General features: G+C 42.3%; 1 protein-coding gene and 1 non-coding gene across 2 annotated transcripts; one reads left to right on the top strand and one right to left on the bottom strand.

Moving 5' to 3' along the window:
* The first annotated feature begins 37,834 nt into the window (after window positions 1–37,834).
* Window positions 37,835–37,907, top strand: trnaa-ggc. Its single transcript has one exon. It is a non-coding gene; the product is annotated as a tRNA-Ala (tRNA).
* A 9,221-nt stretch (window positions 37,908–47,128) lies between these two features.
* On the bottom strand, window positions 47,129–48,524 carry lratd2 (LRAT domain containing 2). The gene has a single exon (XM_007903455.2). It carries the CDS (start codon window positions 48,081–48,083, stop codon window positions 47,187–47,189), a length of 897 nt encoding a protein of 298 aa, XP_007901646.2. The 5' UTR covers window positions 48,084–48,524; the 3' UTR covers window positions 47,129–47,186.
* Window positions 48,525–72,089: the final 23,565 nt, after the last annotated feature.

The raw sequence follows: 72,089 nt of genomic DNA, 5'->3' as shown, positions 1-72,089 counted from the left end.
TATATGGTGGGGCAGGGAGGGTGATAGAAGGGGAAAAGTCACACAGTATTATCTTGAACATTGAGAAAATAACAGCACTCAACTAATAGTTATCATCAATCAAAGAAGCACCGTATATAAGGGAGATGAGAGAATTTTCAACCTTTTTACTTTTAATGTTGTGGGGGCGGCATTGGTACCTAGATTGTGGGTGGGCAGTGGCATCAATCCATCGAGAAGGAATAAAGGATTAGATACATTCGGGAATATAATCAATTATAGAGGAAGAGACCCTTGAATTGAAAGGTGAGAATAAGGAGAGGAAGGAGGAAAGGGTGAACATTCCATAACAAATTCCTTCAACTTCACAGATTATAATAATCCTTGCTTTTGATATCATGCCTTCATGTCAGTGAAACATCACAAAGTGCTTTGCATTATTCACTATAAACGTAGCAACTGATTTTTCTGTATGCAAATGTGGTAACCAAATTTGTACACTGCAGTGTCCCACAAATAACCATGAAGTGGTTATCTGTGGGATTGCTGGCCAGGACATCAGGAGAAACTCCCATCTCTTTTTGAATAGTGCTTTGGGATCTTCTACAGCTTCCTGAACAGACAGACAGGATCTCAATCTAATATCTCATCTGAAGGACAGCACCTCTGACAATGCAACATTTCCCCCAGCAATGTATCGGAGTGTCAGACTATGAGTTGGAAAAATCCTAAAATGGGGCTTGAACCCTGACTCAGTTGAATGATGGAATTTGCTAATCATCTGCAATTTTCTCTGTCCATAAACGTTTTCATTACTTCCACAGTTGTGTCACTTCAGCTCCACTCCCATGCCTAGCTCTACATTATATATCCTTGGCTCCTCTTACACTGCTCTAACCAAGATTAACACAACCTTCACGAACACTACCTTATCTTCTTCTTAGGTAATCGTCAGGCTGAACGCTGACTTTGGTTGAAACCCAAATTCCAGTGACAAAACCTTTTCTTGCGGGGTCTAAACCTCCAGCAAAGACACCAGGAGAGTTCAGTATTGAATACTTTGCTGTTTGAAAAGTCCAGCTATGAAGATTAATCAGTCATCTCGAAATCAAACTTGAAATCTACAACCAAGTGATAATTAGGCTCAATGATAGAACAATTTGCTGTACTGCATGTATTAATCAGAGCTCAGCGTAGGCTGACACTCCAATGTGGTCCTTCGGGAGTGCTGCATTGTCGGAGGTGCCGTTCTTTGGAGGAGGTGTTAAACCATGATCCTGGGAGTCCGGGGATGGGAAAAGCAGGAGGGAGGTTGAAAACAATATGTTCATTCACCAGACTTGAGTCGCTCATTGTGACTTTCAGATTGTAATCGTTGTTATTGTTATTATTATTATTTCTTTCCTGCTGAGAATCCACCCTCTCCTCGGTCAAAATGTAACATTTTAGTGGTCAACCCTGAGCACTCTCCTAGTTTGCTCAATTAACTTAAAGGAAAATAAAAGCTGTTTCTTGTCATTAATCCTGGAGAACAGAGTGCAGTACAAGGAACCCCTGGTGCATGTGACAAGAGATATACTTTCCTCCTGGCAGGTTAATATAGATATAATAATCCGTACAGTTAATATAATAACTTTCACATCATGAGGAAGTCTCAAAGCATTTCATAGGATTTGTGGTATGGTGTTATTGTTGTGTAACTTGTAAGCAAACTCATCAGTCAAGTTGACAGAGCAATGTCTCACAAACAGCCATAAAGTGAATGATCAAATTCATCTGGGGGATTGTTGGCCCTGATACCATTTCTCTTTTAATCAATGCCATGGGATCTTTAAGACTTTCTTTTAAAACTTGCTTATCAAATAGATTTCAAATTGGTCTGCTTCCCTTTCCAACCTTCTGTCAAAAGAGGAGATATTTCCAAAATAATCACAGCTTCCGAATAGTAATAAAAATGATAATCTTTGCATTTGATATAGCGCCTTTCACGTCATTGAGACATCTAAAAGCAAATCACAGGATACACTGCAAAATGGATTGATTGTGTATTTCGTGAGTGAAATGTGCCAGACAGTTCAGCACAGGACCTCAGTTTATCACCTCATTTAAAGGACAGCACCTCCGACCATGAAACACACACCCAACGCTTCATTGAAGTGTCATGTTAGATAATGTGATTATATGAGATTATATTTAGTCCTGATGTGGGTCTTGAAGCCACAACCTGATTCAACAACAACACCAACAAGATTGCATTTATAGAGTGCCTTTCACGTCGGGAGGACGTCCCAAGGTGCTGGACAGTTGGGTCGGGATCTGAGCAGGGGGAAATGGTCAGGGTGAGGGGAGGGAAGGGAGGGAGCGAGCAGGGGGTAGAGAGTCGAGAGGAGAGCTGAAGGCACGGCTGAAGAGAAAGGTCTTGAGATCAGCCTTGAAGGAGGAAATGGAGGAAGCAAGATGAAGGCACTGGGGGATGGGGTTCCAGAGCCTGGGGGCTGAGAGGCTGAAGGCCCGGCCACCGATGGTAGGGCGGTTGGGCCGGGGGATGTGGAGCAGACCGGAGCCAGAGGAACGGAGGGTACGGGCAGGTAAGTAGGGGATAGTAGGTCAGAAAGGTAGGAGGGAGCAAGGCCGTGAATGGCCTTGTAGGTGAGGATGAGGATCTTGAATTTGATCTTCTGGGGGATGGGGAGCCAGTGGAGGTGAGCGAGGGTGGGAGTGATGTGGTCGCGAAGCCTGGTGCTCTTTCCTCTCCACCCACTCACTTTTGGAACCCCTCCAGTCTGACCTGCAGCTTGTGCAGGGAGGTGCCGGGAAGGCCGGCGAGGAGAGAGTTCCCGTAGTCCAGCCTTGAGGTGATAAAGGCGTGGACCAGTGTTTCAGCAGCGTGAGGGGTGAGGTAGTGCCATAGTCTGGCGATGTTCTGGAGGTGGTGGAAGGCAGTGCCAGTTGTGGCGTGAACGTGGGGAAGAAAGGACAGCTCAGGGTCGAACAGAACCCGAGGTTCCTGACTGGCTTTGAGAGGTGGAGAGTGCAGCCTTGGATGCTGATGCTGTCAGCGCCTGAGGTGCGGAGGCGCTGACGTGAGCCAATCAGGAGGGCCTCAGTTTTGTGCATGTTGAGCTGAAGAAAGTTGTCTCTCGTCCAGGACTCGATGTCGGACAGGCAGGCTGTCAGGACATCGGTGGTCGTGGAGTTGAGGGTAGAAAAGGAAAGGTAGAGTTGGGTGCCATCCGCATACATGTGGAAGTTAACCCCAAGTCTGAAGATGATGTCACCAAGGGGGAGCATATAGAGGGTGAAGAGGAGGGGACCGAGGACAGAGCCCTGAGGGACACCGCACGAGACAGTGCGGGGGCTGGAGGAAAAGCCGTTTGCAGAGACAAAGTGAAGACGGTGGGAGAAGTAGGACCTAAACCCCTCAAGGACAGGGCCTTGAAAGTTGAGGTGGGAGGACAAGCGGTGGAGGAGGATAGAGTGGTCGACTGTATCGAATGCGGCCGATAGGTCGAGGAGGACGAGGAGGCAGAGGGAGCCCTGGTCGCAGATGGTCAAGATGTCATTAGTGACCTTGACCAGGGCAGTTTCCGTGCTATGGGCAGCACAGAAACCCGACTGGAGGAGGTTCCGAAAGTGAGTGGGTAGAGAGGAAAGAGCGCAGCTGGGAGGCGACGACTCTTTCGAGAACCTTGGACAGGAAGGAGAGGTTGGAGATGGGTCAGTAGCTTGATAGCTGCGACGCATCAAGGGAGGGTTTTTTCAGTATGGGAGTGATGGTGGCAGTTTTGAGGGAATGGGAACAGAGCCAGAGGAGAGGGACAGGTTAATGGTGTCTGTGAGAAGTGGGGCAAGGAGGTGGAGCTGGGAGATAAGGAGTGGAGTGGGGATGGGGTCAAGGGAGCAGGTGGTGGGTTTTAAGGACAGGATGAGTTTGATGACAGAGGGTGGGGAAACGGGTTCGAAGGTGTGTAGGGGAGGATGGGTGGGAGTCGGAGTGTTGGAGGGAAGGGGTGGGGTGTGTGTGGAAGTTGGAGGGGCAGTGACCGCGGAGCGGATTCCCTTGATTTTGGATTCAAGGAAATCCAGCATCTCCTCGCAGTGAAGGTTGGAGGAGATGACCTGCGCGGTGTGGCGGGGGGGACGGAGGAGTTGGGATGTGGTAGAGAACAGAAGCCTGGGGTTGTCTTCACCTCCAGGATTATCCTGGAGTAGAAGGACGACTTGTCCGAGGCTAGAGTGGAGCGGTAGGTTTTGAGGAGGTCCAGCCAGATTTGCCGGTGGACCTTTGGGCCAGATTTGAGGCAGGTGCATTCAGCGGCCCGCACCTGGCTCTTCAGTGAGCGGAAGTGGGTGGTGAACCAGGGGGAGGAGCGAGAGTAAGAGACAGTACGAGAGGTGATGGGGGCAAGAGTGTCGAGTGTGGAGGGGAGGGTGTTGTGGAGGAGGGTGAGAGCAGAAGAGGGGTCAGTGAGGGATGAAGACCAGAGGGAGAGGAGTTCAGAGGACTCCAAGGCAGCGGTTAGGGATTGTGGGGGTAACTTCTTCCAGGGGCGGTAGAAGATGGTGGTGGGTCTGGTAGAGGTAGGGAGGGGGGTGGACGTGGTGAAGGAGATGAAGTGGTGATCAGAGACGGCCTTATCGGTAATGGTGACATCCGAGACACTGAGGCCCCGGGTGATCACCTAATCGAGTGGGTGGCCGTGAATGTGAGTGGCGGAGTTGATGTGGAGGGAGAGGTTGAGCGAGGAGAGGAGGGAGGAGAAGTCCGAGGAGATGGAGCAGGAGGGGCTGAAGTGCAGGTTGAAGTCACCCAGGATGATGATTCAAAGGCAAGAGTGAGCCAGGCTGACACATGGAGGTAACCTACATGAAGACTGCAACAGAAAATGCTGGACTGATGTTTTTGTGGAAAACTTAGCGGAAAGAATCCATGGAATTTACTGAGTCCATTCATGGAATTGGGGTGATTTGTGGTTTATTTCATTGTTTCATTGACCTTTCTATTCAAAGATTAGGTATTTTGCTAGCAGGGCATCATTCACACTCACTGACATGGTCTGTGCAATGTTAACTCCGACACAAGGAATGTGGAGCTTTAGACTCTCAGCTTCTTAAACCCACTTGACACAAGAACTCCTTTGTTTCGTGTTTTGACTGAAGTCACAGTCAGTTTAAATTAAAACACAGGTGGCAATTCCTTTCCTTACGTTAAATCAATGAGGTGAATCATGCAATAAGTAATGGGATAATTGTCACATGTCACGCTTTTCACTCTAATATGCCATTTCCAACTTTCAGAAATTTCAGGAAAAAACTATCAAGCATTGAGAGAATTGAGTACTATCTGGTTCTAAATGCAAACTTTTGTGAAATTAATTGCTCAGAGATTTGAAATGGAAGGGTGTTTGGACAGATGCACTGCAGAGGATTCTCATTACAACATGGTCACCTGGGTTCAATATCTCAGTGGCTATAAACAAAGGGCTAAAAAAAAGCCAACTTTCAGATTGCTAGGTCATAGCTGATGTGCCTTCCTGCGTGTTATGTGCATACAATGTAATGTTCAGGAAGCGCCTTTGATATCACTTTGTTTGAAAAGTAACATCACAAATTGGTTAATGTCCTCCCATCACAGTGTCCATGTGTCAACCACTCTTCTTGGCAACCTTTTCCAGTTGTTAATTACCCTCTGGGTAAAGAAAAACTTCCTGGTATATGTTTTGGAATGCCCCTTGCAACACTAGCTTTAACTCTATGTCCTCCTGTTCTTTGTCTTCGTGCATTGCTGAAGTATTGGTCTGGATTTACTTTACCAATTCCATTTTGAATTTTATACACCTCTTTAATGTCCCCTCTGAGACATCTTCTCTCAAAACTGAAGCAATGGAACTTCCTGTACGTAGCGTGCATATGCGGCGCATGGGATATGACATCCACAGTGACCCGATGACCTGGAAGTCAGCCATTTTTTAATGTGGAACTAAAATCAGATGGATCACATTTCCAGTTAGACGAGGTCCACAAAACTCAGGGCTGCGAATGAGGCAATGCTATACTGGAATCATTATAATGGAGTTCCCTTGTATTTGAACAAAAATATTAGCAATGCATGTGTATTCTTCATTAAAGAAATATCCCCATTTCTATTTGCCTCAGGTATGGATTTCAATCCAGTGGTATGAATTGGACTGCCAAGCACTGCATTTTCTCAAGAGCTTTCAGCGGAACTTTCTATCCAAATATTAGAATATTCAAGTACAAAAATGTGTAGAATCACAGGACTTTTCTTTCATTACAGTATATTTTGTCTTAAGCTACATCAAACTAAATAAGACACATGACTTTAAAGCTGACACGTGAGGCATGTTTTGCACAACGTATACAGTGCGTTCAACCTGGGAAACTGGAGTTATTCAGGATGTAGGGAATTTGGGGATGTTTTGAAATGTTCCTTGAAATTTATAAATAACTAATGGTAATTGTACATTTTACAGCTACGAAATGTGTAAGTTTGCCTGACCTATTATTCTATCTGTTACCTATTAAGGCTTTAGTTGGCAGAGTTGAGGACATATCTGCACCTCCAGATCTCATTCATGAGCCAGTCAAGCTGGTCAACTATCAAATTACACCTTGGATTATTCCTGACCTGGCATATAGAATCATAGAATTTCTCCTTGTCTCCCTGCTGGTTCTTTTACCAATTATCTTGAATCTGTGTCCTCTGGTGACTGACCCACCTGCCAGAGGTAACATTTTCTCCCTATCAACTCTATTAAAACCCCTCATAATTTTGAACACCTCTATTAAATCTCCCCTCAACCTTTCCTACTCTAAGGAGAATAATCCTAGCCTCTCTAATTTCTCCACATAATTGTAGTCCCTCATCCCTGGTATCATTCTTATAAATCTCCTCGGCATCCTCTCAAAGACCTGACATCCTTCCTAACATGCTATGCCCAGAATTGGATACAATACTCCAGCTGAGGCTTAACCAGCGACTTGTGAAGCTTCAACATAACTTCCTTGCTCTTATACTCTGTGCTTCTATTTATAAAGGCAAGGATCCCATACGCATTTTTAACAGCTTTGTCAACTTGTCCTGCCACCTTCAAAGATTTGCTTTGTGAAACCCCCCGGTCTCTCTGTTTCTGAACCTCCTTTAAAACTGTACAATTTATCTTATATTGTTTCTTCTCATTCCTCCTCCCAAAATGCATCACTTCACACTTCCCTGCATTAAATTCCATCTGCCACATGTCTGCCCATTTCACCAGTCTGTTTATGACCTCCTGCAATCTGTTACTATCCTCCTCACTGTTTATTATGTTTCCAAGTTTTTTGTGATCTGCATACCTTAAAATTTTGCTCTCTATACCCATCCAGGTCATTAATATATATTAAATAGAGCAGTGGTCCTAATACCTTTGGGGGACACCACTGTATACCTCCCTCCAGTCTGAAAAACAACCGTTCACCACTACACTCTGCTTTCTGTCTCCCAGCCAATTTCATATCAATGCTGTTCCTTTAATATCATGGATGGGCTTCAATTTTGCTATCAAATCTATTGTGTGGCACTTTATCAAACACCTTTTGAAAGTCCATATATACATCAACTGCAATATCATCCTTCTCCGTTACTTCATCGAAGAACTCAATCAAGTTAGTTAGACACAATTTGCCTTGAACAAATCTGTGTAGGCTGTCCTTTATTAATCCACATAACCAATCTAACTCCTGCTGGATCTCCCTCCGAGGAGGATACTCAGAGGAGTGGCACTCATTTTATTATCTGCAAGGGCTAAGTGGACCTATTGGGATTTTAATTATTTGAAATTTTGTCCACAAAATACATAGTCAATCCACTTTACAACATATCCTGTGAAGCACTTTGAGACTTCTCAATTATTATTATTAATATTAGTATTAAGCCTGAACCTTTTTGAGCCCATTACTGAGATACACGTTTTTAAAAAAATAATTCAAGGATGGCTGACCCTTGGAATGATTATAACCTTTTCTTTTTGCTTTCTCCTTCCCAAATCTGTTTATAGGTTAATCTTTAAGTTTATTGATGGCAATTACAAATAAAAGGTGAGGAGCAGCACTCCTCACAAGCCACATTTTCAGGCAAAGCGTAATCTGCACCACACACAAACAGCCCCGCTTACTGTTCCGAAGACCTATGTTTCTCTCAGACGTAATCAGTCAACTGACACATATGTCATCTTGCTAAGATTATCCCAAGTAACAGACAGAATCCATGAAGAAATGCACCTGTAGTCGCAACTTACAGCTGACACAAGACATTGTCTGGAATGTAAAAAACACCCACTGTTCCAAACATGATGCTGTGGCCTGATATGTTATGAAGAACCAGCTTGCCACACATTCTTATTCAGCTAAACGTGAGACAAATGATAATGGTAGGAAATCCCAATGCAATTAAACTAATATTAGGAACTAAGCAGGACTTTCAATACTTGCACTTGATGCAGAACCTTATCATTTTGAAACGTCACCAAGAGCCTCACACAGTTCACTCAATTACTTCTTATAGCTTGGTGATTATTTTTATTATGCCGAATGTGCAGCTAATATCCAACAAGCAACATCTCACAATCAGCAGTAATGTAAAATGAAATATGGAATGATTTTGTGAGCTTGGATGAGGAAGGGTTAGCCAGGAAAAACAAAAAAATACTCCCTGCTCGTCGACATAACAAAATTACCTTCTAGCTCACCTGAGGCCATTTTTGTTTATTCCAACAAACACACATAAATACATAACAAATTTTACTCTCATATTGCATAATGCTCTCCATTGTGAATTTTCTTCCAGTCTGATGCTGGCCAATATTTATGTATATTTTCTTTCCTGTTTCAGCGCTTTGGAACGTCCTCTTGATGTGAAAGGCACTCTATAAATGTAATTTTGTTGTTGTTATTGTTGTTGTTGTTTGCTTGTGATCCATGGATGTTAACTTTGGCTTTGTGAACAATGTTTTACAAGCTTAAGAGCTAAAATCTGAATGAACATTAAATGCTTGCCTCTATTTCATATCAGATTTGTAATCACACAATATGTCAACTTCCGATGTGTGGGGGCCAGCCTCAGCACATCTATTAGTTGCAAAAACAACAACAGCAGCAACTTGCATTGATGTAGCGACTTCAAGCAGGGTAGAGTCACAGAATGCTGTATACAGTTAGTTTGATAACGGGCTCTGTTTTACATGCATTGATAAAAATATGTGATCCCTGTGCAACACCGTATCTCATTGCAGTAAGGTAGCAATAAAAAGCCGTTCTTTGTAATCAAAAACAAGAACAACTTGCACTTATATAGCACCCACCAGGCAGGTCAGCGTCTCAGAGTGCTTAACAGTGGCGGAATCTGACTCTGAGCCGGCAGGGGAGGTGGGGGCGAGGTGACCGTAAGCACAGTTGAAAAGGAAGGTGTTAAGGCGGGACCTGAAAAAGGGAAGAGAGGGGGCAAGGCGGAGGGATTGAGGAAGAGTCTTCCAAAGTTTTGGGCTGTAGTGGCTGAAAGTGTAAACTCCAATGGTGGAGCGGAGGGTATGAGTGACAAGCAGGAAGCCGGTGCCAGTTGAGCAGTGGGGCTGGGTGGTGGACTGGGGAGTGAGAAGGTTGGAGAGACAGGGAGGGAAGCAATTTGAGCACGAGTGTGAGGATCTTGAAGTCGATCCGTTCGGTATTGGGGAGCCAGTGGAGCCTGGCCAGAACTGGTGAGATGGCGGTATGGCATTTAGTCCAGGTCAATATGCGGTAAGTATCAAGTATGACGTATGCAGTACTTTGGGATCAAATAGCGATACATTTGATATTTAGCATATTAAGTGTGCTAAATATCAGGTCTACAGTATTGGACTAATCTGCCTTGTGGATCATGACTGCTGGAAAGCTGGATACTGACTTTTTATTAAATGGAAAATTCAGCCAGTGTCGCACTGAACCACCCAACAGCCAACAACGAATTCAAAGTATAAAAAATCCGCACTTGGAATGGTCTCTGCTAGTGTGCTTCGGCACATCCAGGGAACATCAGGCCTCAGCCTGGGTCAGGTGGTAGCATTTTCAACTCTGAATCTGAAGGTTGAGAGTTCAATCCCCTCATTAGAACTTTGAACTCATCTTCCTGGCTGACACTAAATGCAGTGATTTACTTTACTGTCCTTCAGATGAGACATTCAGGTGGATACTAAAGATCTCAATGCCCAATTCGAAAAGAGAAGGCAGTTTCACTTGACCAACAATTCTCCAAATACAAATTGATCATCCACTTCATAGGTGTTTGTAGGACATTGCTATGTAAAAATTGGCTTCCACGTTCACCTACAAATACACAGTACTTCAAATCCTGTGAAGCACTTTGACACATCTCAATGACGTGATAAGGCATTATATTGAAATGCAGGATTATTATTTGATACAATAAATATCATTGAATTGACCCCAGGGTAATCTTTACATCAAGAAAAATGCCTGTAAGTACAATGAGGTGCAAGAGTCTTACTTGGAGTCTCCTGTGTGAAGTCTTCACATGTGTCTGGTTGTGTTGACATGTGGATCATATTCATACAATTTTTAAAAATTTGGTCACTTAATCCACGGTTGTTTGTGGGACACTGCTGCGCGTAATTCGCTACCGCGTTTCGCCCACAAAACATGCAGTCAATTCACTTTACAGTATATTCTATGAAACGCTTTGAGGTATCCAGAAGACGTGATAAGGCGCTATATCAAATGCAAGAATTATTATGTAAACATAACTTTAAGTGACGGAAGACAGTTTTGTAGCCAGATTTATGGCATCCTTCCAATGAAAACATTTCTAAAATCAACCAATTATTTTCCTTCCTTGGCATTAACTTCCTGAAATGTAGTTGAACTATTTAGTAAATATAACTACCATTGGAATCACATGGGATGTGACAAAGTAACCAGAATATTCAACCTGTGCTGCAAGTACTGCGAGATTTGTTTCCTGACAAAAACAGATTCACTAAAAGTGCTGCTTTAACTTTCTAACAGAAACATTTAAAATCCTTTTCATTGGTTGCTAATTCCACAATTTCCTTTGTACACTTACATTTACACCATTAAGCTGTACAATTACAATTACACATGCATCGTGGAGTTCTAGAACTCGTTTTACCAGCGAGAGGACCTGGGTTTGATTCCTGGCCGGGCAAGTTTCCTAAGGCCACACGTCTCTGTTTACCTAGCAGTAAGTAGGAACCCGGTTGTTACTTGATTGGCTGATCAATTTTCCAGGAGAAGAAAATTCCTTCAAAATAAATTAAAATAATTTGGTCACTCAATCCATGACTGTTTGTGGTAACAATGGTGTCTATTGTGTGAGTTGTGTAAACCAAGTGTAAATAATAATATAATAATCCTATAATAATCCTTGCATTTGATATGGCGCCTTATCACTTCTTTGAGACTAATCACGTCTTTGATATTTGATAATCAAATATCTGCTGTTTATTCTTCCTCCTTTAGGTAGAAGAGTTCTTCCCTGCTGGTTTTCTTGGGATTGGTTATCTGAGGCTACAGCTCTGAATTGGATGCTTGTTTTAGACGTCAATAGGATCTCTTTGGACCAATTTTTAACTCATTTTACTGAATTGCTTGAGCAAGTTGACTGTAGGGCCAGCGTAATTCTATACCACTGAATTACATGTTTAAACCATTGTGGGCTCATAAGTGTGTGTGTGTGTGTAAAACAGATTGTTTCAATTTGCATGTGGTGGTGTTTTGTTGGGGATCATTGCCTTTGCCTCTGGCTGGGACAGGCCAACAGAAGCAAAACTGCTTTGCCTGTCAATATGTAGGCCAAGTGCTATCCCAAGATAGAGCAAAACCATGATTTTGATGCATTTATTCCTCAAATGCCTAAAATGATCAATGTAATGGGTTCTGACCATTTATAATCTTTGATTATCATTCACTTCATGGAAATATTTATTACTCAGGCATTTACAGCAATGGAGGGGACTAAGGGGAAGATATTTACTCATGAGCATAATCTCATTCTTCCTACCTGTCTGCAAAGACTAATAAAAGTACAGGTAACTGAAAATTCATTTTTAATTTTACCTTTCTTCATAAGAAAAATTAATAATAATAATCCTTGCATTTGATATAGCGCCTTTTGAAGGAATTATTTCTCCCAAAAAAGCGATCAGCCAATCAACTAACACCTGGGTTCCTACTTATTGCTAGGTAAACAGTGGTGCGTGGAGTAAGGAAGCTTGCCTAACATTCACCCTGCCGGGAATCAAACCCAGGTCTCTCGCTTGCGAGGCGAGTGCTCTAACCACTGAGCTACAGGACTCCAACGAACTTCAAATGGAGCAATGAAGAGTCACGTGGGCAGGTTCACATTGTTAGATGACATACTTTTAAACATAATTAAATGTCATTTTAAATACTTCAATTATAGACAATTCTGATGTTTATATTTACTTGGATATGTCTGTCTCCTCTGAAATTAAGTTGATTGCACTGAAAAATAACAGGAAGTTCCCACCCAGTCAAAGGGCCACAGATCAAAGTAGTGACCTTAGATAATTGACGATCTACTTATTTATTCACAAGGGATATTTCCATCAGGCAACGGAAATAAAACAGACATACAATATTCACTACCAGTGCACATCTCCTTTCTACATATGTGGCATTCCCTTTTGAACTATTCATAGTCTCCATTTAAACACGCTCATTGACATTTCCTGAATGGACAGAAGGTATGTTTGACAATTATCTTCAAAAGCTTTTAAACCCTGTGTAATTTCAAGCCTTTTTCTGCCTTTGCTCCAATCCCTACTGAACATTCAGTTTGCTGTGTTAACTCTTCAAATGATCGGTGACAAATTTGATCCCATTCAGCTCCTGTTTAATTTTAAACTTTCTTCAGCTCAATGTGCGTAAAACTGAGGCCCTCCTGATTGGCTCACGTCAGCGCTTCCGCACCTCAGGCGCTGACAGCATCAGCATCCAAGGCTGCACTCTCCACCTCTCAAAGCCGGTCAGGAACCTCGGGGTTCTGTTCGACCCTGAGTTGTCCTTTCTTCCCCACATCCGCGCCACAACTGGCACCGCCTTCCATCACCTCCGGAATATCGCCAGACTACGGCACTACCTCACCCCTCACGCTGCTGAAACTCTGGTCCACGCCTTTATCACCTCAAGGCTGGACTATGGGAACTCTCTCCTCGCCGGCCTTCCCGCCACCTCCCTCCACAAGCTGCAGGTCATTCAGAACTCTGCAGCTCGTGTACTGTCCCGCACCAGGCTTCGCGATCACATCACTCCCACCCTCGCTCGCCTCCACTGGCTCCCCATCCCCCAGAGGATCGAATTCAAGATCCTCATCCTCACCTACAAGGCCATTCACGGCCTCGCTCCCTCCTACCTCTCTGACCTACTATCCCCCTACCTACCTGCCCGTACCCTCCGTTCCTCTGGCTCCGGTCTGCTCCACATCCCCCGCCCTTCAGCCTCTCAGCCCTGAGGCTCTGGAACTCTATCCCCCAGTGCCTTCGCCACTTCCTCCCTTTCCTCCTTCAAGGCCGGTCTGAAGACCTTTCTCTTTGACCGTGTCTTCAGCTCCCCTCTCGACTCTCTACCCCCTCCTCGCTCCCTCCCTTCCCTCCCCTCACCCTGACTATTTCCCCCCTGCTCGGGTCCTGACCCAACTGTACAGCGCCTTGGTAGTCCTCCCGACGTGAAAGGCGCTCTATAAATGGATTCTTGTTGTTGTCTTGTTGTAAACCAAATTTTTAACCTGTAAACCAAAACTCTGTGGATGGGGAGGTCTTAGCTAGATAAACAGTGGGAAACTTGCCAGACTGTGTTCACAACAGCGAGCCCAACAACTTGCGCTTATATAGTACCTTCCACACAGATTGGCATCTCAAAGCACTTAACAACGGTAGAGCCTGACTCTGAGCCTAGAGGAGAGGTGGCCGTAAGCATGGTCGAAAAGGAAGGTTTTCAGGCGAGCCTTGAAAAAGGGAATGGGGAGCAAGGCTGTAAGGGTTAATTTAACTTGGTGACCCTGCGGTGAAGTGAAGACTGAAACAAATGTTGTACAAAAATATAGATGTTTATTAATTCAGATTAGTAATAGTTATAAGTAATTAAAAGAATGCATCACAATAATTCTTACTATCGACGCATAGTTCACAACGATTTAAGTTGCCCCTGCTGCAGAAAAGATAGCAATGTCCAATTTAATGTCCATTTTAATGTGTCCTTTTTAATCCAAATAAATATATCCATTCAAAGGTATCCAGGTATTATTGTACTTTTCTCAGTTCGATTGCCCAAAAGTATCCAGGTATTCTTATATGCTCAATTCTATCACTTGAAAGTATCCAGGTATTATGCCACGTCCAGTTCTGTTCATGGCACATCCAATTCGATCCCTCTCCTTCTTCAATTCTTTCTTCTGATTCTCTTCCGAATCCATCTCCATTTATACAGTTTGTTAGGTGACCTTTCACCTATTGTCTTTTGCAAGATGGTTCTTTTGTAAAAAAAAACTACATAGCCTTCTCCAGCTGCAGACGATTTTTCCATGAGAAAATTACGATAAGAAATGAAAACAGTTGGTTGTTTATAAACAGTCTTTTGTTTCTTCTCCTTGAGAAAGGATCTTCTTTGAAGCCGGTCACAACCAGCTCCCCTTATATGAGATTGATCATATGTTTCAACTATATATATATATAAACATCACAAATGTAATTTGAAATATTATTTAACATGTTAATTTTATAATTTGTTTATAACACACAGTCCGCCCTGAAGTGGGTTAAGGTTACAAACGTAAACCCACTTTTATTGCTGTAATTAATGTAAAATAATAATAATAATAATCCTTGCATTTGATATAGCGCTTTTCACGTCGGGAGGACGTCCCAAAGCGCTTCACAGAACACACTGTCAAGTGAATTGACTGTATATTTGCGGGCGAACGCGGCAGCCAATTGCGCACAGCAGTGTCCCACAAACAGTCGTGGATTGAAAATGACCAATTTATTATTGTTTTGGAGGGATTATTATTAGGCGTGTGGAGCAAGGAAACTTGCCCAAGGTTTCGCCCTCTGCCTGGAATTGAACTCAGGTCTCTCGCTTGCAAAGCGAGTGCTCTAACCACTGAGCTACAGGACTCCAAAATGGGTACCATTCAGATCCATCTCTCTCACTGCATTCAATCTTCAACCAGTTTTAACATTCTTATGATTCTTAAGTGTTCATAAAAAACATTTTACATCAGTTTTTAGTTTTTTTTAATTTATATCCAATGTATAGTTCAACAATTACAGTAAATCATTATTTATAATGATATAAATAAAAATAAACTTAATAAGCTTATACTTAAATTGTATTGTCACAAAAATTAAAATATGACTTCATTGGGTGTTCCTTTTATTTATGGGCACACTTCTTTTTCTTTCAAAATATCAACTTATAAAATTCCCAATAAATGTATCCATATTTAATTTGTATAAACATCACTTTGATTAAATACTGGAATACACAAAATAAATGATACATAAAATAAATCAGAATAACTCAAGTAATATTAAGATAATTAACACTATAACATTTATAACAATTACAAACTACTAAAATGTGAATGTATTTGACATTATTGATTAGAAAATTATTTATATAAACATCACAAATGTAATTTGAAATATTATTTAACATGTTAATTTAAACACCCATTAACATTATAACACACAGTCCGCCCTGAAGTGGGTTAAGGTTACAAACATTAATTATTAATTATTAATTTTCTAATTAATAATTAGAAACCTAGAAAATTAATAATAGAAAATTATTAATTTTCTCTCTTATATCTATCAACGTTTACTCTACCCTGTCGTTTCATGCTCGCATTACAGGTCCCAAATTATTTGGTCGTATCTGTAATTCTATGCAGACCCCACCCCCATATTCTTTAATTATTGCTCACTTTGTTTATCTTTTACCTTGCTATTATTCAGTACATATGGAATAAATTATATAAACATATAAAAACAGCCTTCACTTTGTTTACTTGCATTTTTACAAACTTTGCTACTAGCTTACGCTAAATCCCATACTAATGTCTTTTACACAATTTAAAAAGGTTAATATCTTGTGCTCAGGTATACTCATGGACCATTCCATCACAACCTCCTGTGGGGAAAAACTTTAGCTGAGGACCATTGTGAATGTTCGGATTGCTCTTTTCAAAGAATAGTCAGGGAGGCCCCTGAGTCAACCAATAATATGCAGAGTGGCCTCAAACTCATGCTGTGACTGCTGTGACTTCCCCAAATATTCATTCAAAGAGTCACAACATACCCCATAGAGACCTAGGAAACTCATTGCGATCTGGGGAGGCCTTGGTGACTGTCCAACGCTTTAGTTCTCTGCTGTATTTTGTAGTCTGTATTTCTTTTAACAGTTTTCCATATGTGAGTCTGTCATGACATCCTTGCCATATATAAGGTGCATCCTGTTTCAACTTCCAGGGATTGTTAGCAAAATAGCCTGTTTTGATCCTTCTGATAGCCTTAGCCTCTCCCCTTGTTTCCAGATCAAGAGGAGGTCTATAGCTATTGTTTAGCCATCATGCATATAATATAAATTTGGGGGATCAATTTGTTTTGAATTCATTTGAGTTTCAGATTTGTCCTCACCCTTCGGCTAGCTAATTGCCACCACCTTTTCTCTGTTTTTCTTTAGCGTGGAATGTTTGCCAGAATATTTTGTGTGTGACATATGCAGGGGCTGTCCTTGGATCATACCATAAATTCCTGACTTTACACATCCATGGGAGCAACTTCCATTTTTTTTTGGCACTGCATTTGTTAAAAACTGATCCATAGCCAGGCGCTGTATAAATTTGGATGCTCCCTGACTGCTGTCTGTATCCTACTAAGTTTTGAAAAAAAGTCTCTGTTTTTACTTTTAATAAGATAATTTGCTTTTAATCTTACCACCATTTCTTTTAATTCTTTATTAATGTATGTTTGGGTTTCGATCGTCTGTTCTTCTTGGATTTTCAATCATCTGTTGTAGCATAACATGGATAAACATATCATAAACAATTGTATTAAAATTCTCCATATATACAAAATAAACTTAAAATCATGTTTGTCAAGTGGCTCAGGTTCATAACCTGCCAAAAAAAAATGTACACCTACAGCCACATCACTGCTCATCCCAAGCATCCAGTGACAGTTTTTTTTATATGAGGGTTTTTTTGATAAGGTGGGAGAGAGAAACAGGAGTGCTCGCAAACAACCTCCTTCGAGCACCTTATTTCGCAAGGGCATTCGTTTCACATTTTTGGAGTAAAAGGAGCAAACTTGAAGCAACTCTTTACTTTATCAACAGATGAGCTCATACAAACCAAATCCTTAGGAATGTTTGTGGCTTGCCGTCGATGTAAACCCTGGAGCCGTTAACGAATATCTGCATAAAATCTGAGAGGTTAAAGTCAGGGATAAGGGAAGGAAAGAGAGGGGAGAAGGAGGGAAACAAGGAAGGTGAGGGCATTCATGACAATCAATTTTCAGCACAAAGCTGTGTTAATTTTTCCAAAGGACATTTTAATCGCTTTTTGTTTAAAACGCCTGTCTTTTTGGTTGTTATTAGTTTCACATTGAATCTCTTTCTCTCACTAGTTTTTTTTCAATTAACCTCTCCTGTTCATTCTCTCTCTCTCTTTCAACTTGTCACATTCCCTGCTCAATAGCCTTTCTTCCTTTCCCTTGTCTTCACCTTGCATATAAAGACAAAATAGATAAAACAAAAATGAGATATAGAAACAGAAACACATAACCTTATTGGTCATTTTGTAACTGCAAAATTTCTTTTAAATAAATCCCCTCAGAAGCTTATTTTCTTTATTTGAATACTTTTTTTCTGTCATTGTTTTTAACTGGAATGACTACTCCATCAGTTTACATTTCTTCTCTTCTATTTGACTTCTCTTTGCAGATCATCCATAAGATTACTCACTTGATCCTCGGCCTCTTGGGCCTGTTATCCAGAGTTTCTTTCAAATCTATCTGAGCTTCTTTCAACTCCATTTGAGTTTATTTCAACTCGTTTTGAGTTTCTTTCAACTCCATTTGAGCTTCTTTCAACTCCAATTTTTCCTTTCAACTCCATTTGAGTTTCTTTCAACTCTCTTATATTTAACACTTAAATTTGATACATGCCTTGAATATTGATTATTCACGACAACCTGAGAATTTAGTTCTTCAATAGTTTGTTTAGCTATTTTCACATCATTGTCTTGGAAAAATTTTAAATCTATAGGTTTTTATTCCTGAAATTCTAATAGTTTGTATTATTTCCTTCGGCAAATTTTAAATCTACAGGTTTTTATTCCTGAGATTTCTGTTTGCCTTCCTTTCCATTGAGCGAGACGGACAATTAATACTGATCCATCTTATACACTTGTGTCACTGATTGTATTAGTGGTAGTAATGTTAACCTATCCTGCTAACTTTCCGCAATCGTGTTTGTGATTTGTGAAAACAACAATATTAGTGGTTAATACATGAGCAATGTTAACATTGTCAGGCGTTAACAATTTCTTCAAACCATATGCCTTGTTTTTTATTGTATAAACAGCTCCATGGTTTGTCATTTTATTCCCCAATATGTTTAAATTGTCTGGAGTGTTCATCAAAATACATGGCCATTTTATTTGGCCCACTTGATATGGAATTGGAGTTGATTCCACCACATATTGACAATTGCCTGTAAACCCATCTAATTGAGTAACTGTTTTAGATGCAAACTGCAAAGGTAGGGAGGTGCTAGGGAGCGACAGGATTTGAACACGAGTGAGGATCTTGAAGTGGATCCACAACAACAACAAGATTCCATTTATAAAGCGCCTTTCACGTCAGGAGGACGTCCCAAGGCGCTGATCCGTTCGGTGATGGGGAGCCAATGGAGCCTGGCCAGAACTGGTGAGATGGGGGTGCAGCGTGTGATCCATGTATGTATGCGGGCATACCCCAACCCACACTCAGAAGTAAGTAGCATTTAAGTAACATAGTGTGATAGGAGGAATGGTAGAGGGTATTCTGGAAGGATGAGATGAAATGGGCCAAAGTGCCTTCTTCATCTAACATGCTCTTGTAATTTCAACAGTCAGTGCCAATTACAAATACATGCACACTCACTAAGGCACAAGTGCTGTATAATAACGATGGCTTTGCCTGTTTGTTACCGAGTATCCTTTGTTTTGTTGTTCTCGCTCACATCACAGTGATAACCTGGTATTTTCCCTTGGGTTCGCTCTCACCAATTTTCGACTAATACTCTCCTGAATTAAATAAGCAGAGTGCATCCCTCTAGGGAGAGAGTGCTCATTCTATTCCAGATACAAGAAAATTTCTCCCTGTAAGGCATATATACATGTGGGCAATCAATCTAGTATGGATATTCTTAAACATGGAGATGAGTTTGTCAGATACCTGGCTGACCAAAAAAGCACCTTCCATTGTATTCCTAAAGGCCTTTCGTTGATATTCATTGATACTTTCCAGGCTTCCTTTTGAACACAGATGCATTCCTGTGACGTTGTCTATTCATTGTTTGCTTTTGTACTGGAGCCATATTTTATGTTTCTAACAATGCATTGCTTGTCAATATTCTGATATTCACAAAGTAATATGTTTGTACTCCTTTGCATCATAAGAACATAAGAAATGCTCGATGGAAAAAGACCAAGGTCTATCTAGTTCACCTTCCACCTTCCTGGCAGTCACATGCACATATGTCCCAAACTACCCATGTAATATATCCCATAATGTTATTTCCTAAAAGAAATCTATCTAATCTGTGTTTGAAAGAATCAACACTTCCTGCTTCAATCGTCTCCCTAGGGAGCCTGTTCCACAGGTTCACTATTCGCTCACTGAAATAGTGTTTGCATAGAATAAGAACATAAGAACATAAGCATCAATAACCTTACTGGTTTAGTTTTCACCTGCCAAAGTCCCAGGTGTATATATGACATCTTCCCAGTGCTGTTTTGACTCAGTGCAGGGTTGTGCACCTTACCAGAAAACTTACCCTTTCACCATGATATCTTCTCACCTTTATGTTTCTGTACCCCTCTCCCCTTCTTTTCACTCTGAACCATGACAGCAAGATTGCAAATCCCTTTCCATTACTGCAAACCAAAAGCAACAAGTCCTGATGAAAGGCATCATTACTTATGAATCAAGATAAGGCTAAATTCCATAAAATGCTTGCCTGACCTCAACTACCATTCCTGAATGGCAATCCATTCCAGTCATTATTTACCCTCTGGATAAGGAAATACTTCCTAGCACCTGTCCTAAAACTACCCTTTAATAATAATAATCCTTACATTTGATGTAGTGCCTTATCACGTCTTCTAGACGTCTCAAAGCGCATCACAGGATATACTGTAAAGTGAGTTGACTGTATATTTGTGGGTGAAACAAATGTAATCCTGAACTTATGTGCTCTTGTTCCGCTTGGTGTATCTGTAAGAATTGTCATAGGTTTTCTTTCTGAACTCATTACTTGAAACTACATGCAAATTAAATGGGAGCCAAAAGCGGGGCACATACCAATGCAAGACATACTACAGAACCGCTCCAATAAAATGTGTTGAAATAAAGCTGACGAAGCAAACTGTATTAATTTCTTCTTTACTATTGCTGTGGGAAACAATCTTGAAATTCAAACAAAACATTTTTTTTTGTTTCTGCTAATTTGGTGTATTATCCAATTGCACCCATGCAGGCAAGATAGTGAGGCTCATTATCCATCTCAATTTCAGACATAGTGGTGGACTGACAGGCATGCCATTGTAATAGCGAGCAATTTCAGGCCTCACTAAAAAATGATTAAGCCGCTCATTTCTCAGACAATGAAAAGTCCTTCAGCCTTCAATGAAGTAATACTCTCTGCAGTGAAGGGAGGAGTTGACACTTTTTCTTCCAACTATACATTTCAGTATATTGATAATAGGTTTGTTTACTTTCGTTCCTGGGGTATGGGTGGAGCATGGGCTCCATTGCCCTTTAAAATTGCAGATAAAAAGTTTCCCACTGCAAGTGATAAATATTATTCAAGATGCACAGTCTTTGGGAAGCAGTAAAACAGATTGCCAGATATTAAACTTGAAGTAATTATCTAACATATTCCATTAAGACTTTGACGTGCAAGCTTTGGGTATAATAATTATCATTATTCTTGGAGTTAATTTGCAGAAATGTGGCAAGCACTGATTAAAGATAAATAGCACTGAACAAAGCTGAAACATACTGTTCCATACTTCAGAATATTAACATAATAAGTATGTAGCTTTCATTTCTTTATATTGTAATATAGAGCTATCATTACACTTGTTTCTTCAAACCATTTGGGCAACAGAGCTAATCCAAATGCTTCTTTTATTACCAGATGAAAAATTACACCTATTTCAGGACTGTAATTGATTAGACTACAGTAGAGTTTACACTGATGTGATTTGCAATAAAATTAATGCTTCACATCAATTTTATGTTCAGCTTCAGCAAGCTCCATTGCATAGTAGACCCCCTATGTAGTGGATCAAAAAAAATAGACTAAAGGCATAAAAGGGATACAATTTAATAAAACATTAAAGACAGCCAATTGGTAAAATATTGATTTATCAATCCTACTCCACATTGTTGCCAGAGCTTATGTGCATGACTGCTAATCGCAGGAAGTTCCTTGTACCCACCTAGTCAGGGCTCAAACCCACGCTTGTCGGTTGTCGAACGACCAACTAGTGACTATCCTCCTTGGGGGGAGATAAGTTGGGTCTCCTTGGAGCTGAACTAGCTCCAAGGTGACATGCCTGGCAATGGAATGTCAGAATTGAGCCAATCCTCTGTAGTCTTGGTAGTCCGGTTCTTGAGCCAGGTGGGTCCACAGTATTCCACGGCACTGACAAAACAGCCAGCCTGGCTCATTGACAGGAGCTGGCACTGGGCCCAGAAGTCATCCCACTCAGCTTCGATTAACCCTGCGAGCCAAAGCTCTAATGGGTAGGGCAGTCCGGGCTGGACAAGCAGCAAGCAAGCTTGCCGGACAGCAAAGTCAATGGCAAGATCAATATTACGGACAACCCACATTCTAGGTGTCCCCAAGCCTTGACTCTTGTCAATCTGTGCCTAATACTTTCTGGAATTAGGTAAGCAGGATTTGTCCCTCCAGGGAGGCCATGTGCATTCCACTCCAACAATCTATCTCTAGGGTTTCCATGTGTAGATGGGTGCATGGAAATCTCAGCTTGGTTTGGATAGTGTTCAGCATCGTGATGGATTTCTACATGTGTCAGACACCTGGCTAACCAAAAAAAAAGTAATAATACCAGCAGTGCATTACATATCCACCCATACAGATTGAAGCATGATATTCTAATGTAGCGGTGTCTGATTTTTGGTGAGTCTAACACATGCGAAACCCCATCACCCTGCTTAATGGTATCCAAATCAAACTGAGAGTTCCATTCATTTGGAGATTCCGGTGTATTCCAATAGAATGTGCAGTCTCTCCTTGGAGGGAACGTGTCTGATAAATTGGTAACATAGAAAATTCCCTATTCAGGGCTCATGCCAAATGTATCCTCAGTTATTAAGGATAATTCATCAGAATGTTCCAAAGGCTCAGTTCCAAAGGCTTTAAAATTTTCATAATTGCAATGCAAGCAATTCAACAAGTGCTTACAGTTCAGTGATGGCCTGTAGTGTGAAGGTGAAGCAACCTCCACTGCCAGGTTTCTATTGTTGTTTGCTCGCAAAACCCAGTTACTCCACTTTACAGTTTACCCTGTTAAGCTCTTTGAGATGTTTCAATGACGTGATAAGGCGCTATATCAAATGCAAGAATTATTCTTATGAAATTACTAGGTTACAAGGAATGCCATTTACTTCAGTTTATATGCAAGGATTTACAAAGAATGGAATGTACAGTCTGGGCCAGTGTTATACTCCACATGAGTCTCCACCCATTCCTTACACTCTCCCATAACTCCATCCCATATTTCCCTCTCCCTCAAGTGAAAGTCTAGCTTCCTCTTAAATGTATCTATACTATCTGATTCAACCACTGCTTCAGGCAACGAGTTCCACAATCTCACTGCCTGTTGAGTGAAGTAGCTCCTTCTAAATTGTCTTTTTGATCCAAGATTTAAACCTTTTGGATTGCAAGGCTTATAATTGAATATAATAATAAAATATATCATCAATGCTATTCTGCACAACGTTGCAAGAGCTTCAATGCATGAATATAAAACAATCCCTGCATTTGATATAGCACCTTACTATGCCAAAACACCTCAAAGCGCTTCACAGGATTTATTGTGAAGTGTCTGTACTTTGTGGGTGAATTTTGTACATGTGGTTCTGTAATGCACCTCTGGTATTAACACTCATGCATGCAAGCTCTTGCAACATTGTGCAGAATAGCATTTGTGAATCAATACTTTACCAATTAGCTGCCTTTAATAATTTAGAATGTTTTATTACTTCTATACCTCTGACTTTTTTTGGTCCACTACACAATGAAAGGGACTCTTATGGGCTCGAGCTTGCTGTAACTGAGCAACTAAATCTTGTTCTTAGTAATCTTTGGCTCATGCACACAATTGGATTTTTTGCCAGGGGCACAAAAGTAAGTGTTGATATGGTTGTACAGTGTAGCTCGATGGTCAATAATAGTGAAACCGAAACAGAATCTATTTTTTAATCTTACTTACTTATTGAAGTCATTACTGTTATATTTATAGAGCAACATTCGTGTAAAATAAGATTTCTGTCATCTAGGAGGCAGTGCTTCAATAATCCAGGGCAGGGGGTCTCCAACTGTTCAATCGCCACTAAGTGGTGCTCTCACGCATGATCAAAAAGACAAGGGGAAGGACTGTGTAATTATTTAGTCCAATTGAAAACAAAACAATATGCATTTGTATATCATCCATCTCAAAATAAAAATATAAACTTTATTGTTTAACTGTGGTAAATAATGCTCCTTCCTCTTGTATTTATTGAGCATGTGCGAGATGACACCTAGTGGCAATCAACCGGTTGGAGACCCTTGTGCAGCATAATGTTTAGGTTTCCCTAAGTGACTAGAAATAGGAATATTTATCTCTTGCCCACTAAACAACAAGGGATTGAATGTTCCCTGGTACACTACAAGGTAAGGTATAGAACTCCCCCACCATCTCCCCTCACAAAATCATCCTGGCTTCTGTAGGGAATGTAAAGGAGTTCTAAGGAGGAACTATCTCCAATACATAAAGACAATGGAATTGCGATGGTTCTTTTAGTTGTTTAGGGATTGAATGTTGTTGTCAATTGAGTGAAAACTATGTCAAGTGGCTCTGAATCGACCTACAAATAATCTTCAATTGAAATGAACTAAATTATTAATCCAGACTCTGTATATAGTTTAACAATAGATGTTGAATCCGGTTCCTGCATCACTAGCCAACCTTTTGTATCCATCTTGTCAAAACTCATTGAAGTCTTAACTTTCTACATTAAGAGGTCATCCTGAGGTGCACCAGCAAAAGATTTGACTCACTCACTCCTCATTCATTCTTTCTATCTCATTGAATAAGGAGACAGGAAGTAAACAGTTCAGAGGCTGGCTAACAGCAATGAGAAAAGAGGCCAACTCTTTACTTCTCAAAACAGCACAAAGAACTGAACAGACACAGTATAATATGATAAATGAAACTACTTTTTTAACTGCAATTAAGCTTTTACAGGCTCATTCAAAAACAATCATCTCAAATAAAATATTAATATCCAGGTAAAATTCTTAGTTCTTCATCAGATCTTATAAAAAGGCCACACTTGTTATGTGCAACATTAACCTTCCGAAGGTATGAACAATACCACGTGACTTAACTGGATAACCAGCAGCATGTCAACAACAAGAATTTGCACTTTTACAGAACCATTCACATAGGAGAATGTCTCAAAGTGGTTTACAATGACAGAATAGGAACCATAGCTGGGTGAGAGATGGGGAGGGTAGAAGAAAGATAGCCAAAGGCACAGTCACAGCAAACATATTTTTTGACAGATTTCGAAGGCAAAGAGTGAGGGAACGAGCTGGAAGGATTTTAGAAAAGAGATTCAAAGTTGTGGGAGCAGAGCAGATGGTGAATGTGAAGCAGACCATGGTTGTTTGAACAGAGGTGGCGGGTGGAGAGTAGGATTGCAGGACAATAAGATGGGACAAAGCCATGGAAGCATTTGAAGGTAATCATCTCTGAAGTGTTGACCCATCTTATGAGGGATATTGTACAAGTCCCTGATTTCTTTGCAATCTCTTTCGTTCTTCTGGTATTATATTTCTTTTCAAACAGCTTACATACATTTTGAACTTAAAGTACTTTCACTGGACCTTTGTCTCTCAGCTTCTGATATGAACCACAGACTTGCCTTTGTTTACTCTACAGGAACCATACAAACGTTTACACTTCTTTAATTAGAGGAGGACGTGCCAAGGTGCTGGACAGGCAGAGTTTTGGACTGAGCTGGGGTTCGGGGAGGATGGAGGGCAGGGGGGGAAGCAGGGAAATTGAAAGCACGGTTGAAGAGGAGGCTCTTGAGATGGGTCTTGAAGGAGGCAAGGGAGAGGGCGAGGTGGAGGGACTGTGGGATGGAGTTCCAGAGGGTGGTGGCAGAGTAACAGAAGGCCCGCCCACTGATAGTGGGGCAAGCGAGGCGGGGGACATGAAGCAGGCCAGAGCCCACTGAGCGGGGGGAGTAAGCAGGATGGTAGGGGGTTAGGAGGTTGCAGAGTTAGGGGGGAGCAAGACTATGGAAGGCTTTGAAGGTGAGGACCAGGATCTTGAACTGTATCCTCTGTGTGATGGGAAGCCAGTGGAGTCGGATGAGGAAGGGAGGATAGGGTCATGGAGTCTGGTGAAGGCTCTGGATGATCTGCAGCCTATGGAGGGAGGAGTTAGGGAGGCCGACAAGCAATGAGTTTGCATAGTCAAGCCTCAATGTCATGAGGGGACCAAGGATAGAGCTCTGAGGAAGGCCACACAAGACGGTATGGGGGATAGAGGAGAAGCTGTTTGTGGAGATGACGTTGAGGGGATGTGAGAGATACGATTTGAACCAGTCAAGGACAGAGCCATGAAGGTTGAGGTGAGAGGAGACACAATGGATGAGGATAAAGTGGTCAACGGTGTTGAAGGTAGCAGAGAGGGAGGATGAGGAGGCAGAGGGAACCCTGGTTGCAGATGGACAGAATGTCATTTGTCACTTTGACCAGGGCTGTTTCTGTGCTGTGGGAGGCACGGAGACCTGATTGGAGGGCTTTGTGAAGGGAGTGGCGGGAGAGGAAGGAGTGAAGCCAGGAAGCAACTACTCGTTCCAGGACCTTGGAGAGGAAAGGAAGGTTGGAGATGGGGTGGTAGTTTAGGTGTAGAGATGAGTCTAAGGAGGGTTTTTTAAGGATAGGAGTGATGGCGGCGGTTTTAATTGGGTGGGAACAGTACCAGTGGACAGGGAGAGGTCCATAAAAGCAACAATGCTCAGTTTCACCTCACAACAAAACATTGTGGGTTGGATGCCTCCTCGCAAGAGGCATAAGCGTTTTTCACCACACTGAATAGCTCCCTCCCCACCCTCCATTGGATCACCAGGTTTGGTCCCCCTTCCCCACCTCCACATACTGTTCATGAGATTAGATATCCTCCTCACTAGACTAACAAAAGTTGGACACATTCTCTCTCCCGAGTCTGTCATTACTTTTACAAATATTTAGACTAGCGAGCAAAAAGTTAAAAGGCACATATATATCTCTGCTACATTTTGTCGAAGTACCATCCAAGTTATTTCTCATTTCAATAATGGAAATGCAATATTAATCAAGATATTCACCATCCAGAACATTTTAGTCAGCTAGCAAATTGCAAGCATTGCAAAAACAAACAGACCATGAACATGTTGAAGTTTACAGAAAATGTCCTCTGTAGAAGTTGTGTTCCAAGTGTAGTTCCAATCCCGTCATAACATTTCTTGGCAAATTAGATTTGTGTTTATAAGGATTAAAGTGCTTGAAAGTGTTGGAATTGCAGCTGATGTAAAAGCTGTATTTTCTTAACGCAAAGTTCAGTGCTTTGCTGACAACTGCTGAAAGTGACCAGTTGTGAAAAGTGCACTTGTTAAGCCTCCAGTTTCAAATGAATATTCCAGGATTGATATTTTATCGACTGATCTCGCCCACAAAATATACAATCAATTCACTTTACAGTATATTCGCTGAAGCACTTTGAGACGTCATCTGTTGACCTCAAGGTCCTCACCTATAAATCTGTTCAAGCCCCAGCTCCTCCCTACCTATCCCAAGTGTCCGCTCTCTCCTTTCACTCAACTCATCCCTCTCTATGCCACCATCAGTGGCTGAGCCTTTAGCAGCTATGCCCCAAATTCTGGAACTCCCTCCCTTTACTCCACCATCTCAACCACTCTCTATCTATCTTTAAATCCTGCCAAAAATCTACACCTTCAACTTTGCCTACAGTCATCTCACCCTTTCTTGCTTCTCATTTGACCCCCATCCTTATGAAGTGCACCAAGGTGGTATCCAACTTGAAAGGCACTGCATAAATGGAAGTTGTTTGTAAATAAAAATAGACACTGGATTCTTGGCCTGAAATTCCAGCTAGTCTTTGCCTGTGAGACCATTTTGTATGAAAAATCTTAAATCCAGTCTTAATCCAATGCTAGTCTTCCAGAATTCTTTAAAATTAACTAATAATAATAATAATCCTTGCATTTGATATAGCGCTTTTCACGTCTTCTAGACGTCTCAAAGCGCTTCACAGAATATACTGTAAAGTGAATTGACTGTATATTTGTGGGCGAAACGTGGCAGCCAATTGCGCACAGCAGTGTCCCACAAACAGTCGTGGATTGAAAATGACCAATTTATTATTGTTTTGGAGGGATTATTATTAGGCGTGCGGAGTAAGGAAACTTGCCCAAGGTTTCGCCCTGCTGGGAATTGACCCCAGGTGTCTCACTTGCAAGGCGAGTGCTCTAACCACTGAGCTACAGGACTCAATAATTAAGGGATGTCACTCTTAATATTTCACTGGCTTACAATCACTTCAACATAGTTTTCAGTTTTGTCAAGAGACCCCCCCAGAACTCTAGTAAGAAGTTATGTGGCACAGCATCCCTCAAAATCTCCAAGTTGTTTTTGAAGACAGATGTGATATGATCTTGTAAAGCAGTGATGGTATTGGGAATAGTGAGTAAATACATTGTGTCCAACAAAAAAGCTAAAAGCAAAGTAAACATAATAAATATATAACATGATAGCTGTTCTTTTACTTGGGCAGCTCTACTTAATATTGGATTTTGTCTTTTTATGGTAAATACAATTTTAAAATCTACTTAAAAGAGATTTCAGTTGGACGTGTCATTATCAGGGGTTGCTGGTGTGACATTTATGATCAAAATGAATCATATTGGAGACCAATGAGACTGTATTTTTTTAAAAAGAGGGACATATATCAGCCAGGTTATATTTTCATATCCCAGTGTGTTAGCTTTATACCTCTATTTTAACAGCTGCAAAATATCCACTATCTAAGTCAGGTTATTCTTATGTTTTGAGGTTTCTTCATAAAATTAGCTCTGCTCAGGTTTCAAAGTTTTTTTTGTAAAATTGCACAGTTACGTCACTTCCAACCTATTTTGAAAAGAACAATGTGTTAACAGCAATTTTTAAATTAAATATTAAGTTCTAAATCGTGGCCTCCAGTATGACATTGGAGTAGAAGGACAATTTGCTGAGGTGAGGATGGAGCAATAGGTTTTGATGCAGTTCAGCCAAATCTGGTGATGGATCAATAGACTAGATTTGTGCCGGGTGTAGCACCCATCGGTAACTTGAGGGAGTGGAGGTGGTGTTGTACTAGGGGGAATTGCAAGAGTTGGAAGCCATTTGGGAGGGGATGCGGGCAAGGGTATTGAGGATAACAGAGAGGGAGTTGTGGAGGAGAGTGACCAAGGAGGCGCAGAGAGTCAATGGAAAGGGAGTGGGGATGATTTTTTCAAGGGACAGTTGGAGATAGAAGTGGGTTGGGTGACAGGGAGAGGGATGGAAGAGTTAAGGGAGATGAAGTTATAGTCCGAGATGGCTTTATTGGTGATGGTGATGCCTGATACGGTGAGGCCCCAAGTAATCACCAGGTCAAGGGGGTGACCATAGATGTGTGTGGGGAAGTAAATGTAGAGGGAAGGTTGGGAGAGGAAAGGAGAGAGGAGAAGTCAGCAGGGGTGGAACAAGGAGTGAAGTGGAGATTAATGTCAGTTGCTTAAAATGAGGAGGCGTTCAGAACAAAGGCAGAAGAAAGAGAGGAGGGTGGAGAGGAAAGTGCAGGAGGGAGAGGATAGATGATGAGAATGTTAAGGGAAAGATTTGGAGGGAATGATAAAGAGTGAGTTGCTCGAAGGAGGGGAAAGATCCGGAGGAGTAAAGGGAAAGACCCATTGAAGACCTGGAGATAAGAGCCACATCACTGCCACGAGGGTTGGTTCATGAGGTATAATGGAAAGTGCATTTATACCCAGGTGAAACTTGCTCAAACTATTTGCTATTGTGTAGTGTAGAACTCTTGGCTGCAAAGTTCGGTTAAGCATGCATTTACATGTCGGTGACCCTTGCTCAAACTATTTGCCATTGTGTGCCGAAGAACTCTTGGCTACCAAGTTTAGTGAGGCAGTCCACTTCCACCGAGTCTTAACTAGTCTTAACCTGTAAGACAATTGTGCCTTAAAATTCACGATTGCATAGAATTATAAGAAATCTGTAAATCCAGTCTTATTGTGGAAGCCGTTTCCTTTTTCTGAACAGTAGAAAACATGCTTCCAAATTAATATTGAAATTTAAGAATTTTCCAAAATCTTATACTTTCTCCCAGTTTTTCCTGTATATGTGGGATATACGGTTTACACTCCACAAAATATTGGTTTCACACTCCACTTTAAAGTATATCCTGTGAAGCATTTTGAGACATCCTTCCGATCTGTAAGGCGTGATATCAGATAAAAACATTATTAAAACGAAATGATCTAAAACTAAGACTAGGTAACATTTTAGGACTCTGCACAGATACCCCTTGCTTGACACCTATTCATTAGAAGTTTCTGGTGAAGTATTATAAAAAAAAGTTGGTTTAAAAGGGAGAAGATGAAAGAAAATGTAAAGGGTGCCGTTTGCTCTGCGTTTGTCAAAGAGGTCCATAATTTAAGTCCATAATCACAAAGCAGGTTTATCACAAAATTTGGAGCAACATTTGAGAACCCCAGTTCACAAATCCAAAGTCAGCAAAGTCAGAAGGAATTCCGGAGAGTGAATGTGAAACATCATGGAACAGTATGAGAGCTTTTTTTTCAGACTTTGTCTGACTCGGGATTGATGAACTTCACAAACAAAAAGTTGCAATTAATGTAATGGATCCAGTTTGTTATTGTGTCAAATTACACCCTTTCTTCTCTTTAAACCGAGAATTACCTGGTAAAACTGTATTATAATTTGAGACATTGACAAACTAGATCCATTACATTAATTGCAACTTCTGGTTTATGAAGTTCATGAATCTGAAGTCAGGCAAAGACTGAAAAAAAAGCTATCACACTGTTCTATGGTGTTTCATTCTTGTCCTTCGGAATTCTTTCTCGACTTTGCTGACTTGGGATTTGTGAATTGGGATTTGGATATTAGCTGCAAATTTTGTGATAAACCTGCTTTGTGATTATGGACTTAAATTATGGACCTCTTTGACAAATGCAGAATAAATGTCATGATTTACGTTTTCTTTCATTTTATTATTACTCATTCAAAAATAATGGTTAACAAAAAATACAAGCGTACCCAAAGATAATGTGGGTATTTACCTTGAGCAAAGTCTTCTATTAAATAAGTCTGCAATATCACTGTTACTCTAGGATGAAAATAAATGCCCTTTTTTCTTCCAACAAGGATAGTCGGTTACAGAGCAACCTTGAAGTTTCAGCCCTCAAAACTCTAAGCACTGTGATATAACAGCCATACTAGAGAAAAAAAATCAGATCTAATGTTATTTTGGCACTTACAAGCTACTTGAAGACTCTGTCCAATCGCCTGCGAATACGAAAATAGCATGATATCTGTCTTTTCTTTAGTGTCAAGCAAGTGTCTGTTATTTTATCTCACACTGGAGATTGTAGCTATCTCTAGACTGAGTGACCTGTTTCATCCCTTCAACAAAGACGGTACCCAAGCCAAAATGTATGGAAGACCTCTATCTCTTTCATTTCATCTCAGCAATTCACAGTGTATTTTATTTCCATGATATGGTGAAGTGAAAAGGAAGTTGGACCTGACATCTATAGTTTGCCCGAGTCAGGCTAGAAGCTCTAGAGAGTTGGATAGGAAAGTTTGAAAGAGTTTAGTGCCAGATTACCCTACAGTTTCAGAATTAAGAATTGTTTCATAATTATGAGCACATTTCGGTCCCAAAGTGTTTATAGTAGTTCTAAGGTCCTAAGGTTTTACTACATAGAACTTGCTTTAGGTACTGCTATAGAGCAACGCTTCCAAAAAGCCATAAGGAAGACAAACATTAAGTGCTGCTGATTTTACTGAACTGGGATAAAGTTCAATCACATAAATTTGTTTAGATAGTAATAAGCACCAATCTTAAATGGGGTATTATGAAACAGACTGAAAATATTTTGCTAATCTTTAGCAACAACACAATGATATTATTCATTTTGAAAAGTATGTCTGCATTGCATAAACACCATTGTGCCTTTTGTGGTATAAAATGAAAGCTTGATTCTGCTGTGGCTCTCACACTGCCGCAGACTGCATTTCACACTTCAATGGGATGTCCAAAAAAGAAGCAGGAGTGCGGAATCATGAATGCCAACATACTATGTACACACAGCATTGTTTAGGAACCTAGAGTCACTCCAAGTCTAAGACCTTGGCAATACTTGCATCCTTCTCAGCAATGGAAACAGGCAGAATTCAACGTATTGGATTTGGATCATTCTCCAGTAACTAATTTGCACTTTGCTTCTGTTAACATACTGAAAGTGTAACTCACCACAAAACATTTTTTGCCCCTGAAGTATATGCCTCTATTTCTCATGCTGTACTGGGCAAACCTGCACTGAAGTTATCTCCTGAGGCCAAAGCAAACCTGGGTGTTAATGTGGATATACAATTAAAAAGTGGATTTTTGTCTTCGGCTTACAGTGACATGCCATTTGCTAGTTTCACTCCAATCATTATCCTGCTTCTGGCTGTCTTGAAACAAATGTTTTATACCAGTTTCTTATTTGATTAAATAACTTGTTGCACTTACTTTTTTCATTTCAGAAACAGGGAATACACAGCAACAGACTTCTAGCTGGAGTACAGATGGTAGTTTACAGCTTGAAAGAACAAATCATGGGGCTAACGTACTTAAGAGGCAATGGGGTCTAATATGTGGAGATTTCTACCAGGATTCCTTAATAAGGAAAAGGCAAAATACTGCCTTCATAATTATGAGAACATCGACCTGAAACATGAATTCACTTTCCTCTCTCCATAGAAGCTGCCTGACCTGCTGAGTGTTCCCAGTGAGTTTTTTTATTTCCTAGTAAGGAGCCTGAATGGAGATGACACCAACTAGAAAGCTGTTCTGAATGTAGTTGCATCTTAGCCGGCTTGCATTGAATCAATGTAACTTCCTCTTTTCTTATTAAAGAGTTCCAGTGGATGGATAATAGAGTAAGCCATCATGATCCCAAATCTTAGATTGAATGATGTAGAAATTCTGCTTTACAAAGTAAATGGAAACCAAATTGCCAGATCCAGTTTGTATTTAGATATACAGTACTATGCTTGTATTGTGTTCTTCCTGTTTAAATTTCAAAGGTATTACTACTTGTACAAAATGCACATTCACTACACCTTAAAACAGTGGTGGCCAACCTCTTTTGTTGGCTAACGCAGGTGAAAAATAAATGTTTCCTGATTGAATATTTTGTTACTTCTATGATTACTTTGATGGCCAACCAAAAATGTTGGCCACCACTGCTTTACAATACAGTATATGAAGCGTTTTAAGATGTCCTTCTGTGAAAGGCTCCATAACAAATTCAAGGATTATTATTATGTTATCCATGATAACGCTTGCTGATAGTTGTAAGACCTGAGCCTGTTTGGAGGAGGGGGGCATTGCTCCAAATATTGTTGACTGGAGAGCCTAGTCCAGGAGTTACTGTGTAAAATGAATTGATGCTTAGAATGTGGGACTGGGACTTCTGAATGAGGTATCCGAAGATTTAAACCATGTCAGCAACTTGATAAGCCCTACTTCATTTCTTGAGCAGGGTTAAACGATTTACTGGATGTGAATGTTTGTTTCTCTTTAAATAGTAATTGGATTCAGGTTGTAAGTATGTTGGCTAAGGCTTTATTTCTATTTCAGTTCTTCTTCATTGTCATTATGAAGTTGAATAGCAGTGGCCCTAAGGCTGTCACCTACTTGATTAAGCTGAGACCTGGTGCTTTAATTAGGTTTCAGTAATTAAACTGTGCAGATGGACTGTGAGCATTTACCCTGTTTATGCTAGTGGCCAGCTCCACTGAGCACTGCACATGTGTAAGACACTGAATGCATACGCAATGAGTTGGCATATGCAGAATGTTAAGAATGCATTTTCTGTACGTTTTCGGTGTTAGATAGTGGGAATGGGAGGTGGGAGAAACAGCAGATGAAATCTGCCACTGCCTAGTCTGTGAAACTAAGTTCAAGAGTCCATTCTCTGTTTATACTTGAAACACATTGCAGATCTGGCAAGAGTTGAATAGGCTAGTTCACCAGTTTGCAAGTCCTATTGTTACTCTGTCCATTTAAAATTGTAAATGGAAAAGAAACTTCAGACTGAATGCAATCTATTTATACCAGTTGTGAATGAGAGTCTGGGACTGAAGTGTGAAAAATCATGGACCAGCACTATGGATGGATTGAATCTTTGGGGGTGGAATCCTACTGGTGGTAAAGTTAATCACCTCAGCGGTGTGTTCTTTCTCTCCCATTGTACGTGCTACCACCTGTCTTGATTTTTTCAAAACCTTCCTCCCTGTTCTCCTCAGCTCTACCACTCATAAAATCCAATTAATTCAAAACTCCACCACCTGGATCCTTACCCATACCAAACTCTTCACAACCATCACCCCAGACCTCGCCAGGCTCCACTGACTCCCTCCTGCAAAATGGATCAATTTCAAGATCCTCACACTCACATACAAATCACTTCTTGCCCTAGCACCTCCCTAGTTGCCCAACATGCTTACACCCCACTCCACTAACGTCCCCTTTGCTCAGCTGGCTCCAGCCACCTGCACGTCTTTAATCCTCTCTGATCCACCACAGGCAGCTGTGCTTTCAGCTACTCTGCCCCGAGACTCTGGAAATCTCTGCCTGAATCCCTCTGTCTTGCCCCCTCCTTGCCCATCATCAGATCACACCGGACGACTTTGCTCTTCAACCTTGCCTATCATGATAACCTCCCCTCTTTCTCTGGCTCAGTGTCAAGCTCTGCCGCTGTCCAGCACTCCGAGACACTATCCTGTTTGAAGAGCATCAAATGAAATCAAATTGTTGTTGTATTTCATCCCCACCTTCAATATCTGAGAAATAGGTGAGAAATTAAAATAGCATTTCTGGATTCACAGTAAACTCCTGGGAACCGCTTTGAGGCATCTTAGGAGTGTGATAAAGCGATACATCAAAGGTAAGGATTATTGGTAGAGATTGTTGCTTTTAACAAATTTAAGGTTGTAACCCATGTACCATCTTTGAAAATTCCATCCCCTATTTCAAAATAGGGGATGGAACAATATCCAGTTTTACAGCCAAAAAAGACCACATGAAAGGCTCCCAGAACAAGCCAGGTGAACATAACCTTTACTCTACTCTGCTCCAACATTGCCTTAACCCTCAGAAGAGCACCTTGTCATCTGTTGTGTTTCACTGAATAAAGCTGCCAATTTGTGATGAATTCTTGGGTAGTTTTGAGCACTGTATCTGAGTTCACCAGAAACTGGCCAAACCTATGTTAATCGGGTCTTTGAGAGTGAGAGAGGGAGAGAAAGAAAAAGTGCGAGATGGAGAGGCAGAGGGAGGAAGATGGCTGAGAAAGAAGGAGTGCGAGAAGGTGAAAGAAGTTGACTTTTCATCCCATGAATCTAGACTTATTTCAATCTAGCTATCAGAACTGAAAGTACAGTCCTCTCAATCCCCTTAAAGTTCTGCTGCTATAAATTCATGATATACTTCAGTCAAGACACCGAGCATCAGCACATAAAAAATATAGTTTGTGTTCTCTTTATGGAAATAACGTATTTGGATCCTTTCTCACCCGAATTGTTTTGGGAATTTTGCTACACACGTTTACACTACTTTTGGCAGATTTAGGAATACATTATCCCTTGTGGTGCCAATGCATTAAAATTGGACCCTTCTCTTTCCGCAGATATCTGGAAGGATGAGATTAAATCAGCTGAAGGGCCTTCTTCATCTGAACAGCTTTTGTGATCTATTTACATTCATTTTGAATCTGGGTCACAAGTTGACATGGTCTGACCTGCTGTGTGCAATTGGCTGCTGTGTTTCGCCCACAAAATACACAGTCAATCTACTTTACAGTATATTCTGTGAAGCGCATTGAGACAGCTCAACGACATGATAAGGCGCTATATCGCATGCAAGGATTATTATTATTACAATATGTGAGTGAAAGCTTTTTAAAGCAGAGAAACTACAAACAAAAAGACTGGTAAATTATAATTTAAAAATAAATTGTTTAATATATACAAATAAGGAATACAACAAAATAAAATGAAGGTACGCTTAGCAATAGTAACGTTTTTTAAATAATTATAGTTAAAATTGCACGTTTTGTGCTTACTTCAACAGACTTTGAATAATAAAGTAGTAGTTATTCTTGAATATCTTTATTGCTTCAATATTTGTTTTGTTATCGGTGCCACATTATCTCAGCTGAAAATATACAACTTTTGGTATGGGTAGCACCCAGTGACAGAAGATTATCAAAGACAGTCGCAACTCGAAGATTTGTTTTGAGTCAGCCAGTTGTCTGACACATGCAAAAAACTATCTCCATGCTGAAGAATATCCATCCATCCAGAGTTCATTCAACATCTGACAAAGACAAATTTAAGTGCTCACTCAGTGGATAAACCCACAGCTCAGGCACCCGTAGCAAACTATTGAGTGATGTTTCCACCATTCAAAAATACGGAGTTCTGCAGCATCTGCTTTACCTCTCTGCATACCAGTCAAGGTGGATTCCAGGCTCTAGATATATGAACATATTTTCACAAACCTGGAATTGAGGTAACACCTTCCAATGTACATCTACTTTCAGAGTGATGGCTGCAAAACATAACCTGCACTGGCACTTGCTATACTCAAAAAGAGATGAGAACAACATAGTGCCCTTCGCCCCTTCTCAACACAGTCCCGAAGGTCAGTGCCAAGCTAAAGTTGGTGTCCACCACAATCGACAGATATGATCGACAATTGAGATGTATGCCCCTTGTATCCTCCAATTGCTACCATCAATGTCCTCTCTTGAACCGCAATACCATACTTGAGGGCACACATGATCAAGGCCCATTAAGTATCCCAGTGTTCAAGATGCTACGTGCAGCACACAAGATCCCCAAGTGAGTTGGCCAATAGCACAACATCATTTAAGGGTTAAATCTGTATGCTTTGCTGTTCCACACACATTTTGTACAATTGGCTGGTGGCCACATGTGGTTCATGCTGACTGTACTCACCACATATTATCAAATGAATACCACACAGACGCAGCACTTGCTCAATTGTTGATTGCATCTCCACAGCTGAATTTCTTTGAATTCCACTCCAGCCTTAAATAGGCACCGGCCTTGTTTAAAAATGATCACTAAACANTTTTTTTGTGTTTGTGGAACAAGCACTGCAATGGGTCAACTCATATGCAAATATACAATTGTGTCACTTGCATGTAACAGCAGTAAGAAAAACGCTAGTCTGACTGCTGTGACTTCTCAAGAATCAATACACAGCCTCTTTAATGGGGCAAAGCAGTACTACAGTAACATTTTGAAACCCATATTATATATATGTGTGTGTGTGTGTGCGTATGTGAATTTGTTGTTGTTGAATTTACCATTCTACATTTAATGGCCGATTCGTGGAAGATGTATCTCAAAATTTGTGATGCAATCGGCGCTGCACAACAGAGAATAACTTAGAAAGATAGAATCAGGAGTAGGCTATTCAGCCCCTCGAGCCTGTTCCACCATTTTATAATATCATGGCTGATCTGTACTTAAGGTCCAGTTCCCGCCCTTGCCCCATATCCCTTAATACCTTGACCTAACTTCATTGCTTCACTGGTTCCATTTAATTTGGCCAGTCATTCTGCATAATTGAAAATAAATTTTGAATATTCTAATTTGCTATAAAATTCAGCTTCTTTAGCTCTATAAATATATGAAACTACATCTTTTTTTTAAGAAAGGGGCCACGATTCTCAGAGTGCCTGCCTGTATTCTGCATTGGTCGTGCTAAGAAATAAGACCATATCCCAGTTGTGTTTGAAGAGTGTTAAAATAAAGACAGAACTTTAGATACAGTCGGCAGCTGTTTTCTGAATTGTAACTTTTTTCCCTGCTGAAGATTTATTGAAGGAGTCCTGTAGCTCAGTGGTTAGAGCACTCGCCTGGCAAGCAAGAGACCTGGGTTCAATTCCTGGGCAGGGCGAAACCTTGGGCAAGTTTCCTTTCTCCATACACCTGATAATAATCCGTCAAGAAAAAAACAATAATAAATTGGTCACTTCAATCCACGACTGTTTGTGGGACACTGCTGTGCATAATTGGCTACAGCATTTCGCCCACAATTATAGTCAATTCACTTTCCAGTATATTCTGTGAAGCGCTTTGAGACGTCCAGGACACGTGAAAAGCGCTATATCAAATGCAAGGATGATTATTATTATTATTATTATTCAATGGGTCTGTAAAGAACTGCTAGAAGTTAGAGTAGATTTGATGTGGTAAACTATTTATTCTGTCTGGTGTCTTTCAATACTTTGATGATCAAAGGTGCTGAAATAGGAGAACAAAGGAGATGAAATAATGGGTGATAGTAACATTATTATCAGAGAAAAAGAAATGGAGAGATTTTAAAAGTCAGCGAGCAACAAAAATCAACATGGTTCATAGTGACTGAATGCAACAAAATATAAAGGGATTGTTCAAAGGCAGAAGTCAAAGATATATCATAAGATATATAAAAGGGTGAAATTGGGAGCATTTCAGAAAGCATTCAACGTGATATCACATCGATATACTACAAAACCCTGCAAATATCATCCCATGAAAGCATTGAAGGACAGAAGAGAGAGGTCAATTTTGTCAACACAACATGGTGTTATGTTTTGCGTTTCACAGTGAAAATATCCAGAAGTGCTACTCATTGTGGAAACTCAAACAAGATGGGAAGTTGGGGGAAGTTGGTCACAGGTAGTTGATTGAAGGCATGGTCAAAGAGATAGACTTGTAGAAGAGTTTTGAAAACAAAGAGACAGTGTGACAGAGGGATTTGGGAGGGAGCTACAGAAAGCAGGGGCACATTGCTGAAGGCTTGACTGTGAGTAGTGAGAGTAAGGGTTGTGCAGCAGGCTGAAATTTAAATGGAGGCAGTGGGTGGGAGAGTAGGGCCGGAGGAGATTGCAGTCAGGAACTGAAGGTGAGGATGGGGATCTTCTAATCTAGGGGGACAGAGAGTGAAGTGTGTTACACTGCAGTCACGTAACCATACAATACAAAATTACATTTATATAGCTCGTTTCACGTCGCGAAGACATCTCAAGGATGAAATAAAATATATATATATATATAACCATGAGAGTGATGGGCACATAGAGCCTAGCGTGATAGTGGATTGGGAGTTCTGCAAAAGCTTGAGCTTGATATAGGAGAGGAATATAGGAAGAGGAGGCCATTCATCCCATTGAGCCTGTTCAACCAATTGGATGGAAATTAGGGACAGAAGCAAGCGATATTGTGGAAGAGGTGAATAGTGATCTTATTCAATCAGCAGGTGACAGGGTTTAGAGAGTTGAGGGTCAAACAAAACACCAAGGTGGCACAGTGGCTCCATGAAACAAAAAGCGATACACTGATGGGAAAGGAAAATGCTCAGGAAATGAGAGAGAATGAGGTCAGCAGAGAAATAATAAAAATTAATTCATTTAAAGTTTATAGTTTAAAGAATAAAACCAATACTGTAGTAATTAGCAGAGAAATAGAGAGGGGAAAAAATATACAAATATCAAACTGTATACTACTGTAACAAGCAGTAGAGAATAGAGGATGAGAAAATGTATAGCCTTTTTTAGTTCATGTTTTGGAGGGCAATAATAAGAATACTGTTTCCATTTTATAATCAGGAGAGGTTTGGAGAAAGCTGTTAATTATCCTCTGGGTAAAGAAAAACTTCCTGATGTCTGACCTAAATTTATCTGATCCTGTACCCTCTTGTTCTGCTGGATCAGTGCATCTGAAACTATTCTTAATAACAACAATAACAATCCTTGCATTTGATATGGCGCCTTATCATGTCGTTGAGACGTGTCTTCAGCTCCCCTCTCGACTCTCTTCCTCCTCCTCTCTCCCTCCCTTCCCTCCCCTCACCCTGACCATTTCCCCCCTGCTCGGGTCATGACCCAACTGTGCAGCGCCTTGGGACGTCCTCCTGACGTGAAAGGCGCTCTATAAATGGAATCTTGTTGTTGTTGTTGTTGTCAAAGCACTTCACAAAATATACTGTAAAGTGAATTGACTGGATATATTGTGGGGAGGAAAAATGCATGCTGCCTCTGCGAGGTCACTGGCAAAAATATCTCTGATGTAATGTTCTGAATTTAGTGTCTGAATCTCACATACCTCCATAAGATTTTCCACTTCAGCTCATATAACTAAATTATACAAGTCAGTGACTGGTGTTAGTGCAAAACTAACCAGGTGGTATCAATCCATATCACAAGTGCCTTAAAGTGCAAGAGTTCAGGCAGCCACAATACAAGTGGTTTATTGTGCAACAACCACTAATCATTCTCATGTGTTCTTTTTATAGAAAGTGGTGGAGTTAATAGTAGGTCTTTTCTAGATATTGGGTATGAGGGAGGAGGCAAAAATGCATGCTAGCTCTGAGAGGTCATCGGCAAAAATACCTCTGGTGTAAACAGTTTTCCCCAGAGAATCCCCCGCATATCATTGCAAGTTTGCAAGATTTCAGCTCTAATAAAACATGGGGTTCAAGTGGGGACCACGTTAGAGTTTCATGCACCTGCTTGTGCAGCTCTCGTATGTGGGCTTCCATGAAGAAAATATTGTTCACATTGAAGACATGTTTTCCACCAGTCACTCAGCAGTGATGCAGGACAAACACTTATACTCAGTTTAAGTTTTAAAAAAAGGTTTTGACTGTGTTTCAGGTGGGTATAATAATAATGCTTGCATTTGATACAGGGGGGAAATGACATTGTTTCAATGTCTCAAAGCGCTTTATGCAAAATCCTGTAAAGTTGTGTGGCCTGCACTAAATTCTATGCCCCCATCACATCAGTTCTAGCCAGGCTCCTCCAGCTCCCTATCACCGAACGGATTGATTCAAGATCCTCACACTCGTCTTCAAATCCCTTCATGCCCTGGTACCTCCCTACCTCTCCAACCTGCTTACCCCACAGCCTACAACCAACTGCCTTTGCTCAATTGGCTCCGGCCTTCAGCATGTCCCTCTTGTCCTCTGAACCACTGTGCTTTTAGATACCACACTCCGAAACACTAAAACACTCTTCCTCCATCCCTACGGTCTACAGCCTATGGTCATCTGCATCCAACCAACACCCCCCCACCCACCGGCTCAGCGTCATACTCCGACACTGTCAAACGCTCTGGGATACTGCACTATATGAGGGGTGCTGTATAAATACAAGTTGTTATATCTTGTGGGGGAGAGATTGCAGAGTGAACAGCATAGTGATGTGACACAAAGTGACTCACAGCTGCTTTTTTATACAAAAAAGCATGTGAAAATTTAATTTCAATTTTGGAAGAAAATCATGTTTGAATCCTATTATTAATACAACAACAAAATGACATTTGTATAGCGCCTGTCACGTCGGGAGTATGTCCCAAGGCACTGGACGGTCAGCGTTTTGGACCCGGGTTGGGGGTCGGGATCGGGGAGGGTGGAGGGCAGTTGGAGAAGGAGGGTGATCGAAGGTATGGTCGAAAACCTGCAGTTCACAAGGAGCAGGTGGATTATGAGAATTTAAACTATTCCTTTTCCAAAGGGAAGAAACAAAAATAGTTCAGTGGAAGATTAAATCACAGAGTACAAAGCACCAGTATAATCAGAGTATATGTTAAATAGTTCCTTTTACATTGTTATAGCAGTTTATCAGGGAAAAAGACTAATGTGTGAAGATAATTTAGTCTTTTTGCTTAGATTTATTTAGTAAAACTTTAAATAAAACATTAAATGAATCAATTGGTGTCCCATAATGGTCGGGGTTAATTCAACAGATCACAGATATAAAATAGACTTAATAAATCAAGGTTATTTAAGTCTTGTGAACGTCTCTTCATGTTTTTGCAAGAATTCCGAGCGTGAAGTGTGCAGATGGAGCGTCTGTGAGATCAGTGTATCTGGATAATGGCAGTGTAAGGGTGGAATGTAATGTGGTAATAATAGTAAAAGGTTGGAGTGAATGACTTAATAGCAGTTTATGATCAGGAAATATGTATTCATAGCAGTGCGAGGCTGGAGCGCCCAAGTTAATGACATTGTGAGGTTGCAACACATTAATGGTAATGTGAGCATTGACTGATTATTTTAGTTGTATATTTTCCTCCAATTTCCCCCTCTTTGGTGTCTGAGTTTATGCAATGCATGGTTTAAACATTCATATCTGTTATGCTACAAGCCCCAAAAATTATTCTGTTTAGATATATTTAAAAACAGTTAATTCAAATCTGTAAATAGAATCTAAATTTAATCAACAACTCTTGGGAAATCATTTTTCTTTCTTGATAAAAGTCTCAAAAGTAGCAAACCTAAATCAATCTCATATGTGCCTAGTTTTATTGCATAAATTGTACATGAATTTACTGAAGTAGTTTACAACTGATGGGCTACAGAGGAACTGTCTCAAAGCTGCGCCAATAAGATCGAAAATGCACTGTTTGCAAACTGCCTTCCAGTTGCAAATTGTGACTTCCAGCTTGTGAAGTTTGCAAGCTTCACAAACTTATTATTTGTGATTCCCGAACAATGTCCGATTAATGAAAAAAATTGTCAAGCCAAATACCAGCTGTTTCCCCTCAATGTTTTGCTCACAGACAGCTTTTTTTGTGAAACATGAATTTTTTGAAGTTATTGGATTGTATTTGCTAATCTCACCATGAATCTCACAATCCATTGTTCGCAAACTGGAAGTTGAGGTTTGCAACTCCCATCTAGTTTGTGAATATTGTGTTTTAGACTTCAATCACAGTCCTCCCTGGGTCATGCACTATTTCCCAGTCAATAATAATAATTGTAATCCTTGCATTTGATATAGCGCCTTTTTGCATCTTTGAGATGTCTCAAAGAGCTTCACAGAATATACTGTAAAGTGAATTGACTATATATTTTGTGGGCAGAACGCGATAGCCAATTGCGCACAGCAGTGACCCACAAACAGTAGTGGATTGAGAAACCAATTTTATTAATTTTTTTAAGGAATTATTATCCCCGGAAAAGTGATCCGCCGATCGACCAATAACCGGGTTCCTACTTACTGGTAGGTAAACAGAGGGCTGTGGAATAAGGAGACTTGACCAACATTTCGCCCTGCTGGGAATCAAACCCAGGTCTCTCGCTTGCGAGGTGAGTGCTCTAACAACAACAACAACAAAATTACATTTATAGAGCGCCTTTCACGTTGGAAGGACGTCCCAAAGCACTGAACAGACAGGTGTCAGTGCCTGAGCATGGGGGAGGGGTGTCACAGGGGTAAGGGAAGGCAGAGAGGTGAGAGGGCGACCAAAGGCACGATCGAAGAAAAGAGTCTTGAGACCGGCGTTGAAGGAGGCAAGGGAGGAAGCGAGGCGAGCTAACCATTGAGCTACAGGACTCCAATCAAGAAGGCAAACAGCGAAGCAAATGTTCACCGGGCATCTCAAAGCAGTACTCCTGTACTTCTGAAGAAGGATAGGCAAAACTCATGGTTGAATTGACTTTTCATTCAACTTGTTCCAACACCTACTATATATTTTTTGGGCACTTCCAATGGTAACAGCCAAAATATGATGATCGCTGGAAACCTGTTGTATCACATTACCACCTGCTTTTTTACCAAAGAAAACAACTCTTGGAAATCCAAGTCACCTGTGTCTTACAACACAGTACTAGCATTTGCACTTATTCAAAGGATGAGAGACAAGGACAGAAAACATCTAAGGAGCATAAGCCCAGAAAAAGGACATGGGGGGAGAAGAGAAGTGAATGAGCATTCTTGAACTTATTTCTGTAATGAATAAAATGCCTGTTGAATAATATGAAGAAATATTTGACCAAATAAAACCACAGTGGAGGGCATTACAGGAGTCCTGTAGCGTATTGGTTTGCGTGCTATCCTAAGCAAGCGGGAGGACCCGGGCTCGATTCCCAGGCAAGGCGAAACCTTAGGCAAGTTTCCTTACTCTACAGACCTCTGTATACCAAACAGTAAATAGGAACCCAGTTGTTAGTCAATTGGCAGATCGCTTTTCCGGGGGTAATAATGCCACTTTCCAAAAAAAAAATGTGGTCACTCAATCCACGACTGTTTATGGGACACTGCTGTGCGCAATTGGCTGCCGCATTCGCCCACAAATATACAGTCACTTCACTTTACAGTGTGTTCTGTGAAGCGCTTTGGGACGTCCTCCCGACGTGAAAAGCGCTATATCAAATGCAAGGATTATTATTATTATTACAGGAGTCCTGTAGCGTATTGGTTTGCGTGCTATCCTAAGCAAGCGGGAGGACCCGGGCTCGATTCCCAGGCAAGCCGAAACCTTAGGCAAGTTTCCTTACTCTACAGACCTCTGTATACCAAACAGTAAATAGGAACCCAGTTGTTAGTCGATTGGCAGATCGCTTTTCCGGGGGTAATAATGCCACTTTCCAAAAAAAAAATGTGGTCACTCAATCCACGACTGTTTATGGGACACTGCTGTGCGCTGCTGCATTTTGCCCACAAAATATAGTTAATTCACTTTACAGTATATTCTGTGAAGTGCTTTGAAATGTCTCAACAAAGTGATAAGGGTCTACAACAAATGCAAGGGGATTATTATTATTATTACTGTCAATGCCACTGAGCCACACCAGAGTGGGAGATGAACAAAAGGCCTCTAAACAGTCAGCATGTCCCTTGCTAGCATCAAATCACTCATGCTGTGAGTTAGTGAAGTTCATTTCAACAAGGTAACTATGTTTGTTTGTTAATTAAGGCATAGGCTCAGTGAGCAGTCTGCACAGGAGTTGATAAATGTCTATTGCTTGCAGATACTGAGATAATTTAGTCTCTACATTTATTCAGCAACGAGCCACCTTTTTGGATTTGCTTCTTGAGGCTATCCCAATAACACTGGATGCTGAGAACACAAATGGGTGACACATCACCTGCTTGCACCACATCACTCATGCCCAAGAGCTATGAAGTTAATTTCAATAAAGCAGTTATGTGTTTACTTTTTAGGCCAGGATGCTTGTTGAATTAATTAAGGATACCGACAACATATTTGTTTTAACACTACTGTAATTCCACTGCAATATACACATTCAGGAATATTGTTCAAAGAGTGACAATTTGAAGGCAAGCTTAAAATCCAAATGTCAAATGTTTTTGTTTTGCTCTGAGTAGCTTAACTGCCTTTTTTTTTTACACTTTTTTTTGTGTGACGGCACTTTCCTTTTATTCATCTGCTAATTTAAGAAGTCTCACACTGGTCCCTGCCTCCATAGGGCTTTACTTTTATGTGGTCGTGGAGCAGACTGTGGGTTGCAGAATCCTTTAGCCTATGCAGCAATTTTATGAATCATGATGCTACTCTTGACTGAAAGGAGTGGCAGCTGCCAGTTTGAAACAGAAGTCTCAAATCACCACAGTTGCGTCTCAATCTAACTACATAAAAAGTGCAACCAAGAGTTCCACAGTGCTCAGGAGCACAGCCCTGAATTCTCACACTCAGAGGAATCCCTCAAATTCACGTCTCATCTTTTCTCTAGCTCACGATAAGAGTCTCACGACTACACTTGAATGTCCACTCAAGAAATTTTGCAAAAGGGATGTCACAACCAAGATTTTCTAATTCATATTCAAGTCACATTAAAACTCCAAGCTTGTGATTTTGTGTTCTAAGGGAGGAGAGAAGAACTGAGAATGGGATTTGCTTCATTCTCTACATTTTCCATGCATATTTAATTAGTATATTAGAAGAAGCCCAGGTTTCTTTTCATGAACTACGTTTAAGACTTTGGACTAGTGTGGCTTTTAGTCTAGTAAAATCAGGTACTAGGGTTTGTTAGATAAAAGTAAGCCAATACTGATAGCAACTCCACTTCCATTGGTTAAATAAATACACCTGCATGGATAACCCCATGGAAAATCAGGTAATGCAATATCTTTTATTACATTTGTTTTCGGTCAATCGAGTGTTTTCTAAAGACATTATCTATACAACTTTGTGCATCGCTGATCTTCAACTTAACTTTTCAGGAAACATTTCAAGCACACAAATTAAGGCAGGCAAAACAATACACAGTAATTCATTAACTTACTGCTGACAATGCACAATTAAAAATAGTTATAAAAATATCTTAAATTCAGTTTTAATAAGATGTGCAAGAAGTATGGACAATCTGATAAAATGTACTTCAGTAAATCCGAGGTGGTGCATCGATAGTAACTAACAATTCCCTTTAAAGCCATCCTATTCCTAACAACATTAGATCAACTGAGGATTCAGACCAACCTTAAGAAGGGAGGAGAGTGAGAGAGAGAGAGAGAGAGAAACCAAGAGGGACAGAACTTAAAAAGTAAGAACGTGTTAAAACATGACCCACGTATGCAAATCATGATTCCTCTTAACTCAAATAAACAGTGAGGGAAGGGTCCGTTTCGTGACTAAACACTGGACATTTCAAGTCTTTCCTGTCACCACTGAGCCATGTGAAGCCATTGAATTCCCATTACCCCAACACAGCATCCACCCTCTTCCTGTTTATTACCGCGATCTGTCTTCGGATCAACGTAATCACTTCGAGAGAGAAAAAAAAACCCCCTCATCATTCGTCGTGTTTATTAAACTTTTGCCCTTCATTTTGAAGGAACTGTGATCACTGAAAGCGATCCTCTCTCTCCGGAAGAGAAGTTCATTTGGTATTTTCGATGACAGCGATTTTTTTAAAATTAAAATCTCGACTATTACACAGAGAGAACGAGAGAGAGAGAGAGCAAATGCACAGCTTTTGTGGAGAGAGGTCACACGTCTGATGGCCGTGTGCGCCCTGTGGTTCAGATGGACACAGTCTCTGATATTCGCGACGTTATCAATCGTTCGGCTTAAACCCACACCCCGGAGTGTGCGGGTGTCGGGTCGGGTCGGGTCGGGTCCACACCCCGACCCTCGGGGAGTAGGTGGGAGGTGTTGTGAGAGGTATCGGTTATGCAAGTTTTCACTTTAGTGCGATCCTTTCACACTTAAACTCCGTCAGCGGCGGAGCTGAGAGGGTCACACAGCAAAGCGACCGCACGTCGCGATCGTCCTTCGTCGCCTCAGCCCCCGGAGCCTCAAGAGTTCAACGAGCTTCGATCCCCCTCGGAGACTGTGTGTGTGAGTGAGTGAGTGTGTGTGAGTGAGTGAGTGTGTGTGGGGGGTGTGTGTGTGTGGGGGGGTGTGTGTGTGGGGGGGGGGGGGAGAGGATGGCAATTAATTCCCCATCAATCTGAATTGCGATCAGTCCTCTCCTGCTCCACCTGCAGATGAGCCGCCAGCTCCTGCATCACAGCCATTTTCCCTATCAGATCGTTCCTCCTCTTTTCCATGATCAGGTCCTCCAGGCTCTGAAACTCCAGCGTGTGGCTGGTCCTGTCGGGCAGGTGGACCTTCAGCCTGTAGGGCTGCTTCCCGATCCTGATCTCCCCGCCGATCTTGAACTCCCTCCGGCCGCACCTGCACCAGGCGGCGAAGCACTCCGAGTTCCTCCAGCTCAGCCCCTCCTCCCTCACCCCCACCTGCTCCGTGGCGTTTTGCACCACCGTCTCCGCGGGGAGGGGTTTGTACCGGTACAGGTCGCTCACGATCCGACCCCTCCGGCCCCGACCGGCGTCGGTCATGAAGTCGTTCCTGATCTCAGCTTTGTACAGATGCACCACTTGGAAGTCGCCCACGTACACCGCCCAGTGCGGGTACTGGTTCCTGCCCACAAACTCCACCAGGTCCCCAGCCTTGCACTTGCTGAGCAGGGTCTCCGGGGAGCAGGTGCCGCCGCCGCCGCCCCCTCCTCCTCCCCCGTCCACCCCTCCGCCGCCCCTCGAGCTCCTCTCGTACACGCACTGGTCCCTGTAGTAGACCGAGCACTCCACCTCGTTCCCGGGGTCGGGGCTCTCCTCCTGCCCCCCCCCACCCGCCGCCCGCTTGTCGCCGCCGCTCACGGCCACCACCGCCTCCTCCAGCTCCTCGTCGTCCACCGAGAAGATGTAGGAGACGCCGATCCGCGGCTCGTCGTCCTTGTCCGTCCCCGCGGGCTCGGCCGTCGGCACTTCCTCGTAGCTCAGACGCGTGAGTCTCTCCACCTGGTTCCCCATAGCCAGTGCGGGGAGGGGGGCAGATCGCATTGAAGAAGGACAGCCCGACCCCGGGGGAAGTGAGTCAGACCCGACTGTCCCGGGCCGGGCCCCGGGCCCGGGGGCACAGACACTTGTTAGACAACCAGACAGACTCCGAGACACCGCCAGCGATCAGCAGCACTGCACTACACCACTCCACTCCACTCCGTGCTGTGCTGTGCTGTGTGTGACCCGCTGCTCCCCCTCTCTCTCTCTCTCTAACTGCTCGCAGCAACAGGGCGCTTCACACCGGCCTCCACCCGAGCCGCTCCCCGTCTGGCTCCAAAAGTTACTTCCAAGGTATCTACACACGATAATACACCACCGGCGGCCAAGTTTCTTTCTCGCTGCTTCGGTAAACGGTGGTTCGGTGTCTCCGCCCGGGTGTAGTTTCTGACACAGGTGCACACACACAGGTACACACACACAGGTGCACACAGCACACAAACACACAGCACACAAACACACAGCACACACAGGTACACACAGCACACACAGGTACACACAGGTACACACAGCACACACAGGTGCACACAGCACACAAACACACAGCACACAAACACACAGGTACACACAGCACACAGGTGCACACACACACAGGTACACACACAGCACACAAACACTCAGAGGTACACAGAGCTCAGCACAAGCGTTTGTTTGCAGATCGCAGGGGTCTGCTCCTCCCCGCCAGCCCTGCCCTGCAGTTCAGTACACTCCTGTGTGTGTGAGTGTGTGTGTGTGTGTGGAGGGGGGGGGGGGGGTGGGGAATCGAAGTGTTCCTGGTGAATGAAAGCGGAAACGTGACTCATCTCACTTCACCCAGACTCAGGTTCCCTCCTCCTCCTCCTCCTCCTGATCCCTCTGGAAACGTATAGGTTGAGCTGGTGGGAACGCCAGGGTCTGGTGCGGTCTGACAGCCTGGAGTCGGCAGCCTTCACCCTCCTCGGTCTCCTCCCTCTAATCACATACAGCACTTTCATTCACCCTTCAGGCACAAACCCAGCAGGACTCCTGCGAAAGGCAACCTTCCTCATAGTTTCCCTTTCATTCTTTATCCAAACAAAACCATGAGGAAGGCAGATCATTTGGATGGAAGAGACACACACACACACACACACACACACACTTAAAGAGAGGCAGACAAACAATGTTAAAAAAACTTAATATTCCTAAAAACTTGGTTTTGAGAAAAAAATGACAACCTGCAAAGAAAATCGTGTCCTTTTCTACTAGTTTTGAAAATTAGGCAGGAAATAAACTGGTCGTTTTTAGTCAAGGAGCCGGTAAACAGTGCACGAGACAATGCTATAAATAATTATAGGAACCTTGCATTTCACATCGTACCTTGTCCTGTTGTCAACGTGTCTCAAAGCATTCCACAGGATTTATTGTTAAAAGTGTTGTGACTGTGTATTTTGCAGGCAACACACAGCAACCAACTTGCACACAGCAACCAACTTGCACACAGCAACCAACTTATGCACAGCAATGTGGCATGAACAGCCTTGAAGTGAGTGACCAATTTTATTTTGGGGGTTTGTTGGCTAGGATATCAGGAGAAACTCTCTTCACTTTTTGAATAGTCCTAAGGGATCTTTACTGTCTGTCCACCTGAGCAGGCAACAACAACAAGAAGATTAAATTTGTATAGCACCTATCATGTCAGGAGGACGTCCCAAGGCGCTGGACAGTGTACAGCATTTCAGACCCAAGCTGGGGTCGGGAGGGGAAGGGGGGTGGCTGATGACATGGTCGAAGAGGAGGGTTTTGAGGCGGGACTTGAAGGAGGCTAAGGGGGGGGCGAGGTGGAGTGATTGGGGGATCGAGTTTCAGAGGTTGGGGGCAGAGTGGCTGAAGGCTCTCCTGCCAATGGTGGGACGGGTGGGTCGGGGGACGTGAAGCAGCCCAAAGCCGTCTGAGCGGAGGGAACGGGCGGGTTGGTAGGGGGTTAGGAGGTCACAGAGATAGGGTGGGGCGAGGCCATAGAGGGCTTTGTATGTGAGGACCAGGATTTTGAACTGGATCCTCTGAAGGATAGGGAGCCAATGGAGATGGGGTCACAGAGTTTGGTGCGGGAGAGGACATGGGCTGCAGAGTTCTGGATTATCAGACAAAACCTCAGTTAATATCTCATCAAAAGGACAGCACCCACCCAGTACTGCACTGAATGTCAGTCTAGACTATAAGATCAAAGTCCAACATGGGCTCAGATGCACAATCTTCTGACTCAATAGGTGGGACTGCTGCTGACTGAGCCAGGCTGACACCTGGAAATGTGATATATCTGCATTTGTGAAGACTTTGATAAATTACTTTGAAAGTTGAAATAATTCCAAGCCATGCCAAATGGCGTTTCAGTGCCTGTTATGGAATGCAGTTTAATGACATTCTGAACATCTGTGATCAGGGCTCCCTCTGCCTCCTTGTCCTCCTCCATCTCTCTGCCGCCTTGGACACTGTCGACCACTCCATCCTCATACACCGCCTCTCTGTTTTACTCAATCTTCGCGGATCTGCCCTTGCCTGGTTCGATTCCTATCTCTTTCACCTTCTACACTTTGTTGCCTCTAACGGTTTCTCCTCCAGCCCCCTCGCTGTCACATCTGGTGTCCCCCAGGGCTCTGTCCTTGGCCCTCTCATTAATATCTACAAGCTTCCCCTTGGTGACATCATCCACAGACATGGGGTCAACTTCCACACTTTCTTCAGCTCAACGTGCGAAAAACACTTTCTTCAGCTCAACGTGCGAAAAACCGAGGCCCTCCTGATTGGCTCGCGTCAGCGCCTCCGCACCTCAGGCGCCGACACCATCAGCATCCAAGGCTGCACTCTCCACCTCTCAAAGCCAGTCAGGAACCTCGGCGTTTTGTTCGACCCTGAGCTGTCCTTTCTCCCTCACATCCGCACCACAACTGGCACCGCCTTCCATCACCTCCGGAAAATCGCCAGACTACGGCACTACCTCACCCCTCACGCTGCTGAAACCCTGGTCCACGCCTTTGTCACCTCAAGGCTGGACTATGGGAACTCTCTCCTCGCCGGCCTTCCCGGCACCTCCCTCCACAAGCTGCAGGTCATTCAGAACTCTGCAGCTCGTGTACTGTCCCACACCAGACTTCGGGACCACATCACACCCACCCTCGCTCGCCTCCACTGGCTCCCCATCCCCCAGAGGATTGATTTCAAGATCCTCATCCTCACCTATAAGGCCATCCATGGCCTCGCTCCCTCCTACCTCTCTGACCTACTATCCCCCTACCTACCTGCCCGTACTCTCCGTTCCTCTGGCTCCGGTCTGCTCCACGTCCCCCGCCCCAACCGCCCTACCATCGGTGGCCGGGCCTTCAGCCTCTCAGCCCCGAGGCTCTGGAACTCTATCCCCCAGTGCCTTCGCCTTGCTTCCTCCCTCTCCTCCTTCAAGGCCTTTCTCTTTGACCGAGCCTTCAGTTCCCCTCTCGACTCTCTTCCCCCTCCTCGCTCCCTCCCTTCCCTCCCCTCACCCTGGCCATTTCCCCCCTCCTCGCTCCCTCCCTTCCCTTCCCCTGACCATTTCCCCCTGCTCGGGTCCTGACCCAACTGTGCAGCGCCTTGGGACGTCCTCCTGATGTGAAAGGCGCTTTATAAATGGAATCTTGTTGTTGTTGTTGGTGTATGCAGATGATACCCAACTCTATCTTTCTGCCTCCACCCTCAACTCCAGGACCACTGCTGTCCTGACAGACTGCCTGTCGGACATCAAGTCCTGGATGAGGGCAAATTTCCTGCAGCTGAATATGAACAAGACTGAGGCCCTCCTGATTGACTCGCGCCAGCGCCTCAGCACCTCAGGCTCCGGCAACATCAACCTCCATGGTTGCACACTACAGCTCACCAAGTCAGTCAGGAACCGAGGTGTCTTGTACGACCCTCAACTGTCTTTTCTCCCCCATATTCAAGCCATGACCCGCTCTGCCTTCCCTCACCTTTGTAACATCGCCTGACTCTGTCACTATCCCACCCCTCAGGCCTCTGAAACTCTTGTTCATGCCTTCATCACCTCCAGGCTCGACTATGCAAATGCCCTGCTTGTCGGCCTTCCCAACTCCTCCCTCCACAGGCTGCAGATAATCCAGAACTCTGCAGCCCGTGTCCTCTCCCGCTCCAAACCCGTGACCTCATCTCCCCCACTCTCGCCCGACTCCAATGGTTCCCTATCCTTCAGAGGATCCAGTTCAATATCCTGGTCCTCACATACAAAGCCCTCCATGGCCTCGCCCCACCCTATCTCTGCGACCTCCTAACCCCCTACCAACCCGCCCACTCCCTCCGCTCAGCCGGCTCCGGCCTGCTCCACATCCCCCGACCCACCCACCCGCCCCACCATTGGTGGGAGAGCCTTCAGCCACTCTGCCCCCAACCTCTGGAATTCCATCCCCCAGTCACTCCACCTCGCCCCCTCTTTAGCCTCCTTCAAGTCCAACCTCAAGACCTTCCTCTTCGACCATTCCATCGGCCACCCCCCTCCCTCTCCCCTCCCTTCCCCCCCAACCCCAGCTCGTGTCTGAAATGCTATACTCTGTCCAACGCCTTGGACGTCCTCCTGATGTGAAAGGCACTATACAAATGTAATCTTGTTGTCTTGTTGTAGTCAAGTTATTTAAATTACGTTTAGGTGTGAAGCTTAGATATATAAAAGATGTTATCAAAGACATGCACTTTTGATGATTTTTTTCCATCCTTATTTTCTGGTCTAACAAAAATTATGTTTAATAACAGAAAAGTGAACTGAGCATAATTAGCTTTTAAAAATGTGCCTGTTCAAGTGGGTGATAACAATCACATGACACAATTCTAAAAGAGAAGCGAGTTTTTCCTGGTCTCGGTCGACAATCCATCAGATAAAATCGATCATTCACTTTGTTTGCAGGACATTGCTGGGCCCAAAGTGTCTGCCACGGTCACCAACATTACAGGAAAATCCTGTGAAATATTTTGAGTCGTTCTCCTTATGTGAAGGGTATTATATCAAATGCATGGATGATCATTTATTTTATTGTTATACTCTCTGGAATCAGGTTAGCAGAGTGCATCCTGAGAGAGAGCACATTGCATTTCAGATGTGGGGAAATTTCCATATGGAGGCGGCATACATATGTTTGGTATGGATAATCTTAAGCATGGTGATCGATTTCCACATGACTCAAATAATCAACAAAATGCAACTGTTAAGAGCACCATTAAGAGTTAACTTCAGAGCAATCAGAGTTTACAGATTCTAAACCCAAATTGATTCTGAACTGAGTTAATTCATCAAATGCCTGAATTTCAATTAATTCAGACACTTGACTTCAGATTATCTATTTTTTCAAAAAATTACCTGCTGAAGGACAGAACCTCCTTCACAAGCGCACTATACAGTGATTTAAACTTCCCTGTTGCCATTACTCTATGATTGCAAATAAGGGTACATTTTCAAGTCTTTAAATATACAGTATATAGAGTTACACTGAGTAATAATGTATGGAAATAGGCCATTTGGCCAATTGCTCGATGATGGTGTTTAAACTCCACATGAGCCCCAACTTTTTCTCTTCTCAAATATACTTTCTATTCCCTTTTCCCTCATGCGTGCATCAAGTTTTCTTTCAAATACATAGAATGCTATTTGTTTCAAACACCGCTTCTGAAAATATATTTTCAGAAAATTAAGCTTTTAAACCAGGAGAACCTACGAATGTCTTAAGAGAGCATTTCCTCATGTTATCAAAGGGCCAGTCAAAAGGATCAAAAGCTAACGCATCACTACCATGCTCAGAGCACTCCTCTGTCCCCAGTGAGAGTGTTGGGAGCACAAATACAAATCCAGCTCCTGTTCTAAATTGCTCTGCTGCTGGAAGCAATATCTTGCTCTAGTGGGAGGAGAGTGTGAGGCGAGGGGAATAACTGGAGACTTTTTCTCCCCTGAATTTTGATGTTTGTGGCAGAATATGTGGCTGTTCCTTCTGTATTATTTTGTGGTGGCTTTTTTAATGGACAATGCATGTTACTATGCCTTTTATGCATTGAGTGATGGAACGTAGATTTGTGGCAGTGACGGTCCACGTGGTGAGAAATTGACATGTAGTATTGTATCACCCGCATATCTGGCCCTTCTGTATGGAAAGGGAAGGGAATTGAACCAGAGGACAGCCTATCTTTACCACACTGCAGGCTTCTCCTGAATAGCTGTTGGGTCAGTTTTCACAGTGAAAAAAATTGACGTAATTTAAATCAAGTGACTGTTCACCCACCTATTTTTTTCTTAATTTACAACAACTTGCATTTATAGCTCTGATACTGATCTAACAAATAAATGAGAGGTACACTAATTAACTGAGAAGTTAAGATACCTCCTATTTATGTGGTAGACCATTGAGGTCAAGTTGCTGAGATCAACAATGTTTACGGTGCTTCTTGAAACGTACTACAATGCAGTTTAGAGAACAAATCTTTTTGAAAATACAAACAGGAGCACCCCTTACCCATCCTGCTCATCACAGGTGTAATAGATTGAATGGCTAATTTATATGTGTGTTTGATTCTTTCCTCCAAGTCAGAAGTGAAAAGTGCTATATCAAATGCAAGGATTATTATTATTATAAGGTTGTGGGTTCTTCCCAGTGTCGTGGCCCAAATCCTCCAGATTAATTGGACTTTCACCTGGTGGCTATTTTAAGGGATTTGTTGCTGAACATGACTGGCATATTTGACTACAAACAGAGTTACTACACTGGGCAATAGTTTCAACTTGAAAAAGTGCAAATATACTTTATTTGGATTTTACTTCTGGAGTCGATGTTCATTAGTAACATGAGCAGAACTATTCAAAGAGGAAAGCTGGGTTTATTTTTCCTCTTTGCAAATTGCTTCATGGGGTTGGGGAGGGATGGGGCAGGGGATTAGGGGGAAGGGGACAGGGGAGGCTAAAGAGAGCTCGCTGCATGGAGCACACACAATTTTTTTGAAGGGGCCATTTTGAGCACTAGACAAACTGATCTTCACAACCTATAACTTTTGGGAGTGTTACGAATCAATGTTGCCTTGGAAACAGATACTCAAGGTGGTCCTATCAATTGACGCTCTAACGCGAAATGTTTCGTTTCCGTTCACATATTGTTACTGTTTGTTTTGCATGATTTCATGATAAACTGCTACATGCAAGTACAGTAAAAACTGGGGATTTGTAGTTTCACCTATACAAAGAACTGTGAAACCTTCCCCCACGATGCTCCTTAATCTTTCTCAAAAGAACATCAGTAATGTTTGTGTGTTTGTGCGTGTGTGCGCGCCCATGTGTATGTGCATCTGTGCATTGGTTGATAATACTCTACCAACCTGCCCACTCTCTCTGCTCAGCAGGCATGCTTCACGTCCCCTGCCCAGGATGCCTCATCATCGGTGGTTGGGCTTTCAGCCTTTTTGCCCCCCGGTCACTGGAACTCCATTCCAGTGAACATTCACTTGCTTCCTTCAAGATCCTTTTCAGGACCTTCCACTTTGGTCATCTTTCCATCCCCTCAGCCCCCACCCATCCCAAATACAACCTCCAGCTCGGGTCCAAACCTAAAACATCCAGAACTTTGGATGTCCTCCCAATGCAAAAAGCGCTATATAAATGCAATATGTTGTTGTTGTATTTATATTTCTTGCATTAGGTATCCTTGGGCCCTAAATTTCACCTAGTCTTAGGTTATAAACTCTTGTCTCAAGATGGTGCAATATTGTGGAAATTTCTTGAATTGAGCCTCTATTGTATGTTTTGCAACTCTTAAAAAAAGTAAATTATGACTGAATTTAAGAATTTTTCACAATTCACAATGAATTTTAAGGCAAATTGTCTTTCAGGCTACATCATGGCCTTCTTATGACTTTTCCGAATGACAACAGGTAATGTGGCATTATGCGTAGCTGTTTGTCGTTGTCTTCCCTTCCCCCCCACCCTTAACCCCTCAGCTCAGGTTCCTAGTCAGCTGTGTAAGCGCTTTGAGACGTTTTCCTGCTGCGAAAGGTGTCATAATAATAACAACAAATGACATTTATAGAGTGACTGCCTTTCATGTCGGAAGGACATCCCAAGGCGGGTGAAAAATATAAAAATGTAAATTGTTGTCTTTGACTTACCACAAGCTAACTTTGGGTAAGATCAGAACAGAGTCAAAGGCATGTTTATTATCTTAGAGCAAAGTTGTTCCACCAGTTTCATATTCTGCAATTTGGTTGAAAAGTTGTGTGCAAATGAACACGGTTGCTGTTTGGAGGATCTGAGAACATTTGGATGAGACATTAATCTGAAGCTCCTCTGCCTGTGCAGATGGATGTTACAGAACTCTTTAAGTCCTGCATTGTGTCACTGAAACAAGATGGATGAGTTGTCTTAGCTTTTTCATACTCTGGTCTGAGGTTAGCGGCTAGGTGCAAGTTATGGCGGCATTGCTTCATCTGATTTACCTTCCATTCCTCTGGTAAGTACCTAATCTGTGCTTAGTGCTGATGCACAGCAACAGAGCTGAGACTGGAGCTCAGAAGATGTGGAAGGGTAAATCAATCTGGATCTTGGCAATGCATAGTGTTGTGCCGGCTTAAAACAAAAGACATGATGTAAAAAGTTGAGATATTTGTAAGACAGAATTCTTTATTTGGAGATTAACTTAATCCCAAAATTTTTTAAAAATTGTAAATTAATTGCTGCTTTTTGCGTCATTAATGTTTATGCTTGTGTAGAAATATTCTTGTTTAGTACAGTAGCAAGCATTGATGACGGCAACAGGTAAATTGTATTGAAGACATTGTGAGTCAGAAGAATCAGCTCAGTCATCTCCCTCTGGCTAGTTATTAATTAACTTGGAGTGGCTCATTACAAACCCAGTTTACCACTGTGTGTGTTTCTGTCCTTGTGAGGAAAAAGCTTGGGCGCTACCACTGATATGTATCTGCAGGAAGTGCTCCGAGACAATGCCCCACATGAACAGCGCCATATAAATGCAAGTTGTTATTGTTTCCCTTGCTGTTTCTAGAATTTGCTGGTCTAAAACAACTGTTCAAAAAAAAATCACAACAACAGGAATGGAGAAAAGCTGAAAGGATATCATCATTCTCATCAGCATTTTTTGAGGCAATAATTGATTCTGAATGAAAGCTCGCTGAACATGCAGCTAAAAACAATAAGTCTCAACCAGTTGTGAAATATGATTCATATTCCACTCATGAGGCTAACATAACTCATTCATGACTGTGTCAACTGTAAGTTATTCAGCGTGCCACACTTGTGGAATATAAATGATGGGTCATGGCTGGGAAACGCATCCTGTCTTTGTATAGTAGCATTTAACTGCCATTAGCACAAAGTTCAGCATAATCTAAGGCTCAATTGCTTGGCTGCAGCTAGTAATTTCAGATAAAGACATATTGGATTTGAGAACAGATTGTAAAGGAGAATTAAGAATACGCTTTCTGTTTTATAAAATCCAAGGTAATTGGTAATGCGATGGCATCAGAGGGACTGAAAAAAGACTCTTTAGGAAAGAGGTACCTTGCAGCATAAACAGCCTGAGGCCTTTCCACATAAAGAGCCTGACTCATTGCCTAGATAGAGGTACTGTCACTTCTCAGATGCATTATTGGAGGTGGCATCCAACAGATAAGACATTAAACAAAATTGGTCTAACTGTTCAAGTGGACTTTAAAGAACCCAAGGCAGATTCAAAATGAGAAAAGAGTTTCATCTGAGTGTCCTGGCCAACAATCACCCTGATAAAATTGGTCATTTTTTCAATAAACAACAACAACAACAAATTACAGGTGTATAGTGCCTTTCACGGCGGGACAGAGCATGGTGCTACCTGTACTATCTCCTGACGTCAAGATTGGGATTTCAGAGCCGTGATCCTGAGTCCTGGCACACTGTGTTGGAGTAGCAATGTCTGATGCTACTGTATTGCTCTTGACATTTTACTGACATACACTTTCTAAAGCGAGGCATTGACACCATTGCATCATTGCTGCCATCTGGCACTAAAGCTTTCAACATTTCTAACACACTTTGACTGAACTAAATCATGTGACAGAAGTTCACGCAGCAAGAAAGATGTCTGTTGCAGGGCAGACTCTTGCCAGAAGCAAATGTGATGACATGTGAATGGAATTTACAGACTCTGCTATTCTAGAGGCTGATTTTACCCTGCAATGAACTTGTCCCCTTTGAACAGCATAGGTAAAAAACAGAACAAGAATCCACCTGCTGAGAACAAATCGACACCACAGGAAAAATGTATTTAACTAAAATGAGGGCTAGCGATAGCTGTTAACACATATGGTGGAATCATCCCGAGTGAACAATGCTGCAGCTCAACGTGAGCATACAAAGCCTGGAGCTATTTCATGGATTCTTATCTTGTATTTACAGTAATAAATTTATATTACTGTTCCAGATTAGAACATGCTTGGCTCACTCGGTTGCGCTCTTGTGTCTGGGTCAAAAAATGCTCCAATGCAGTGCTGTGGGAGTGCTGCATTGTTGGAGGTGTTATTCTTCAGATGAGACATTAAACCAAGATCCCCTCTGTCTGTTTAGGTGGACATTAGATTCCATAGCAATATTCAAAAAGAGAAGGACGTTTCTCTGGGTGTCCTGGCCAACAGTTTCCAAATAAAATTGGTCATTCACTTCATGTTTTTTTGTAGGACATTGTTGTGGCAAACTGGCTCTTGTGTTGTCTACAATACACAGTGACTCCACTTCACAGTAAATCCTGTGAAGTACTTTGTGATGTTTTGATAACAAGATCAAGCATTACATGAAATGCAAGGATTATTATTATTATTCAGATAAGATGTTAAACAAAGATCCAATCCTTCTACCCTCAGGTTGAAGTTAAAGATCCCACAACACCATCTGAAAAGAGAAAAGTTTTTTCCCGGTGTATTGGCCAACACACTGTCAAAATAATGTTGGTGATTCATCTCATGGTTGTGTATGGGATCTTGCCTTGTGAAAACTGGCTGTCATGTTTGTTTACTAAAAAAGGTGTCTTTTGAATACTGCATACAGTGAATACTAACCAAAGAGAGCTTCAATGGATTTACAAAGGTTCACAAAGAATGAACAGCACAGAAACAGGTCACTCGGCCTAACCAGTCTGCACCGGTGTTTATACTCCACATGAGTCTCCACCCACTCCTCACTCCTTCCCACACTCTTCTATTTCCTCTTTCCCTCGTGTGTTATGTCAGAGATTTTCTCAAGTTTGTCTTGGTTAATATCACTCCCTTGTTCAAATTCACCCCGAAAAATTCTGATTAATTGGCTGCACATCTCATTGTTACATGTAGGATGTTGCTGGTGCAAATCAGCTGCAATGCTTGTCTATATAACAATTCATTTTGTAATTAGTCTCCTTTTGTGAAAGGGTTCTAGACATTCCTTTACACAAAAGACACTTTACATGAATGTAAGTTTATAATAATAATCCTTCCATTTGATCTAGCACCTTTCATATCAGGAGGATGTCTCAAAGTGCTTCACGAGGTTTGGGTAACTTGTAGTGACTGTGTATATTTTTCTCAGCAAATTTGTTTGTTGTTATCTTTCCCCAATATAAAGCAGTGTTTATTAAAGTGATTCAGCAGCAGTTAGCATCTCCTTCATTTTGTTTCTGTTTAATTATTGCAACCAGAGTCCTAGGGAAATTATTACAAATCCAATTAACTGGCAGATTTCAGAATGGTGCACAGAAGGGTCTTTGTACAGCAGGATAAAATATATATGGCCAATAAACACAGCACACAGTATTAAGGAGTTGCACTTCTTCACTATCCCTCCCGTATTTCTCACACTCTGTCTGATTTTCTGTGAGTAATCCTGCAACTCTCCCATATCATCTGTTCCACAGCATCCCAGTTCCTTAGTCTCCTTTGGATATGCCATGCTTTTGCCCCATGGTCTGATTTGCATTCCCCTCGCTGCATACTTTAGCACTTTAATCTATTTCAGTAACGCAATTCCTTTTTGAATCATCTGCAGCATTGCTACAAACATAACCTTTCTGCTTCAGTTACACTCCCCTTTCAAACAGAACCTTTTTTTTATTAAAGATGGAATATTCTGCTGAATGCTGACTTTACCACTGAAAGCTTGAGAGACTACGAATTAATACTTATTATTAACACATTTTTTCTATGGCAAATGGCTCTTTAATTCTCAAAATCCGCAACCGTAGATGGCAACAACAAAGTATAGGCAACAACAACAGTTCCGTTCACAGTACAAATGAAATTAGTAATCTTGTGCTAAGTTTAAACATGCAGCAGGACTATTAAAGGATCATACAAATGGCAGAAATATAATTTGGGACATTTTTTTTCACCCTGGGAATTTTCAATATGTAAGAAGATTCAAACCATAAATTTATTATTTCCTTCCAGTGAATGGTTTCGATTGTCCTGTTTTTATTTGAAGATTTGTGGGATGGATGTGCTTTAATGCTTTGGTCTAGTTAACATTCATAATCCAGCATTTCAAAATTGAAATGACACAATTGTTCAGCATAGGAAGGTGATTATAGTGGATTATTGATAATGGAGTTCAGTGACTTCATGCCAGGTTTGTGGAAATAGATTTGTTTAGAGGGAAAAAAGTATTATAGCAGCTAATTAGGAAACACTAAAATGTGTTAATCCACCTCCAATGAGAGTTTTGTCTGCATTTGCTTGTTACTGTTTTAAGTACAGCTTTTAAAACAAATAACAAGGTCACCACAACAAGAGTGAATGAGTTTTATTTATTTGTGTCCCTGGGGAAGGTTTGTACAAAATCTAACAATGGAAGACTGAAGTCTCTTGACCTGTCAGAACAAAAATCTACAGAGGCCCATTTAAGTAAATAGCACTGTGGAGATTAACCTGCAATTCCTTAGTATACAGGCTAATCCAGCCATGAAGGGGTTTTAGCGTCTTAGGAAAAGAACATTCACTTACACTCATCAATATAACAATGTTCATTTGTTTCAGCTCAGCCCTCAACAATCAGCAACAGGAGAACAAACTACAGTCAAAGAAATCATTGTAAGAGTAACTTTCCATTCTGACGAAGGAAATATTAACATTACTGCAATAAGTAACAGAACAAAGGGAATGATGGCTCATTCTGTCACAAAATTGCCATCTGGCATTGTTTTTAAGGCAATTCACGTCCTAAAAAATGATGGGAGATTGTTTTTTCTACAATCTGAAAACTCAGCATGCTTTTAATCAAAGTTAAATCTGTACAAGTAGTACAATACCTTCTCTAAGCACTTAACATTTCATGATGGCAATTGTACAGCATGGCCAAAAGATGCTGTTGTATGTAACAATGGCACGTAGTAAGGAATGAGTTATTAAGAATTCCAGTGCATTGCCTAAAGTCTGCACTATACTCACACATCAGTCAAGCTTTGTTTGTCTATCGCAAATGGGGAAAGTGCTGTTATCATTACAATCTACATTATCACTCATCTGCTTTAATCAAAGTAATGCTCATTTCAGTTGTTCTCAACAAACGGGGTAAAGGTGTTATCATTCTCATACGTTTACTTAATCCATTCAGTGACACCAGCTGACGACCAAAAGATTAATGAGATCATTTACTCTTTGAGGCAGCAAAAAGAGGATTTACATTTTAAGATTCATCCCATCATGTTTTCAGTTTGTCATTGATGCACTTTTGTTCTCCAACTACCTTATACTACTGTGCTGTAATCTACCAATGAGTTCATGTAGATAAAGTTGATATTAAATTGTGTATGTAAAATAGAGTAGTGTATGGAAGTTAACGTCACTTTGTAGGCATGCAACACTTTTACGATTACGATTACAAGCAAGTCATTGTAGCTTCTTTCACTGAAGTCCCTTGAAATAACTGAACCTGATAACTTTGGACAATGAATGCAGTTTTTCGCATTTAGTTACAGTTTTGATTTTGTGTAGGTGTCTGTTCATTAGCAGGAATTGCTGTAGGGAAGAATTTCCTTCTACATTTAATGCCATTTTTAGTGATAAGGTCTGTTCTAGTTACATTAAGTATTCTCAGCTTCTTTTTTCCATTCCAAGAAGAAGATTGACACATTTCTATAGCCAATGGAAGGATTGTTTTATGGCAATAAGAGACTCTTATGTACGATACTATAGTTACCCTGAACCTTCTTAAGTCATTGCAAAGCAATTTCTGCTTCTCAGCAAGCCAAGATGAAGAGTATAACTGCAGGCAAATCTGAGTCAGAGTGGTATTGTATATGACCATCTGGAGGAGGTTACAAATTGGGATTTTATTAAGAGGTTTGGTGCATCTCATAGAATCTAGAATCATAGAATTATACAGCACAGAAGGAGGCCATTCGGCCCCTGTGTCAGGTCTTTTAAAAGAGCTATCCAAATCAATCCTACTCCCTGGCTCTCTCCCCATAGCCCTACAAACTTGTTCTCCACAAATAATTATCTCCTTTAACTTTCTTGTTGGAAAAGAGGCAGCTGTTTTTAAACAACTATGTGGTAAGCTTTTAATAATTTAATAAAGAACACTCAATAACATCAAGAACAATTTTTTGAAATGTCACGCATAGTCAAGAGTTCAGTAAGCAGGTCTAAAACGCATAATAATCCTTGCATTGGATAGACAGTAAATTCCTGATAACTCCACCATGGCTTAACTTGTCACTACCACTTAAGTCACCACACTGTCAATATCCGTTTTCCTTGTAGTGATGAATATCAGGAGTTTACTGTACACCTTTCACATCAGGAAGATATTTTAAAGCACTTCACTGGATTTACTGTAAAGTGTAGTGACTGTGTATTTTGTAGGCAAACACAACAACCAATTTACACACAACCATGTGCAACAAATAGCCATGTAACCAATTTTATTCAGTTAGCAGAACACATTCTATTTTCTAATAGATTTTTAACATCCACCTGTCTAGGCCCTTGGTTTAACACCTCATACCTGTAACAACGCAGAGCACCTCCATTACTACATGTATATTGCAGTGTCAGTCTAGACTTCGAGTTCAAAGTTCTGACTCAGAGATGAGCGACTGACTGAATGAGCCAAACTGATATCTCCGTTCTCACACTTGCTTGAAGTATACTGTGCCCAGAACTCTGTTTTCACTGACTGGAGTGTTGCACAAGTTCCATATATATTTAATAATTTAAAACCATTTTTATTTTAATTGTCTGCTCACTTGATTGTTTTGTGTGGAACACTGCTGAATGCAGATTAGCTGCTTCATTTGCATATATAATAACACTTCAAAACAACTCGTTTTTTTAAGTGTTTCAGCTGGTTAAGATGTTTTGGTGATGATGAGGCAATATATTAGATACAAATATTATTTATTTCCAGATCACCATTCCATTTTTGTTTGCCAAGAACGGCAGTTAAGACAAGGATAGTCTAGGGTGATATTCTGCAGGAATGAGATTAGAAGGGCCTTCCACATCCAAACCAATGTTTGATCTTGTGACTGAATCATTGAACTGAGGACCTCTCTAACCTGTGTTTCAGGTGGATGTTAGGGATTCACTGCTATTGCAAAGAAATGTTGTCGTGCAAATTCTTTAACAACCAGCTGAACAGTCAGTCGGGATCTTTGTTTAACATCTGGATTGAAAGACAGCCTTGCCATCAATTTTGGTGTCAGCCTAAAGTGTAAATTCAAAGCTCTGAACTGGAGTTTGAACCCATAGCTTTCTGATTCAGAGGCGAAAGTACTATCAACAGACTGATACCCATTTATATAATACAATTTACATTTATATATTGCTAATTTTCTTCATCCCCACAAAGGTATGGAGAGCATTTGGGTGGCTCAAGGGAGTCAAAATAATAATAATAATAATAATAATAATCTTTGCATTTGATATAGTGCCTTATCACATCTTTGAAACATCTCAAAGTGCTTCACAGCATATACTGTAAAGTGAATTCACTTTGTGGGCGAAATGCAGCAGCCAATTGCGCACAGCAATTATACTTTATAATATAATTTTACACAGCATATATTTGGAGAAGACTGCACCAGAGAAGACTACTCAACAACAACAACAAGATTACACTTGTATAGCGCCTTTCACGTCGGAAGGAGTTCCAAGGTGCTGGACAGAGTACAGCATTTCAGACCCGAGCTGGGGTTGTGGGGGTAAGGGAGGGGAGGGGAAGGGGCGGTTGTCGATGGCATGGTCGAAGCGGAGGGTCTTGAGGTGGGACTTGAAGGAGGCTAAGGAGGGGGATGGAATTCCAGAGATTGGGGGTAGAGAGGCTGAAGGCTCTCCCACCAATCATGGGGCGGGTGGGTGGGGGGGCATGGAGCAGGCCAGAGCCAGCTGAGCGGAGGGAATGGGTGGGTTGATAGGGGGTTTGGACGTCGCAGAGATAGGGTGGGGTGAGGCCATGGAGGGCTTTGTATGTGAGGACCAGGATCTTGAACTGAATCCTCTGAAGGATAGGGAGCCAGTAGAGTTGGGTGAGAGTGGGTGAGATGGGGTCACAGAGTTAGGTGCGGGAGAGGATACGGGCTGCAGAGTTCTGGATTATCTGCAGCCTGTGGACGGAGGAGTTGGGAAGGCCGACAAGCATAGTCGAGCATGTAGATATTAAAGAGGAGAGGGCCAAGGACAGAGCCCTGGGGGATGCCAGATGTGACAGTGCGGGGGCTGGAGGAGAAACCGTTAACCATTAGAGGTAACAAAGTGGATATGGTGAGAGAGATAGGAATTGAACCAGGCAAGGGCAGATCCGTGAAGATTGAGTAAAGCGGAGAGGCAGAATATCAGGACGGAGTGGTCGACAGTGTCGAAGGCGGCAGAGCGGTCGAGGAGGACAAGGAGGCAGAGGGAACCCTGATCACAGATGTTCAGAATGTCATTGGTGACTTTGACCAGAGCTGTTTCCGTGCTATGGGCAGCGCGGAAGTCGATTGGAGGGATTCAAAGAGGGAATAGCGAGAGAGAAAGGAGCGGAGCTGGGATGCGATGACTCATTGCAGGACCTTGGAGAGGAATGGGAGGTTAGAGATGGGGCAGTAGCTGGAGAAGAGGGATGGATCCAGGGAAGGTTTTTTAAGGATAGGTGTGATGACTGCTGTTTTTAGGGGGGTGGGAACTGAACCGGTGGACAGGGAGCTGAAAAACATCTGACATCAGGCAGAAGGGGGGGCCAAAAGGTGGAGCTGGGAGATGAGGAGAGAGGTGGGGATGGGATCGAGGGAGCAGGTGGTGGGTTTGAGTGTGCGGACAGTCGTGGTGAGGAAGGAGGGAGAGATAGGGTCGAAGGAGTATAGATGGGTGGGGGATGGGTCATGTGGGAGAGGTGATGTGGGGTTGGCTGTGGACGGGGCTGAGGTGGTTGAATGTATCCCTTTGATTTTAGATTCGAGGAAGTCCAGCATCTTCTCACAGTTGGAGTTTGAGGAGAGGATGGGCGAGGCGTGGGAAGGTGGACGGAGGAGACGGTTAGTGGTGGAAAAGAGTTGTCCTTTGTCTCTAGGATAACCTTGGAGTAGAAGAAGGATTTGGAGAGGCAAGAGCGCAGCGGTAGATCTTGGTGTGGTGAAGCCTAATCTGCCGATGGACCATTAGTTTGATTTGGTCCAGGTGTGTTCGGCAGCTCGCACTTGTGTCTTGAGGGAACGGAGATGGCTGGTGTACCACGGGAATTTACGGGAGTATGAGGCAGTTCGGGAGGTGAGGGAGGCAAGGGAGTCCAAAATGGAGGAGAGGGAGTTGTGGAGAAAGGAGAGTGAGGAGGGGAGATCAGTCAGTGAGGGCCAGAGGTGTAGGAGTTTAGGGCAGTGGAGAGGGAGAGGGAGGAAATTTTTTCCATGGACGGTATGTTATGGTGGAAGTTGGGAAGTGGGAAGGGGTACTGAGGTGTTGAGGGAGATGAAGTGGTAGTCCGAGATGGCTTTATCGACGATGGTGATATCGTAGACAGTGAGGCCCCGGGTGATCACCAGTTCAAGGGAATGGCCACAGATGTGGGTGGGGGAATGGATGAGGAGGGAGAAGTTGAGGGAAGAGAGGAGGGAGGAGAAGTCAGCAGAGGTAGAGCAGGAGGGGGTGGTGGAGGTTGAAGTCGCCTAAGATAAGGAGGCGTTCAGAGCAGAGGGAGAGTGAAGATAGGAGGGTGGAGAAATCCGAGAGGAAGGTGGGTTAAGGCTTGGGGAGACGGTAAACAAGGAGGATTTTAAAGGAAAGCCTGGAGGGGTGGTAGAGGGTAAGGTGTTCAAAGGAGGGGAAAGTTCCAGAGGAGTAAGGTACTCTTACCTTTCTGAAAAGTTTACTAAGGATGTTTTTTTTAAAAAAAACATTAAACCAATAAACACTGTTCCTTCCACTGCCCATGTAAAAGCTGCCTCATCATGGACTCCGCTCTATTTGATCTCCCAAGGTAAAGCTCTGCATGAATACATTCTTGATTGTGAAGCCAAACCTCATCATATCAATCTGTTGGCACTTTTCAATGCTGCCCTTCCATGAACCAGTTATCTCTCCCAACACCAGCGCAAAGGAACCAGTGTTCATACTCTTATCCTTCTACCATCTAATCTTTTTTAACATGTCAAACCTTTTCAGGGCTAATCTCAGCACAGTTCCACCTAGTGGATATAACAAAGGTCTGATGGTACAAATTCTTCCATTTGATACAGCGTTTAGACTATTGACATGTCTCAAAACATAATCGCTGTAGAGTGTAGTGGCTGTGTATTTGTAGTCCAACACAGCTGCCTAATTGCACACAACAGTGTCCCACAAATAGTCATGAATAAAGTGAACACTTTATCTGGAAAATTGCTGGAAAAAAATTGCAAGGTACACTTTTTAAAATCCAAAAATGTATCTTGTGCACAGGAGGACAAAATGGTCTCTTCATTAGACTTGTGTTTTGTCATAGTTTTACCCACTGATATGGAAACAGTTGGGGCTGAGAACCTGCTACCTTTGGATGGAAGTGCTCTATGCTAACATTGAGAAAACTAACTCTACATCATTATGTCTAACTGATTTAAATCTGGCCTTTGGAGCTTGATGTATTTGTTATCTTTAACTGGTCATAGTTCTTTTCCAGAACCTCATGTGGCACATTCTTTGCATTTTTTCAGCTCATTTTGCTTGTTATGGAAGGTTTGTGTGTTTAACAGTCGTTTTTGTAGCGCTCACTCTATCAGCACCCAGAGCAAATTGTTGATATGATCAGGCATGATATGAAATATGATAAAAATAATCCTTGCATTTGGTATACAACAACAACTTGCACTTATATCGCGCTCTCCACGCAGGGTAGTGTCTCAGGGCGCTGAGCAGTGGTGGAGCCTGACTCCGAGCCGGGTGGGGGTTGGGGGGAGGTGAAAATGAAGGTTTGTAAAAGGGGAGAGAGGGGACAAGGCGGAGGGATTGAGGGAAAGTGTTCCATAGTTTTGGGGCGTAGTGGCTGAATGCGTGACCTCCAATGATGGGACGGAGGGTGCGAGGGACGAGCAGGAGGCTGGTGCCAGTCTAGCAGAGGTGCTGGGTGGTGGATTGGGGAGCAAGGAGGTCGGAAATGTAGGGAGGTGCCAGGGCGTGAATGGATTTGAAGTCGATCCTTTTGGTGATAGGGAGCAGGTGGAGCCTGGCCAGAACTGGTGAAATGGGTGTACGGAGTTTGGTCTGGGTCAGTATGTGGGTAGCAGAGTTCTGAATGAGCTGGATTTTTTGAATTTTTGAATAGTGGAGCTGGGGAGATCAGCGAGGAGTGCGTTTGAATATTTCAGGCAGGAGGTGACAAACGCACATACAATGGTTTGGACTGCATTTGGGGTAAGATACGGTCGGATATGGGCAATATGGTGGAGGTGGAGGAAGGCAGTCCTGGTCAGGGACCAGATGTGGGGATGGAAGGACAGCTGGGGGTTGAACCGGATGCCTAGATTGCGCACTGGTTCGGTGAATCTGACAGAGAGCCCAGGGAGGTTGAGGAGTTCAGATCCACAGGTGTGAAGACGTTGATGGGAGCCAAAGAGTATGACTTCCGTCTTGTCCACGTTCAGCTGCAGGAAGTTTGCACTAATCCAGGCCCTGATGTCTGGCAGACAAGCTGATGCAACATTGGTGGACCTGGAGTTGGTAGTGGAGGAGGTATGTGAAAGTTTATCCTGTGTCTGCAGATGACATCACCAAGAGGGAGCATATAGATGAGGAAAAGAAGCGGGACAAGGATGGAGCCCTGGGGTACTCTGCAAGTGACTGGGCAGGGGCAGAAGGCGAAACCGTTTGCTGAGATGAAGTGGAGGTGGTTGATTAAGTAGGACTTGAACCATGCGAGTGTGGTCCCACTAAAGTGGATGAGGGAGGAGAGGCGATGGAGGAGGATGGCATGGTCAACTGTGTCGAACGCAGCAGAGAGATCCAGGAGGACGAGAAGGCAGAGGGAGCCCTCTTCAAAGGTAGAGAGGATGGAAATATAGCGCCTTATCATGTCTTCGGGACATCTCAACTGGTTCACAGAATATACTGTAAACTGAATTGACAGTACATTTGGGGACTAAACACGGCAGTCAATTGCGCACAGCAATGTCCCACAAATAGTGGTGGATTGAGTGAACAATTTATTATTATTATTTATTTATTTACTTTTGAAGGCGTTTTTACCCCTGGAAAAGCAATCCTCCAATCAAATAACAACCGGGTTCCTATTTATTGTTAGGTAAACAGAGGCGTGTGGAGTAAGGTAACTTGCCCAACAGTTTGCTCTGCCGGGAATCAAATCCAGGTCCCTTGCTTGCGAGGCGAGTGCTCTAACCATTGAGTTACAGGACTCCATGTAAAAGGAGGTGCTTCTCCAATTATATAGAGAACTGGTCAGACGTTGTTTGTAGCATTGTGTTCAGTTTTGCGCACCCAAACTTAGGAAGGATATACTAGCCTTGGAGGGCGACCAGTTCACTAGACTAATGCCTGGGCTGAAGGGGCTTAATAATAATCCTTACATTTGACACAGTATCTTTCACATCAGGAGATCATTTCAAAGCGTTTCACAGGACTAACTCTAAAGTGTAGGTCCTGTGTATTTTTAGGCGAATATGCCAGCTAATTTGCGCACAGAAATGTACCACGAACAGCCATGAAGCGAATGAATGGATTTTTGGGTTGATTGTTGGCTCTGACATTGGGAGAAACTCCCTACTTTTTTCAAATGGTGCCATGGGTTTTGTAATATCCACCTAAACAAGCAGGTGGAACTTCAGTTTGACATCATGTCAGACAATGCAGCAGAACTCCAGCACTGCTTTGAAGTGTCAGTCTAGGTTTAGTTGTGAATACAGTCAGGGCAGACTACAGTTGTATTCCTTAGAGCCAAGAAAGTTAAAGGTGATTTGATAGGGGTATTTAAAATAATAATATTTTAATGAAGAAATAATAATAATAAAAGTAACTGACAGGTTAGGTAGTGAATGACGCTTCCCTTTAATAGTTCGATCCATCAAAATCATAACCATTAGAACTGAGGTCAGGAAGATTTCTTCACACTAGGGATTGGGAAGATATGAAATGCTCTGCCCCAGAAAGCTGTGGAGAAGGATTCAATTTGGATGTTTGATGGAGAGAAAGACAGATACTCGGGAAATAAAGGTATTAAGGGGTATGGTGAAAGGGTAAGGCAATGGGATTAAAAAAAATGTCAAGATCTAGTAAACTGGTGGAACAGGTTCGATGGACTGAACAAAATCCTTTTGTTTCTATGTTGCTGTAAATACTGTATAAGAACTAGACATTAACAACTGATGAATCTTATGAATCTCGCTGGGTCATAAATATTCTTTTCAAATTTTTCCAGATGAAGTGGACATAGATGTCGAGATCAGTAAAGAGGAAACTTGAACAAGAGAAACAGGATGACATGAAAAGACGAACTGGGTCCCTAGAGAAGCTAATAATATCCTCACTGTGATGAGTCAGGATTACTGGGGCCCATCCATCAGCCAAATGTGTTTTTGTTCCCCTGTTGGTAAAGATTGAAAAGGTGTTAGAAATCAATAATAGTAACTTTGTATTAAATGTCTGCAGCCTGGCTCACATGCAGATGTCACGTGGGTGCTAAATATTCCAATGACTATGTAACCTTATCTCTCAATAGGAATCTGTTAAACATAATGCCATTTTATACTGTGGCTCTGGTATCATCGACTGTCCATTGCTATTTTATCTGTGCCCTCCTCGTTTACCTTACCTTGTGGTAAAATGGGGCATATTTCTGGGAGAGTGCGCATTTAAGCGTTCTGAGATGCTACTTGTGTGAAGGCCGCTCTATAAATGCAAGTTTTTGTTGTATTCCATTCCAGACATGGGAATTTTCAATTATAGGTGGCATACATATATGGATTAAGCATGGTGATGGGTTTCCACATGTGTCAGATATCTGACTGAACCCCCACCCCCTACCCAAAAAACGGGGCAGGGATTGTGGGGAGGAAGGAAACAGTTGGGGAAATGAGAGAAATGACTTGTGGCCTGGTACATTATATAGCATCCTTCACATGGTACAAATGGCATGATAACGTCAGAAGCGTTTAAAATGTTTAAAATGTTCTCACAATCACCGCTACCAAAAACCTGTAACCACAGTTCCATTGCAAATGCATCTGTGTTTTTTGCCCCTCTGGTATGCAGTCCTCATGAGCATTAACACAGATTCCATGAGCGCAGAGGATAAAGATTTTACATTTTGTAGGAGATTTTGCTAGCCTGTTCACAAGGACTGACTGTTCCCAAACAGACATTACTGAACTTCAAGTTCCATAAGATAAAACAAATATTACGGTAGTGTGTGAATATACCCAGCCTGCAACTTCAAATGGCTTCAGTTGTTGTGAAATATCTCAGTAACTTGAAATTTGCATGGATATCTTCAATGATGAATCTTCGGTGCGTTTCTGCAGTGCATTATGATTAGATCAAGTCCCTTCTCAGATTTCCCAGTGGACAGAAAAAAAGCTGATGTGAGCAGAGGAGAAACTCTATATCCAGGCCAGTGGGAAGAGGTCAGTGGGCTCATCTACTCCATTTTCAGAGATACGTGTTTTGCTTCGCGTGCAGATTATTAGGAATACCATTTAAAAGCTCCTGTGACATGCATGATGGCTCTGAAATTTACATTTATATAGCACATTGGGGTATCTCAAAGTGCTTTTACACATCTGGCCAAGAATCCGAGTTGTGGACGGGGGAACTGAAGAGGGTTGGGGACAGGGGAAAGAAGGTGACCAAAAGCATAATCAAAGTGGTACGTTTTAAGGTAGGCTTTGAAAGTGAGGAGGATACGGTGAGTTGGAGAGACTCTGGGATGGATTTGCAGTGAGTGGGGGCAGAATGGCTGAAAGCGTGCTGACCAAAGGTAGGGCAGATAGGGGGAGGACATGAAGCAGGCCGGAGCCTGTTGATTGAAAACAAAGTTCTAGGTGGTCTCCAGATGCCTAAACACAGTCCCTAACTGTGGAAAGGAATGTGCATAGAATCATAGAAGCAATAACCATCATTCACTTTCTGTTGTAAAAATGTGGCTTTCTGTGGTACAAGCCATGCACTCCACACTTTCTTCTGGGATGTCCAGGGGAACTCAATGGGGCTCAGTTTGACCCAGTTGTGACTGAGTGTTTTCATTGTATTTAAGACCAGAAAATATTAGACCAATATTCTGGGAATGATCATACACAATTAAATCATTCAGCCAATTGCTGTTGAGATTGTGAGGTCAATTGTACTACAGATCAAGAAGTATTATTCAATAATCTTGTACTGTACTTTTGCCATAAGTCACCAAGAGCAGACGTCAAAAGTTATTAGATTTGTGAACACTGTTGATGATGCAGCCACCAATGAAGAACGATTCCTTGTTCTTAAATAAGTGAATGATTGACTGGTCAAGGGCTGAGCAAAGCAGTTCTTCAAACCCTGAAGGTACACAATTTAGACATAAATAACTGC

This window comes from Callorhinchus milii, unplaced genomic scaffold (assembly GCF_018977255.1).
Source record: "Callorhinchus milii isolate IMCB2004 unplaced genomic scaffold, IMCB_Cmil_1.0 Scaffold2, whole genome shotgun sequence".
NCBI lineage: Eukaryota > Metazoa > Chordata > Chondrichthyes > Chimaeriformes > Callorhinchidae > Callorhinchus > Callorhinchus milii.
This window is presented reverse-complemented; position numbering and strand designations above follow the sequence as displayed.

Bases quoted from the DNA above. Each gene is read 5' to 3' on its own strand.
- lratd2 (XM_007903455.2), bottom strand. From the start codon at position 48,083: ATGCGATCTGCCCCCCTCCCCGCACTGGCTATGGGGAACCAGGTGGAG.